The sequence below is a fragment of the Chenopodium album genome, chromosome 23 (genome assembly GCF_948465745.1).
Source record: "Chenopodium album chromosome 23, dcCheAlbu1.1, whole genome shotgun sequence".
Classification (NCBI taxonomy): Eukaryota; Viridiplantae; Streptophyta; class Magnoliopsida; order Caryophyllales; family Amaranthaceae; genus Chenopodium; species Chenopodium album.
Window position 1 is genome coordinate 20,361,646 of NC_137856.1, and position 72,089 is coordinate 20,433,734.

At 36.1% G+C, this 72,089-nt stretch overlaps 1 protein-coding gene across 1 annotated transcript; it reads left to right on the forward strand.

The window, feature by feature from the left end:
• Positions 1-4,966: 4,966 nt before the first annotated feature.
• LOC145608398 (uncharacterized) lies at positions 4,967-26,211 on the forward strand. Its single transcript, XM_081664008.1, has 11 exons — positions 4,967-5,226; positions 5,304-5,387; positions 5,989-6,143; positions 6,227-6,320; positions 9,577-9,647; positions 9,769-9,875; positions 12,295-12,416; positions 18,501-18,589; positions 20,335-20,394; positions 25,028-25,132; positions 25,717-26,211. Exons 1-11 carry the CDS (start codon positions 5,100-5,102, stop codon positions 25,834-25,836), a joined length of 1,134 nt encoding a protein of 377 aa, XP_081520134.1. The 5' UTR covers positions 4,967-5,099; the 3' UTR covers positions 25,837-26,211.
• Positions 26,212-72,089: the final 45,878 nt, after the last annotated feature.

Sequence of the window (72,089 nt, forward strand, 5' to 3'; positions counted from 1 at the left end):
GAAAACAGGTGAGAATAACTCCACTCATCTTCTATTATTATGACAAAAAAGGGGTGCATGAACCTAGTATACGATCATAAACAACATGGTGTATGACTCGAGTCGAAAAACAAAGAAAGTGTGTGGACTAATACTAGACTCGTGAGTGATTAAGTGATGTTATAAGACTCGTGGTATGATCGTATGGCTAGACATGTGGATGTTGTGAATAACAAAGGACCATAAGGCACGAAAGACTAAAAGACAAACTAACTTGATTAATTTTGTCCAATTTTAATGTTTATGCTATTTATTAGGTGAAAACGGTCCATTGGCAATCGTTAGTCATAAATAAGATCAACCACAATCAAAGACAATGCAAAGAACACATGTTAAGGTTAGCACAAAAAAAATGACACGAAACTAGGAAGAGGACTAGAATTCTATAAGAGTTATGACTCATGGGTATAAATAAATAAATAAATAAAAATCTATAATACTATGTTATACGAGTTGACATGGATTAAAGGACTTGGCTAAAATTAGCTTGACACGAAAAGATAAAAAGTAAAATTGTGAAAAAAAAAGAAGGTTGACACTAAAAAGACACCTAAACTGGACAGGCTGTAGTATATCGGTTATAACTTTTGATATGTGACTCAGATTGGGACGAAATTAATGCCAAATGAAAGGTAAAACTCGGGCTACATATCCATAGGTGGCACGACGCGTAACTCTTTCTAGAACTTCGGCTATGACCAAAACAAGTTGACGCTTGTGCAGTATACGGGAATAAAAATCCGGGTTAACTCAAAATTAAAAAAAATCTATGACTCGACTCTAATAAAAAAGAAGGGTCAGATAAGAAAAAAAAAAGAGAAAAAAAATAAAAATATGCACACATAAGCACATTGTCACAAATAATGCAATGAAGTTCGCAACCTAAAGTCAAGATCTATGTTCCGCTATGGTTAAGCTTATTTGGGTGTCAAAGGGTACCATGGTTAAGAGTTTGGACGCGTTAGCAAGGCAGCTTCCCTTGAGGGTGTATGCCAACGGGCAGCTCCGCGAGTTCGTCATGAAATCAAACTCGACTCCATGGTTTGGGTGGATTTAAAAACTCGGATGAAACCTTATTGTCATGAACGTTTTTGGGTTGATAGAGCTTAAATCCCCCGGACTAGCCACGTACGTAGAACACGTGATAATATTGTGGAAAAATAAGTAACCTAAATTGCATATGCATATGTGACGATGCCAATTAAATTGCAGGAATACAATTCAAGAATCTTTCAAATCTCATCCACTCATCTCAATTAAATACCCATCACTCAAATCGATAAATAACCAAGAATCCTCCCTAGTGGAGTCGCCAAATTGTAGGCATCGTTTGAAGTGCGCCTACGTTAAAGCATGTGGTGAATATGGTTGGCACTCTTAGGAAGTGGGAATTGACATTACGATTAGGGACACAATTAGGGACAAGGAAAGTAGGGAGCCACCAACAAGTTTTTAAGGAACTTGTAAACCGTTCACGGATCATTTAAGGCAACCATGATTAAGGGACAACGATAGGCAACAACGATTGACCCGTGGAGGTTACACCCCATTCATAATCCATGAGATTACTAACTCCATATGGTTCGGAACCACGAAAGGAGGATCGGGGATGATGTTACGAAGTGAGTCATGGAGTCACATTCGCACGTATTGACCTCTACTCGATTCTTATTGTGAAAAGTATTTCTGGGATCTCAAAGACATACAACAAAAATATTCAATTTGCTCCAAACTATTATTATGCTAAATTGGTTGAATATTAATGCAAAATATAATTCTAATATGTTGTGATCACTTGATTAAACAATAAGATTAAAAAGGAACCTAAACCGGTCGTCCAAATTATCTTATTAGTCGTGATTTTCAATTACATATTCCTTTTAACATGCAATATCGTGATCATAATAACGATAGAATCAACATAAATACTAGAAGCAATTCAACAATAATAGCGTGAGTCAAATCAAATAATAATAATCCGAATCATGATATTAGCAAATATAAAATAAAATAAGTAATTAAATTAATTACTCACATTCCGCGCGTTCCTTTAAATTGCTACATCATGAATAAATTGTTAGTAACTTCAATAAAAAATTATAAATCAAATTGAAATTAAATTAAATAAAAAGTAGAGTTGATTTGGTCCAAACGCTCAGTTAATTCTACCTTTCACGCCTTGGTTTAAGTATAGAAGTTCGGGTCAAATATGGACTCCTTGGAGTGCTTAAGGGAAGTATTATATGGAAGTATAAGGAGGCTAGAAATTAGGTTAAAGAAAGAGAGAGAGAGAATGATTCTTGGTGTATGAGAGAAGAAGAGAGGAAGAGAGAATGATTTGATGATCAAGCTTGTTGATAATTGAAAAATGGGAGATATGACCTCTATTTATAGGGAAAAAAGAGGGTCGAAGAATCAAGAAAAGATCGAGTTCGAATCGGAATAAAACTCTTGCGATAGACAGCAGTTTTTGCGGTTTTTGTTTTTATCATATCTTTTGATCTAGAAATCGGAATAAGATAAATAATATGTCGTTGGAAAGATGTTGAAGTCTACTTTCTAACCCGATTTCTAGAATAAAATATATGGACGAAATACTAGGATGGTGTCAGTTTTGGATAGAGTTTCGTATTTCTTTTATATCTTTTTCGTTATAGCTCGGAATTAATATAACAATATATCATTGGAAAGATAATTTTAAGGGCTATCCAATTATATAAGACTTAGATAAAAACTATGAAGCACAAAAATAATATCTGACCATCTTTGAACGTCTTTCAATTTGAATAGAATTAGGATATCCAAAAAGAAAAGTTTTATTCAATTTTAAACTCTTTAGGCTTTGTTCTCTTACGTTGAAATTCAGTTCAGTTCAGCTCAGTTCAGTTCAGCTAAACTCCTAATTTTCTTCTCTAATAAAATGTTCATTTCAGTTTAGTTCAGTTCAGTTCAGTTCAGCTCAGTTCAGTTCAGTTCAGTTCAGTTCAGTTCAATTCAGTTCAGTTCAGCTGAGTTCAGTCAATGAGCATAGGCCCTTAATCTAATCTTTTCAAAAAGGATAATTAAGATATTTTAGAAACTCATAGAAGTTTCTAATTAATCCTAATTGGATTAGGAGTGGGATTAAATCCTTTGGACCCTCCACATGATCATTGGGTCGTAGGTGAGGTGGGCTTAGGTTTGGTTTGGACTTAGTTTAGTATTTTAGCCATAACTTATTTGTTATAACTCGGATTTGGGCTTATAATATATCGTTGGAAAACTCTTTTCAAGCCCCATCCAAATATTCAGTAATTGGACCCATATTATGGACCAAAATAAACTGGTCTAAAAGTTCTATAAAAGGGACACGAAATGAATGATTTTAATGGACACGAAATGAATTATTTTGGGTTTAAAGGCACGAAAACAGGAAAATAAGTTATGGTTTGGGAAAATGGGCTATGAATTGGATTGGTTTATAAAATTTATTGGCATTGAATATGGATTTAAGCACTCTAAAGATTAAATACTCAACCCGACCAATATGGCGATGAAAGGTTGTTCATCATCGGGTTTGGTTTTGGGGAGACACTTTTAGGTGTCTACACTTTTTCTTACTCCCCAATGAATCCATACTTCCTCCAATACCTGGACAGAAATTCCATTCCTCAATAATCATTCCAACTACAACTACATTTCAATACAATATTAATGTTACTACAACAACATTTCACTACAATATCAATGTTTAAGTTCAATCACATGTACAACCATACTCACTATCAATCATATACTCACTGCTACCTGTTACTGGGCAATTAATTCCATAGCAGCACACAACAACTTTTAACTCCATAGCAATTCAAGACAATTTATCCATTCACTTATCAACAAGAATCCTGCTGACAAACATATAACTAAACAAGCAGCATACTATTTCAATCCCCACTGCAAACATATTCACTGCAAACTAAGTGTTGCTTTCACCGCCATTGCGAAATTTAATCCCTAGCAAAGACACCATCAATTAAACACAGTAAATTCTCGCACACATACTCAGTTCGAAAATATGACTGCGATAAACCAAATTGTCTCACATCACCAATTCAAGCCACAATCAAAATATTAGAGGATAAGACACATAACTTATGAAACCCTAGCCTGACAATCCTCAATCGCCGCCCGACCTCTTCAATTGATTTTTTACAAACAACACTAAATTCGGCGCCCGACCTCCAACTTCAACTTCGGTACTGTAATTCGACTCCACAACATTTGGCGTTTGCTCAATCAATTAGCGCTAGGTCCATTACCAGGATCTGCAATTGGAATGGGGGGAAAGCTGAAGTTGAAAGAGGATAATTACCAACGAGGTCAACAAAAATCAGGATTAGGATGTCAAATTTGTTCAATAGACGTTAAGCAGGTAAGAATTGACGCCGCTACAATAATCGTTAAGGGACAAATTGACGTTGACGAGTGTACCCTTACTTCAGCTGGGAAAATGACGATCTTGACCCCATATAAACGAGCTATGTTAATGGGGTTGTTTGGCAATCGGCGGTTGGTTGTTGGTTGTTGGCTTGTTTGCTTGGCTTGTTTGACTAGCTAGAAGTATTAGCTGTATGGGTTGGCTTTTTAAGTTATTGTTTAAGCCGGTTGTTTACAAAAATGTTTGGTAAAATTATTAATGGTTGTTAGCTGTTTATTAGTGATAAAGTGGGCCAACAAGCCAAAGGCCATTAACAAAAGCTACTTTTATTAGTTTTTGGCGGAAAAGCTAGCTTAAAAGCTAACAAAAAAACCAACTACCAAACATATTTTTTTAGCTCTTTGACCAAACTAAAAAGCCAAAGGTTATGCAAAAAGCCATTTGCCAAACACCCCAATTTGACGTTAATAGAGATTTTCTCTCACCGAAGTGAGCCGGGCAGGGCCTAAATAAACCGCGTACTGTATGCATTATTTGCTAAAGGAGTCGTGAAAGCTTCAATTGACTGTTTTGCTTCTGCACCCAAACCTAAACCCTCCATTGGAGACTACAGTCGCACAAGAATCAACCAGACGACACCCAAGCTATGCAAATCGCCGGTTTAGCTCGCCGAGCTTCTCGGATTTTCTCACTTCATCCCTTCATTGCTCAAGATACTTCTCTGCATTCCTCCTCTCATTGCAGAAATTTTCGCACCTTCTCTCTTCAAAATGGTACTTTTTATGCTGTTCGTAAAATGGGATTTTTAATTTGTTGATTTCTGATATGGGGTTGATGATATTTTGTTCAGAAATTTGTTATTCCAATGGTTGTGGCTTGCAGTACCAGTTGCCTCATACCGCGTCTTTCTGCTCAGTACCAGCTGCTGTTGACGGTACTCTCATTGATTTTCATTCAGGATTAGCTTTTTTAAATTTGGGTTTTGTTTGTCTTGACATTTTTAATAAAATGTTGGATTAATTATATTGTATAAGTACTTTGTGTAATCATGATTTTTTCGGGTTTGTATTGCTTGTGTTATGTGGTGAATTGGTGATTGTGATTTTATAGATAAGTTATAGGGGCTGATTCAGGATTAGATTTTTGGAATATGGGTTTTGTTTGTCTTGACATTTTCATTAAAATGTTGTATTAATTACGTAGTATGAGTACTGTGTTATCATGGTTTTTTGGGTTTGAATTGCGTGTGTTATGTGGTGAATTGGTGATTTTTTTATAGAAAGGTTGTAGGGGCTCATTTGTTCAACTTTTGCATTCAATTTCGGGTTTTAGTATTTTTATCGCTGTTGAAATGATAAAGCATACAATGAGATGGTTCAAGGAAGTATGAGAGCGAGGGATAGCTCAAGTGGTTAGAGCTTCCCTCCTGATTACATGAGATCCTAGGATTGAATCTCACCCTTGCCCTTGTGGTTAGGCTACATCTAGATGGATGTAGGTTTAAATACCTGATTTTTTTTTGAATTTATTTGCAGAGACTGTGAAGGAACTGTATGATAAAATTCTGAAATCAATCAAAGTTGAAAGATCTGCTCCGCCAAATGCATGGTTGTGGTCACTCACTGAGAAATGTAAAAGCAGGGAAGACATTAAGCTTTTGTTTGATGTTTTGCAGCAGCTTCGTATTTTTGTTAGTGTCTATAACTCTTTACAATTTTTTTTTCTTCAAATAGTTTTATACATTCATAATCTGATCATCCCCTTACTGTACAGAGACTGTCAAATCTCAGGATTCATGATAATTTCAATTGTAGCCTGTGCCAAGAAGTTGCAAAGGCGTGTGTTCAAGCTGGGGCTGTGAATTACGGTAGGCATCAGTATTACACTTTTTTTATGGCTAGCTTGGAAACATTATGCTCTTACTGAGTTTATGCAAGTATATGGTATTATGATTTTGTTCAAATGTACTATTTGAATATGTTACATCTTTATTTTTCAAAGAAGGTGAAAAAAAGACTTTCTGGATTTCAGTCTCCTACTCTATGCCGCTGTATAGATAGCTTTTTGTGGGTTCATCAGTTCATGTGTGTGTGTGTGTGTGTGTGTGTGTGTGTGTTTGTGCAAGTACTTGAAGCGTAACTTAGATCATAAAAAATAAAATAAGCACTGAATGTATAAATTAATACCTCTTAATAAATAAATAAATACAGGCTAATAACTAAAAAAATAAAGATCAAAAGAAAATCTGAATGTGAGTGTTAAGGATGATGGAGTGCTAATAACTAAAAAAATAACTAAAAAATAAATACAGGCTAATAACTAAAAAAATAAAGATCAAAAGAAAATCTGAATGTGAGTGTTATGGATGATGGAGTGCTACTGTGCTTTTTCCATGGATTTTTTTTTTAAAATTTTTTTTATTGAGTTATCTGCTAGTCACAAAGTCATTAATTTGTTATATGACAAATAGAATAAAAAAGAAAGGAACACAAAAGAATTCATTTGTTTTTTCATGTTGGGGGACGCCTAATCAACTAGTTTATTGAAAGAAAAAAATTTGGGTTAAGGTACCACTTTTCTCTTTCCTCTTGACCGAAGGTAAAAGAAAACGGGGTGGGGCCCGGGAAAACCACATATTTGACCTTTTTTCTTTTGAAACTTCACCCTCCCTCCCTAAGAAAAGCAAACTTACCAAATAGTTGTATTATCCAAAAGGCACTCAATTTGCTACTTAATCAAAGAGGCATGCTCCTCATGACCTCATGCGCCTTTTAAGGTCGTCTCTGGAGATGCATTTTCTCCTAGGCATCAACCTGCTTTTAAAAACTAAGATCCAACTCCATCATAAGCTTGTCTTTGTTCCCACATCTAGTATCAATCTTCTAATACAGTCTTACAAACCCTTCCCAATTTCCTCACAACAAACATCATTGGGTTTATCATAATGAATTGTTTGATCAAGATAAAATTTGGTAGCATGGTAAGGTTGATGAAGCTGGTATTCCCACCTTTTAATATTGAACGCAAAAGCTTTTTTTTTATAATGCTCGTCTTCTTTACCTAGACTCTTTTCAATAGCTTTCTTAGTCCTATTCATGGAGTCAATAATACACACCATAGGTGGTTTTCTCCCTCCATCAACAATCCTAAGAACTTTAACAATTGCCCCTTTCAACTTAAGGGCATATATGACATCCCTGTAAAAGGTGTCTTGCAAAAAAAAATGTTGCTTCTTTCTTTCCCATTGGTTTCTTAAGTTACCATCTTCCTCGAATCGTTCTTATGCTTAGGAATTTTTCATGGGCATTATTGGAAGTTAGAAATTTTGTGACGACAAAGCCTATGCAAATTCATTTTATAGCTGATCACCCTAATCATGTTCACAAGAGATATATGGTTTAATATGACCACATAAGCTTGCACTGTTTTAGGGCATTCTTAACTTTTGGAAGCTCTCCAATATCATCTGACATTAAATCCAAACAATGTGCTGCATAAGGGGTCCTATAAAGATGTTGTCTTTTGGCCTTTTTATAGGAAATTACAAAATAAAGAAAAAGACATATTTTATAAATAACCCTAAGTAAGAAATTCATTACAAAAGTTAGGAGATGAACTAAGTTTCTTACTTGTAACTACCTGGATAGATGGATTGTCCGCAACCACTTGAATCATAGTTTTCTCTCCAAATTCCTCAACCATTGCATCTTTCACAATTTCAGAAATATCCATGGAATTTATGAGCACAAAGCCCTTTAAGACTTGATAAAAAGTTCGCAAAGTCCTCGTAGGCAACTGAATCATGCCATCCACTATATAAAATTTAACAACCTTTAGTTGCCCACTCTTTCTTGTGACTATGCACTAGCTTATTAATGTATTTTAATTTCTTTCTAAGAAGATGAACTTTTAGCTCATGCATACGGGGTGGCTTAAGTTCAGGACCATATTGTCCAACTGATTGCAAATTACTTTAAATCTATTATAAGTTTTCACATAACATGCTATTATTGTATTATAAAACCCTGCAAAGCCCACACAAGCTTTATCCATTAATTGTTTATGACAAACTCAAAAAATTTCCTTGACTTTCTGTTAACTAGGATCTGGCTTTCCATATATTCTTGCTGGATCACAAGAGTAGGATGATCTTGTCATCCTGTGGATGGATTGCTCGAATTACTCTTTTCCATATCAATCAGCAAGTTGGAAGTATATACATCAACCTATATAGTAACCATGCTACTGCTAGAAAATTAAGAGGAAAAAAGTTGCTACTGCCAGAAAATAAGAACAAAAAAAAAAAAAAAAAAAAAAAACAAACATAAAGACAGGAAAATAAAAGAAAGAAACAGAGAACGGAAGAAGAAAAAAAGAAGTGGAAAAAAGGGTAAAAATTGTTACTGCCTGAAAAGGGAAAAACTCGACACAAAAAAGAAAAAGGACATAAAAAATAGACAAAGAGAAGGTAAAAATGTAGAGGATAAATATAGAATCGAAAAAAGAGATAAGATGAAAGAACAAAGAAGGTTGTTGGAGAGCGGTGGTCAAAGAACTAGAGAAGGGCTAGGGTGTTTTTAGATTTCCAATATATTTTGGCTACCAAATGTAAAATACAAAAGTTTAGGGCTACAAGTTAGAGTTTCCCTTCATTTATTCTTAAATTGAAAGTGGCAGGTGTTATATTTATTTTTTAATAAAGTAGGTATTTGCATTTGAGTTATTTATTCATGCATTCCTAGGTTTCTATATGTGATTGATTTCAGGTGTTGAAACTATTGTTCTGCCTGTCAAATCCATTCCCACCCAATAACATGGGCCTGAAACTATTTTTGAAATTGGCACTCTTAATCCTTTTATGTTTCATATGTTGGGCCAAATCATTGTAATGCCTGAAAACAATTGGTGGTGTTGTATCATGCGGCAGGATCTAATTTAAACATGTAGCAGCATCCAATGTCCCATTATTCTATATTTCTATGGTAATTATTCTGTAAGATGCTTTGCTGGTCATGTTTCTAACAATTCTACTTCATGTTTGCTTACTTCTTTCAACTTGAATGCTTGGCTTTTTTTTTTTTTTTTGTGTGATTTTTTTAACCCACCTAAGTACTTGATTGCAGGAAAGAAAGCATTATGTAGGCATAATGTTTATGGTTTGACTCCTACTATTGGTTCTGCAAACCAACTATTGGTATGTATTGAGACTATTGACAAGCTATAATTGTAGCAGAGTTCGTGCTCATTGAAGTATATATTGTACTATAGAGTTAAAATTTTGAATGCAACTTGAGCTACTGTATGATACTATGCAGTCCTATGCAAAGGCGCAGAAGGATGTTAAGCTCATGGTGGACATAATGAATCATTTAAGAAAGAACAATTTACCATTACAACCTGGAACAGCAGACATCGTTTTCAGGTATTCTATATATCTTTCTTCAATTTACAGTCACATGAGGAGTTATATACTTGTGAGATTGTGATATGCATGCGTGTATTTTGTTACTCTTAAATGAGTACTATAGCCTTTTCCCGGTTCACTTTAATTATGCTGAAAGATTTTATAATTGTTATGTATTGACCTTTATTTATTTTAATTACAGAGTTGGATTGTATGTTGCCTAAGTGAATTAACATCATGTCTATTCATTGTATAATGTGGAATTTTTTTGTTCAATTGCATCATTACTTGATATTTGGGACTTGGAAAGAAACAATACTTTGTGCTTGTCCATCAATAAGTCTAAAATACCATTGTTAGGGTAATGGTGTTAGTATGACAAGGTGATAAACTTGCATGCTACATTGTCTTAGAGGGGTAGATGGGCTCCTTTGATAGACATCAACATATTTTGAGAAAAAGCTAACAAAAGGTTGAGTGATACCAGTCTATTACTATAAGAAGTCTAATTTCAGTCCTGATTTCGGGAATAGTCACGGTGATGCAGGATCGGACATAATGCGTTCATCGTGGATTGGGTTGTGGTAGTCGTTGTAGGAATTTGTTTTGATAGTCTATTTAGGTGTATTTTAAATAATTTTACCCCAAACAAATAATTTACTTGTATGTTTATGTGTTTTTCATATCTGTTTATATAATTGGCGAATATTAAGAAATTTAATACCATTCACAATATGTAATAATAGAAATGATAAATAATATTAAATACGACTTGTACTCAAATTCAATAAAGTTTGGTTCTATAAAGAAAATCATACTTATATATTTATAAAAATAGGCTGTTATATTTGCTTTCCCATGTATAAATAAATTTTCAATTACTGTACATGAATGAAAGTGTCAGACCCATATATAAAGAAAGTCTTCTCCATACGATATTCTGATTCTGCTATTACAATCTGTTTCTAAAGGGAGAATTTACGTTTTTTGAGTATTAGTAAAGTGTTTTAGGAGGTGATTGTGATTTATTGTGCCTCCATTATTGTTCTTTAAAGTGAAGAAAAAAAGGAGTTTCATGGAGAGCCTAAAGCCTCAGAAATCCTTGCCTAAAAACTTCGTTGAGGAAATTTTAGTTCGGTAGGGGACAAGATGTCAAAAACATTGCCCTAAACTAGTTAATTTCGTTTTGGCAACTTTTGATTCATTACAAACTGGCCACATTCCAATGATACAACCTTAATGAAAATCATGATAAAATATCAAACATAGAAATAATGCAGAAAATAGTTACAATAGCCTTAAAATGCTATTGCATGTTAGAAAAATTCTTGGGGAAAATAGTGATGTGCATTGTAAGGCACCCATATCAAAATGCATATATTTAGCAGCAACCATACTACCTCAAAAGGACCATGGAGCATTGGAGAAATTAGAAAACTAATACCTAGTAATGGAGGTGAATTATGGTGCCAAACCAGTTTAAATTTTGTTTTTGTGTTTTTTTTTTGTTTTTTTTGGTCCTCTGTGACAGGCTCCTATTGTTTTCTCTTGGAATATTCAATTTGATTCTGTCAGACCTCCTCATTAAAGCAATAAAATGCTTCTTAAAAAGTAAATAATAAGAAAGGTTCACAAAAGCTGGTGTAACAATAGAAAAAATTGGGCCCTAATTAATTTTTTAGCAAGTAATTGTTTGCTTAGACATATTTGATTGAGGTAGCATGAGCTCGGCTTGGATGATTAGCTTTTATCTCCTTTAGTTGGTATTTTGGTAATACGACATAGAATTGAAGTTCATACTCCCTCCGTAATTTATTACTTGCTCCATTTCTTTGGACACGGAGTTTTAGGAGGAATAGTAGATAGTATTATCTATGAGGAAGTGGGGTTTGTTGAAGAATAAAATATTGTGAAAAAGCAAAAGTGTGTATAAGTGGGGGGAGGAGAGAGCATATGAAATATATTAAAAAGTGATATGAGGTGACCACTAGTTGGGAGGAAAATAGTAAACTATTGCTAAAAGTTTCCAAAAAAAAAGTAGAGCAAGTACTAAAATACAGAGGGAGTATTCTTTAAATCTGTATGACCATTTTTATAGGCATGACATAAGTTTGTAGGTGGATTGGCTTTTATGTACCCAGAGATGTGTAAATTCTATCTCGGTTCTTCTGTAGTATATCAGAAGTTTAACTAATTGGTGCGAAGTTTGATATGATTTAGTTATAAGGCTTAGTTTGTATCATGTGAAGTCCATACACAATTTCCCTTAGCTATAGTCTTATGAAGAAAGATTTTTGATTAAATTCTTAAAAATGGTATGTATATCCTTTACAAGAGATGCTTGATTGCTTTGCCACAAATTCAAAAAAAAATCTTCCATTACTTATATAGACTTGTGCTTAAAGTTTCTTTGATCTTTTTGCACGTCAATTTGCAGCATTTGTTATGATGCCGATAATTGGGAGCTGATATCCAAGTATTCCAAAAGATTTGTCAAGGCTGGAGTCAAATTACGGAAAACTACATTTGACATTTGGATGGAATTTGCTTCTAAGAGAGGTTTGTTTGTGTTTTAATTTGTATTATCTTTCTTTAGTTTATATTGTCCTTGTTACATTGTTCTTATTGTCAATCGACATTGTTCGTTGTTAAGTACATGTGTGATAGAGTATTCTTCTATATATCTGAGTTGTATAAGGGAATCTTATCTAAGTTAGATAGTCAATTATAAATTAGCTACTTTTGATGATTTAATAGTCATTGACTAGTGATTGGTTGACTATTTTTTAGTTAATAAGTAATTAGAAGCATAAAACAATCTTGTATGCTTTGAGATGTAGTCTAATACTATTCCATGCATAACTTTGTTTATATTTCTATTATCCTGAGATGCTTTCTTTGAATCCTTTGGGTAGGGTTAGCAATCGGGCGGTGCGGGTGTGGGTACCTTCTCCTCGGTACCCGCAACCGTCAAATGCCACCTACCCGTTACTCGCGGTGGGTAAAATTTTAACATCTGGTAGAAACCTAGATCCACACTCGATCCACCACCCATGTGAATATCCACTATCCACTTTTACCCGCTCTTTGCCCATTAATCTAATATCATTTGTTTAATAAATTTCCTGTAGAACATATCAATTTGCCATCTCTAGATTGTTTTAAATACATAATTGAATAGCATATTATACAAGGTAGTAGTTCATTTGTAATAAAACAATAAAAGTAGTAATAAGTCTAGCGGGTAATTGAGTGGGTAACGGGTAGGTTGGTAAGCATGGGCGGGTATGACATCAAATCCACCACCTACGGTGGGTATGGCTTTTGTACATCAAATCCTACTTACCCGTCAAAGTTGGATCCATACTCGCTCCAATTGGGGCGGGTGTGGCATGGGACCCACTTTTTTTTTTTTTTGCACACGTCATCCCTACCTTTGTGCTTGTCGTTGTGTGGATAGTTAGTTGTGCTCAACGTGGTAAGGTAAAGGGTATTTTGATGGCTTTGATAAGGAGGTTAAAGGAAAATATATTGCTAAAATGTGTGAGTTCTTGTGGGCTATGTGGTCATGTACTAGGAAGGAAAGGTAAACAATGGATATCTTTGGGTATAGCCAAAATTGAATCAAATTGGATAGATAAAGTATCTATGCTAGCTAAACTCACGTAGAAGTTCTTAGGTTTTGATTTGTTTACTATTCACCTATTCTTGTAAGTGATAAATTTGTTTTGCCTTCACTCGACTAGATGGGGCATTGTTTTCACACTAAGGGCTTGTTTGGTTCACCTTATTTTTGCTTATCTGATGTGGTGTGGTCTGATCTCAATGAAAGATTTGAAAACTTTGACCTTAAATATACGATAATCTATACGGAAAAAGTATAGGAAAAATTGATTATAATAATCCCACTTTTGACCGGTTCACTATTAATAATCCCACCTTTGGATTATCTTTTAATAATCCCTCCTTTATAGGGCATCTTCTTGGTCCCTAACGTGTTGGTAACCTGTTTTAATAGGTTAAGATGTTATGTGTTACTTTGTGATCGGTTGAATGTCTTAAAAAAAAAAAATTAAATTAAAAATACTTCAAAAATGAAAATAGAAAACCAGTCCACAAACATACCCCACGCCACCACCCCCAATCCTCCCGGCACCCCCTCATCCCCCACCCATACGGCGGAACCCCATCCCCATCTCCACTCAGCGAAAACCGGCCCCCCTTTTCCTTAATAAAATTAGGTTCATACTAAAATTTTGAATTGAAAAACTGTAAAGTTCCATTTTAGTTATAATTTGATTTTTTTTTTTTTTTTTTTTTTTTAATATATATTTCATTGCTTCAAATCAAAAAAAGTGTATATTTATTTCATATAGGCATATTGCCTGAAAATCTGAAAATCAGTGGAAGAATCTTTGAATTTCAACTCAAATTATGATTTCAATTGTGTTTTTGAGCTCCATTTATGGCGGGTTTCAACGATTGCGTTAATCGAATCCATGTTCAACCTTCTCATTCATCTTAAGTTGTTCGATGTCGGGGAAGGGAAGATGGATGGTTTTCGTGGTGGGAAAAAGGATAAAGGGTTGTTTTCGTGGGTGGTGGTGGAAATTGGGTTGGTTTTTAAGGGAAATGGGCTGCCAATGGAGTGGGTGTTGCGGGTGTTGTGGTGGTCTTGGGGGCTGTTAGGATGAGCTGTTTTTTTTTTTTTTTTTTTTTTTTTTTTTTTTTTTTAATTATTTTTTTCAATTTGATTAGGTTCTCTCTTTTTTTTTTTTTTTTTTTTTTTTTTTAATTTTGTTTTGACTAATTACTTAGTGACATGTGTTAGTTAAGTAAAAAGAAAAAAGAGATTACCTAATGTATACAGGTCACAAGGGACCAATACAAGAAGAGGCGCTATTTAGGTGGGATTATTAAATAATAATCAAAAGGTGGGATTATTAATATCAAATCGGCAAAGGTGGGATTATTAGAATCAATTTTTCCAAAAATATATCACGTGGGGTCTCTTAGATTCATAATAATGTGTATTTTATTAATATGTGATTTTCATAATTTTTTTCATTACGAAATTAAAGATATTTAGCGATAAAAAACTGGACATAAAACGATGATGTGATCTAACTTCTTTTTTGTGATCTGAAATTATTTTTTCTGAAATAAGTAAAAATAAGGTGAACTAAAGAAAGCCTAAGTTAAGGAATTGATAAAAGCAGTCTCTTTAATTAATAACATAACCTTAATATGAAACTTTGTTTGTTTATTTTGTTAGTCCTATATGGAATCTCTAATTAAAGTGGAATCTGATACTATCTTGATAAATAAGTAAGAAAAAAGTACTTATGTCGATCCTTATTTGATTAATCTCAATGTGGCTCTATGTGGTTCATCTAATATAGTCCGAACTTATTTTATTTAAATTGTTTTTATTTTGAAACAAAAAAATTGTCTTTATTTTATATGAACTTATTTTATTTGAATTTTTTTATTTTATTTTAAATTATCTGAACTTGTCATATTTGAACTTGCTTTTTATTCAGAAATTAAACAATAAAAAGATGAAACAAATACGAAACATATAGGCCCTTAGTTGAAAATTTTATTTTTAAATCTGTGAATTAGGATTTGTTCTAACAAGTAATTAAGACTAACTAAAAGAACATAGGGAATAATAAATGTTGTCTAAAACCGAAAATGTGCTTGAAGCTATTGTAAACAACAAGACTCTTAAGCAAGTTTCTCCTTTTCTAATTAATTATTTTTTTTTTCCATAAAATCCTACGACCCTTGGAATAATAGCTTACAAATTAGTAAACAATTCTTGATTTTGATAGTCTTAGTGCTTATTTTGGGTTACTAAAGAAGAATGGAGAATTGGTAAACCAATTGAATTTGTAGATAGGAACGGATGTAATGTGAAATTTAGGAATTACAAATTACATGGGAATGAATTTAATGATCTACCTCCCGGACAATTAAAACTTCCCATGTTTTGTTGATTTCGTCATGTTAACTGGACAAGTTTTTGAAATCCTAGGTATTTTTTTTTTTTAAAATTTATTCGGGGAAATCCATGGAATTTGATGTGGGTAAAAATTCCTATGGAAATATAATTCTCTTGTCAATTCGTCATGTCAACCGCACAAGCTTTTAAAATCCTAGGGATTTTTTTTATTTTATTTATTTTATTTTTTTGACGGGGAAACCCTTGGAATTTGATGTAATATAAATTCCTATGGAAATGTAATTCCCTTGTAATATAAACAAGCCCTAATTTTCCTAATAATCTTTAACAACTACTCCCTTTGTCGATAATTGGGGTATTCGAGTTTTGTAGTCATTAAGGAAAAATAATCTAAAATTTAACCCCTTTTTTATGTCCTCTCTTTTCCATAGGTTGTAATCAAAACACCATGTCTATCTAACTTTTATGGATTTTGTGAACATCTTCTTTGCATTGTAATTGAGCTATTAGGTTAATAATTGTCTATAATTAGGATTTAGGACTGTAATGATCATTAAACATTTTAATCTTTTCTATTCCTACTCCATGATTCAAATACAATAACTTTATATGAGCAAGTTTAAATCGTGCAACACCCCCTCAAACCCTTTCATCTTAGTAACTGATATGCTATCTAATGAGCTAACACTAATGATATAAACTAAAGGGACAATCTATAGATTAGGTGGGATAGAGACATAAAAAAGAAAAAGAACAACCTATAGAAAAGGTGGGGTGGAGACATAAAAAAAGAAAAAGAACCAACAATGGTAGTGTATTTATGTTCTATTCCTTAACTATATGTGCCTAATCACTAATCTCTTTTACTCCCTTTGTTTCATGAAGCACTTTCCAATACCCATTTTCCGTTTCAGCCGTTCCATGTACTTCCCCTTTTTTGGTTCGGCTATACCATGAAGTTTTTCCCACTTTTACTTTATTTATTATTTATTTATTCCTTTTTTTGTCCAAACTTGTTTATTGTCTTAACCAAACTTGGTAAATTATAGAGATTTTCCACTTTTACTTTTTTCTTTTTTTGTCATATATATATTTTTTTATTTTACCTCAACTTGGCTCATATTGTGGGGCTAGTTTTTTTATTAATCTCTATCTCTCCTTTCAAAAAGTAATCACAAGTTTCAACTTACATTTTTTTTATTCATATTCCTTAATATATGGATAGAAAATAGACAAAATTAGCCTGAACCATAGCTTGGGTGCACTTAACACTTTGAACTTTGACTAGTAGCTAAAACATCACCAACTTTTGATTTGGTGCAATGCGTTGGGCACTTAAAATGAGATATTATTGGTAAATAAAGGCAATTAATGGCACGTGTTGCACCAAAATCAATAGTTGGTGGTTTTCTAGCTACTTGGTCATACCTCGGGGGGGTGTTGGCTGCACCCACATCATAGTTTAGGGTGTTAGACCAATTTTGCCTTGAAAATATAACTTTATGGAACTGAGGTAGAATTTTTGTTTAAACAATAGTAATCAGCAAGAGTCTTGTCTCTCATTTGCTGTGGAACTTAATATATTCAGTACATCCAAACTTAAAATTTTTAAGCATACATTAGTCCGTTGGAGAATAAGGTTGTTATAACAATGGTTATAAAAAAAAAAAGTAATGTTCTATGGCTTCTTGTACTAATTTTCCTAACATACCACCCATTTTCTCTGATGTACTTGATTATAATAGGTGAGCAATAGTATCTTTGTGATCAACGATTTTTCTATAGAGTCTATAAATATTCCAACGCCTTGAAAAACCAAGGGCTCCTCCATGGAGGGTGAGTCTTTTCTTATTTATTATTTTTCCTTTTTTCTTTTTCTTTCGGTTGATAAAAGTTGACTTTCATAGAATTTCAATATAATGAATATCAGAATGTCACTATTGCCAATATAGATTCATCAACTTTGTGTTCAAGGTCATAACCACAATGTCTATTTGATGGCTAATGGTATACTTCCTTGGTTTCAAAATAGTTTCACCTTTTTCTTTATTCACATCTCCAATGCTCTATTTTGAGCATAAATATCTAAATTGTGCTTTAGTAAAAACTATTAAAAATTACTATTTTGAAAACACATATAAAAACGTTTCTAACAAGGTTCCACATGATTATGTTTTCACTTATATACTAATGTGTATGGTCAAATTCATTAATATTTGATCTTCATAAGAGAGATGGTGCAACATTTTAAAGACTTAAGTATTTGTTAATTATCACTTCCATTACATTCAATTATACTGTGATATGCAAAGAAATGTAGTGTTTTAAAGAATATTTTGGCCCCATTTTATATGCAAAATTCCAATTATTTTTGATTGTAGGTCCTGCATAAATGCATAATGGTCTTGATAGAGATAATATTAGTTTGAAAGAGCTCATCATGGGGGAAAATACGGAGTATTTGTTGTAGTGTGGACAGGAGATTTAATGAGCTGTACTGATCTCTTATTTTGCAACTTATCTTCCAAGCATGTGTAGATTGGAAATTATTGCTATTTCTTCCAATCATTCATAGTTACAATCTATCAAAAAAGTTTTCAAAACTATGTATACAGTCTTACCTTAAGTTGGACCAACCCATTACAGCTGACCCTGATTGCCATATTCTATTGCAGGTGATCATGAGTCTCTGTGGAAAATTGAAGAGTTAAGATCTGATATGTACAAGCAACACACTATTAAGAGTGGGTTTTGTTGTGCTAAGGTATTGCCTTGCATATACCTCCATGTACGTAAGATGGTGGTACTTGACCTATATAATATTGATTTAAATTTGGGATAACATTTCTTGTTTTTGAGTCCATAATCCCAATTGCCCTTCTTTGTGATGCAAAAGGGATCGCTACATTGGAAACATTGACTAGTAAAATCCCACCTTTTATACATTTTAAATAATTCCACCTATTGATTTTTGAAGAATAATTTTCAAGATCCAGGCCTTCCAGCATCGCTTCCCTAATCGGACCCTATTTCATTGTAGCACATTTTTTACTTCCTAAATGATTATTCCATATGAATTTAAAGTTAAACAACCATTTTTTTTCCCATCCCACATTACCGCTCCTTGCATCTCCAGCTTCTGCTCTAACCACTAATTAAGCCTCCTCCTTCAACGCCCGCCACCCCCCCCCCCCCACCACCCCATAACTTCTTGAATTTCCTCCGTAACCACTTATTTCTATTGTTTTGTTTAATGTTGCTGAATCAGTTTGTGTTTATAGGTTTTTTTTTTTTTTTTTTTTTTGGCTAGATTTTGTTATATACATTAGGCAGTGGTTTGCATTTTCACCATTTAGGGGATAAGATAGTGGTGATGCTGTGATGGTAGAGAGGTAAAAGATGATGGTAAAGGAGTGAAGGGGGGGATTTTGTGTTTAAATTTGATCAGACCATAGTGGTGGTTGTGGATGCAAAAGAAATATACATTCGGAAGTGGTTTGCATTTCGGGGCCTTTTGTGTTTGAATTTTATCAGACCTTAGTGGGGGTTTGGACAATTATTCCTATCAAATTTTCTCAAAATATCTCTTTGCACCTATAATGGGAATTCACTAATTAATTTCAGATCAACCATGGCCAGTAATGTCTTAGTCAGCCGATGTTTCTTAGGTATTACGTGTCGTTATCATGTTATAGCTAGCAACTCATGAGTTATCCTAAAGCCCCCCTTTCAAGCTTTTCTGTTAAGTAATGAAGGATTATATCATAAAGGTACCAAGGGGTGACAGTGATGCCCATTTACTAAAGGAGGGCTAAAGGCAAAAAAGTTCACACCATCAAGCTATCAAACAGTTAATTATCTACAAAATCATGATGAGACAGGCAGCAAAAACTCAACTCTAGCTAATCAAATGCCCTCACTAGATAGAATTCAAATCCTTGAAGAAGGGAAGCATTAAAAGTTCTATTGGTTTCTTTCTTTCCAATTGCTCTGCCAAATGAACAGCGAAAGTATGTGTCAAGATTAAGCTCTTTCCACACTTCTTTTTCATTAAACCGACACAACTTTACTAAATAGGTTAAACTCTTCAAGGGCTCACAAAAATAGTTTATCATAATGTTTCCAACCCCAGATTCTAATTATTATTATTTTTTTTTTTTTTTTTTTTTTTTTTTTTTTTTGATGTGAAAAGTTGAATGATGTGATGGGTTACAGAGAGAATTACTCAATTTTAAATCGTATGTTGCACTTAATGTGGGCGCAGCCCCTTGCACTCCTGCGGGGCAACTGAAGGTGACTTTTTAATGTAGTCTTTACTTAAAAATCTTGTAGCTGTTTTGGGTGGTGGAGATCCCTGGGAAATAGTGAAATTCTGCCTATATCTTAATCAAAGGAAGTATGACACTTAATTTAAATCTGGTCTCTTCGGTGCTACGTAGTATAAAATATCTGTTAGTCTTTGCTTTAACGCATGCACTTATGATGTCTCTTTGAATGTATTATGTACAGGGATTTTTACTAGAGCAAAAGCCTGATAATGCTGCATCTGTAATTCAAGCGCTCAATCTGGTAATTATATCAGCTCACGTAACGTTTTGAACTATGTACCATCCATTCTCATTATCATTAGTATTAAAGTGTTATTCTACTTAAATGCATACTAAAATTGAATCGGGAAAGACGAATGTCTTGCCAATGTTTTTTGAAATCCTTTTTCCATTTTCTTCATTTTAGCCATTAATTTTAAAATGTTTTCAATATACTTGACTATAATCTTGTCATTCCCGATTGATCTTTTTTTATCATCATTTCAACTATGAGTCTATGATAGTATGCTATTATAAAATGTACACTTATTTTGTTATGATTTCCAAAATTCGTCAAATATATATACTAATATATCCATCATTGACTATATACTAAGAATCATTGTGAATAACACTTGTCAAACCCTGGCTATATTTTTCCAGGGGATTTTTTTTGCAATTTTTTGGGATTTTTTTTTTGGGATATATTACTACTATACCTTGACACATACTTCCGTTGTTCATTTTCCATTTCTGTCTTCTCTGTATCCATTTAGGCAACAAGATCCTTTCCAAAGTTAAATCTTTGTATATCTCCACTTTATTACTCTTTTTATAAAGTATCAACATTGTTTAAGATTAAATAAGTGCATCACTGGGCACATACTTTTAGGAGATTCCATGAAAAAAAAAATTTAGTTGAATTTTTCGATAGTAATATTATATTAGATGGATTATTTCTTCCCAGACCCGGGTGCAGATATTTTCGTGGGGGCGTTCCCTACTCACCGACGCGCTGCACCTCCTAGACCCGGGTGTAGTGATAAGTATGCAAGGGTTGCTAGGTCGTCGCCTAGAAGCGACGCGCCACATTGCCTGAGTGTGGTGTCAAATGAGCAAGGGCGGGCCATTGGGGCGTTCCCTACTTAGCGACGCGCTGCACTTCCCAGACCCGGGTGCAGTGATAAGTATGCAAGGGTTGCTAGGTCGTCGCCCGGAAGCGACGCGCCACATTGCCCAAGTGTGGTATCAAATGATCAAGGGATTAGAGTTGGGAAAAGGAGAGAGCGTGGGAGAAAGGAATTTAGTTTGCAGATTGGTTCTTGGAATGTGGGGTCTCTTACGGGGGAATAAGTAGAAGTGGTAGAAGTAATGAAGAGACGACGCGTGAACATCATGTGCCTCCAAGAGACAAGATGGACATGAGAAGGGGCTCGAGGCTTTGTTTTGGGTTATAAGGTGTGGTATGTTGGGCAAGAAACGAGCCACAAGACTGGTGGAGCTAGGAACGGAGTTGGTGTGATCCTCGATGAGAGGTTGGCGAAAGAGGTAATCGAGGTCTATCGGAAGAGCAATAGGTTGATAAGGGTGAAGTTGCTCTGTGGCAAGGATATTGTGAATGTGATTAGTGCTTATGCTCCCCAAGTGGGTTTGGATGCAGAAGAGAAACGAAAATTTTGGGAGGATTTGGACGAGGTGGTATATGGTGTCCACCACTCCGAGAAGTTATTTATTAGAGGGGATCTAAATGGGCATGTTGGGGCGAGCCGAGATGGCTATGAGAGTGTACATGGGGGCTTTGGGTATGGGCAGAGGGACGCAGGTGGTGAAGCTATTATGGATTTTGCCAATCATATGATTTAATTTTGGCTAATACTTGGTTTAAGAAGAGGGATTCACACTTGATAACTTTCCGGAGTGGAGCAAATGCAACACAAATAGACTTCTTGCTCACAAGGAGCATAGATAGACAACGTTGCCTAAACTGCAAGATTATCCCAGGAAAGAGTGTGGTCACCCAACACAGGCTATTGGTAATGACTATTCGTCTAAAAGAAAAGGCGATGAGAAAAGTTAGACAAGAATAACCGAGGATAAGATGGTGGACTCTAAGAGATGCAAAGGCTAAGGTTTTTACAGAAAAGGTAATTAAAGAAGCGGATTGGGATGGAGAGGTGGATCCAGACATGACTTGGTTACGAATGAAGAATTGTTTCCTAAAGGTGGTCAAGTAGGTCTTAGGGGAAGTAAGGGGAAGAATTTCGATACAGAGAGATATTTCGTGGTGGAATGAAGAGGTGAAAGCAGTAATTAAGCATAAAAGGGAATGCTATCAAGCCTTAGGAAAATGTAGGAGTGATGAAACCTTTGCAGCGTATAGGGAGGCTAAGAGTAAGGCAAAAGAAACTGTTCGCCAAAAAGAAAAGGCTTATAAGATGGCAAAGAGAAGACAAGAGGCAAGGAAGGATATTGGTATGGTGAAGTGTGTTAAAGATAAGAACCAAAGGGTCTTAGTACAAGAGGAAGACATCACAGGTGGAAGGGGTACTTCGATGAATTGTTTAATGGAAGTATTGGGGTTGTGATAGGAGATACCTCCGTGAGTGATGAAGAAATCAACATGGAGTATGTGCGGAGGATTTAGAGAGTAGAGGTGGAGTTTGCACCGAAGAAGATGAAACCTAAGAAGGCGGTTGGCCCGGATGGTGTACCGATAGAAGTGTGGAGGTGTTTGGGTAAGATTGGCATTGATTGATTAACAAACCTTTTCAACAAGATATGGACGGCTACAAGGATCCCGCAAGATTGGAGGAAGAGCACGTTGGTCCCGGTTTTTAAAAACAAAGGAGACGCTCAAGATTGCTCTAACTATCGAGGAATTAAGCTTATGAGCCACACTATGAAGTTGTGGGAAAGGGTGATTGAACAAAGGTTGAGGGCATGCACAAGCATTTCGGATAACCAATTTTGTTTTATGCCTGGGAGATCTACTATGGAGGCAATCCATTTGATAAGACAAATGATGGAGTTTTATAGGGTAAAGAAGAAGGATCTCCATATGGTTTTTATTGATTTAGAGAAGGCATATGACAAAGTGCCAAGAGAGGTACTTTGGTGGGCAATGTTGAAGAAAGGTATCTTACGAAGGTACGTGGACCTGGTTAAGGATATGTATTAGGATGTGTCAACAAATGTGAGGACATGTGGAGGGTTGACAAAAGATTTCCCTATTACAATCGGATTGCATTAAAGATCTGCATTAAGCCCTTTTCTTTTTGCAACGGTTCTAGATGAAGTAACTAGACCAATTTAAGAGGAGGTTCCTTGGTGTATGTTGTTTGCGGATGATATCGTGGATCGGGATTGAGCATTCCTCTCCTTTAACTTGGTGGATGAGACTAAGGATAGGGTTAATGCCAAGTTGGAGCAATAGAGGCAAAAGTTGGAATCTAAAGGGTTTAAGCTAAGTCGGAGTAAGACTGAATATTTAGTGTGCCGTTTCGGCACTCAGAGGGGGACAAGCAATGAAGTGGTGAGTTTGGATGGAAAGGATTTGACCATGAGTGAATGTTTTAAGTATCTTGGGTCGATCATCCAGAAGAATGGTGACATTGACCAAGACGTGGCCCATAGGATTAAGTCAGGATGGTTTAAATGGAGAGCAGCCACATGAGTGTTATGCGACCGAAGCATTCCCTAACAGTTGAAAGGAAAATTCTAGACCAGTGTTGCATATTAAAAAGATGGAGGTTACGGAAATGCGCATGTTAAGGTGGATGTGTGGAAACACTTTAAGAGATAGAATTAGAAATGAGGTTACTCGCAAGAAAGTAGGTGTGGCAAGCATTGCAGACAAACTAAGGGAAAATCGTCTGCGTTGGTTTGGACATGTAAGACGGAGACCCGAGGGTGCACCAGTGCGAAGAGTGGAAGAGTGGACCATGGAGGGATTAAACGCGGGAGAGGGAGACCAAAAATGACTTGGATGGAAAGAGTTAGGAAGGATATGAAGTGCATGGATTTACATGAGGATGATGTTTTGGATCATAAGGGATGGAGAAGAAAGATTTATGTTGATGACTATACGGAATAATCAAATTTGGTTCATGTAAGCTGACCCTACTTTTGGGATTAAGGCTCTGATTGATTGATTATTTCTTCTGATAAAAGGGATTCTTAAGAGAGACAATAAATTGAAAGTTATTGAATACCTATGATAATTTTTTATCCAGCTGCACTAATTACTCGGAAGATTATTATTACTTTTGCTCATTTAATTTATGTGTTAGGGTGACATAATCGATACTAACTCCATTATGGTGTAGTCTAATGCTCTAATCCTTAATTTCCATGTTATCCAATCTCACATGCTTATTTAAATTTTTTTTATTCCATACAAGTATGGAGTTTATATTACCCTATATGTCCTTATTTCCCATGTATACCCAATCTCACTTGCTTATTTATGCTTATTTTATTCCGTACAAATATTGATTTATTAGTATGCTTGTCCACTCTACCAATTAATGTTATATGCAATGGCTGTGTTTTGAGTGGAAGTATGCATGTATTGTTAGCTAACTGTGTTAGAGATGTGAATGATATTGATATGCCGAGGGCCTTTAAATGCCTGCATATCTCATTTCTATATGATGTGTGTTTCAATTATAGTACCATTAAAAATCAGAATAAGACTTTAACTAGATAACGACACTTAATCTACAAGGAAGATATTGCGCACAGACCCTTTCAATTCCATTTTGCTGAGCTGTAGAATCTGTTCATTTTATTTTCAGTGATTTACCATGCTCAGGTACACCTGAATTGAATTAGTGTGTTATAATGTTAGTGAAGGTTTACTTATTTATATCAAGCTTCTACTTTGTGCTTTTCAGAGTTTTCCTGATTCAAAAAGGCAAGATATTGTCAATGAACTTCAAAAGCTGGTCACTGAATGGCCTGCGGAGGTGTTGAAGCATCAGAAGCTGGAAAATCAAAAGGTAATAGAATATTTTACAATTAATTTTTTGTTACCCATTTCTTTTGTTATATTATTTTTTGATTATTTTACTCATAGTAAACGCCAGTAATAATTGTGTTGATGTTTCATTATTGCCAATGTATTAGTTATTTTATTGGTATTTTAACAAGTGCATTGCTACTATAAATAAGAATTAGTTGAGGATTAAAATTTTAAAGTGCCAGATTATGTTGAACGAGAAAAGTTCGCTTAGGGTTCAATTAACATGAAATAGAGGGATTGAGTTTTAAATAAGTGGATTTCCAGACAACTATTGTGGATAAGATGATCTGGGCTGCATGCTTATTGTACTGGAAGTACTTATTTATTAACTGCTGGACATAGGTATTGTTGTAACTACTTGTTTCTGAAATTCCTGATGAATAAGGTTTCACTTAGTATGCGTTGGATGTGTTTTGGAAAAATAAGGTACTGCTGATTTGTTCATTCTGTGCTCCAGCAGAAAGCCAGAAACAAGTGAATCGATGCATGAAATAATTTCTTGAGGTTGTTCTCTGATTGGATTTACTTTGAACTCATGTCATCTCTGTTCTTTGTTGACAGGCATTGATTTTTTCATTGAAGGCTGATATTCCTGCTTTGCTTAGCTCCCTCTCCAACATGGGTGTGAAGTCGAGTGTCAACTTGGAAGACCTAAATATCACAGAGCCTGTGTCATGTTAATTTTGGTACGACTACTGGATGAGCAATAAAATTACAATCATTGTCGATATTTGCATGAGACGTGGTGCATGGCATTGTTCTGGTGCAATAATTTGCTCACAGGCAAAGTTTTCGTCAAGCCATTTTTTTACTCAACAAGCCAGTCGCAGTGAAGTTTTCTAAAACTTGTTTTAAACAAGTAATATTGATATTAGTGTTAGAATTTATTTTAAAATGTTATTGATATTGGTCATGTATCAATGTATCACCATTTTGCTAGTCCAATCTGTGATAGCGTAAAATATTGTTAGTGTGGATGACATCTATGGACCAAGTGATCAGCATAGTGAAGAGTGAGGCACACTGCACGTTTCGATGAATAAAAGTATGGTTGCTCAATTTACTTAATTTTGTATGCTTGCTCAATTTACTCATTTTCGCAAATATGCAATTTGTCACAATTTCCTCTCGTATATGGACCTGGCTATCCTTTGCATTCTCTGATTTGGTTTGCGATAAGAATACTTAATTTTCTGATAGGGGATTTAATCATGTCGTTAAGTGTTTAAAACCACATCAAAAAGATTCATAAACTCAACTGAACCTAGACAAAGTATGGGGTAAGTCGAGGTTGAACCACGATGAATGGGGTGATGCTTGTTATAGCCTATTGTTAAGCTAAATCAAAAATAAAGAAAGAGTTTGAAGCACACTAAAGATCAAACACTAGACAATGTAATAATTCAATTTTCCAAATGCTAGGGATTTAGGATTCACACACATCATGATAACTATGCTAGAAGAGAAGTTAATTAATTTAAATGTTGTAAGGGAAAATAGTAATTGCGATTAATAGGACTCGATAGGGTATTTCCTAGGTGTCAAACTAGGGTTCTCTACGAATAACTAGCTAGAAACATCACAAATCAAGTTCAATCGATAAATGCAATCTCCAAATCAATGGGTCATGTCATTAGAGAATCACAATGTAATATAACTCGAATATCAAGGTTGATCACTCCTTAACAAATCAAACAAATGCACAATTCTATTAACTAATTTAATCACAACATTAGATCAATCAAAATCAATCAACTAGCAATAATCATCATTCATGTATGGTTCACTATCTCCCTAGCAAGTAATCTACTCACTACACATGGTGGAAATGATGAACAAAACCAAATAAATCATAATTATCATCATCTTAAACTAAATCAAGTAGAAAATCAAATCAATTACACTATCAACAAAAATTCAAGAAAATCAAACAGTCAATCATGATTCTAAAGCAATACAAGTAATATAGAAGAATTAAAGGAAGAAAATCTCACAAATTATCATTGATTGAAGGAAAATCCACACTAGATAGAAGCAATTGTTGAAGTACAAATCAAAATTAAGAGTTTCTTTCTCTACTTTCTCTCTCTAAAATCAAAGAACTAGAATTATCAAAAAAGAAAACTTCTCTCTCTAAAAATAGAAGGAAATTATATATATATATATATAGTAAAACTAACTAAGAAGAAATAAGTTGGACGTCTAAAAGAAACCCGTACAGGCGCGCCCTCACTCTGGCATGCGCGACCACAAAGGGAAAAGTACGGAACAAGAAACCCAGGTGGCGAGGCCGCCAGCGAGGGTTGCACGCCCACACCCATAACGTGCGCGCCAGCCTTCTGCGCGCCTGCGCTCCTAGATTAGGGGATTTTCTCCGAGCGTTCATCAATGCAAGTGGTGCACTCCTCTTGATCGAGATTGGGTATGGCAGTCCCAATACGATTTGACGGTGGGTTCAGCATCACATGTTTATGTGAGCGCAACATGAAAGCGAAAGCACCAAGTCTTGGACACAAGCTATCTCTTGGACTTTAGATACTCTAAGCGGAATTGCATGAATCATATTCATAAGAATCTAAACACCAAGATAGTTGCATAACACATAAAGAATAAGTAATTATACATTTGAAGCGTGATTCCACGTGTTATTGAGCAAGAACAATAGGAGAACAAGAACCCCAAGTGTGATTCCTCTACTTGGTTCACGGCACATATTAAACCTCCACTAATGCTAGTTAGTTGTGATCGAACGTTTCAATCAACCTTTGATGGAGAAGAGAGACACGAACTAACCATGATCCACCATCACGAACACCACGTGTCACCAAGGAGGTGTCCGGCCGTACGGACGTGAGGAGAGAGGAGGGTGTGCGTGAGGAGAGAGAGGGTTTAGGGTTTTTAGGAGTTGGTTGCTTGTTTCACAATTTAATGTATGTTGATTGTGTATATTGCAACCGTAGGCATGTATCTTATTTATAGATCATATCTTTAAATAAAAGTCCATGTCAAGCCCAAATACCTTAACTTCACCAAACTAATCTAGCCCAACACTCTACATGGTATGTCATAATCTCATTAGGCCCATTAACCCAATACCCTTGTGTTTGACCTCATAGGATCCATTCTATTGGGCTTTGGACTATTAAACTAACCCAAAGATCATTTGTCATATCTAGCACCAGATAATGACGACTATATAAAATGAAGTAATTATCTCCATTACAGTGATCCTTGATATATCTAGTAATTGCACTTATCGAAGACATAATTCCTTCAATCTCCCACTTCTGTGAGACAAGTGCGTAATATTCAAATTCCTTTAGTCAATGAGTGTCAATTTGATGATATGATTGCATCTCATGTCGTAATCATGTCAATCTACAAATCTTTTCTTGAAATCTGAGTTAGAATTACAAAACAAATAATTAATATGTAATCCATTTGAGCATGGCCATGCATTTTGTGAATTCTCCCTCCTTAAGGGGCCAAGATATATTCCTAATTAAATACGCAGACTCTATCCAATCTTATGACAACCAAAGATCCCACTCAACTTTTGAAGTAACCGGGAAACATCCTTTATAGCCCTCTTTTACGGCATGACGTTTGAGTGTACCTCAATTAAATTAATCATTGAATGAAATCAGTGTTCCACTCATGTCAAAGGAATCCTACTAATATATCCGGAAGCTCTATACATGAACTTCAAAATAGGTCTATAGTTCGATCATGCATCATTCATGCATACCCATGTGATTGACCGAGCATCACCATACTCCTATTGCCTATGAAACCGCGTTATCCAATCAACCTTACATGCTAGTCCACATATTTAGATCATTTATGTCCACTTTAATGATTTCGGACTACGAACTTAAATAATGTATGAATTTAGTTCATCTGTAGGGTTTAATTCACCGGGTCATCAACCTGATGAGCCCGTCAATCCATAATTAGTTTGGACACTTTATTTAATATAAAAAACCATAATTAAATAAGAGAAATAATAAAATTCCAAATAAACATAATTTTGCAAATGAATGTATTACATTTGTAATAAGCTTTTCTCAAAAACAAATACAACTTAAATTACATCACGTGCATCAATCCAATTGCTCTAGCATGAGCCTCATGCTTGGGCTGTGGAAGAGGTTTAGTAAGCAGATCATCGATGTTTTCATCCGTATGAACTTTGCACATCTTAACATCTCGTCTGTTAACGATCTCTCGAATAAGGTGATACTTCCTCTCAACATGTTTGGATTTGTATTGTGACTTTGACTTCTTTGATTGAGCAATGGCGCCATTATTGTCACAATACAACTCAATTCCCTCTTGAGCACTTGGTGCATTGTCTAGATTTGTTAGGAACTTCTTGATCCAAACTGCTTCCTTTGCAGCTTCAACAACAACTAAATACTCTGATTTTGTCATAGATTCTACGATAGTGCTTTTCTTTGAACTCTTCTAGCTCACTACTCCTCCAATCAAACAGAAAATGTACCCTGATTGGGATTTGAAATCATCTTTGTCCATTTAGAAACTCGTGTTTTTCTAGCCCTTGACAACCAACTCATTTTCACCACCATATACTAGAATCATTCCTTTAGTCCTTCTTAAGTACTTAAGGATGTTCTTAGCAGCTGTCTCGTGCACTTCACCTGGATTTGCCTGAAGCCTGCTATAAATGCTAAGAGCATATGCAACATCTAACCTTGTACATATCATGGCATACATGATTGACCCTATTGCAGAAGCATAAGGTTTATCAAAAATACGCCTCCACTTTTCTGGCTTTTGAGGGCACTGAGCTTTACTGAGCGTAGTACCATAAGACATGGGAAGAAATCTTCTCTTGGAGTCTTTCATAGCAATCCTGTCAAGAACCTTATCAATATAAGTCTCTTGACTTAGTCCGATCATCCTTCGAGACTTGTCTCGATTGATCTTGATTCCCAATATGTACTCGGCGTCACCCAATTCGGGGAAATAACTCTTCAACCTTCCTTGACTGCTCAAGCATTGGTATGTCATTCCCCATGAGTAGTATGTCATCTACATACAAGACTAAGAAAACTAAGGTGCTCCCACTAGACTTCTTGTATATACAAGGTTCCTCTTTCCTCTTGAGAAAACCAAACTGTTTGATTGCCTCATCAAAACGAAGGTTCCAACTCCTTGATGCTTGCTTTAATCCATAAATGGATTTTTGAAGTTTGCATACCCTTCAAGGATTTACTAGATCTTCAGATGCCTCAGGTTGTGTCATATACACCTCCTCCGTCAAGAACCCATTCAAGAAGGCGGTTTTGACATCCATCTGCCAAATTTCGTAATCGAAAAATGCAGCAATCGCTAGAAAAATCCAAATGGTCTTAAGCATAGTTACTGGGGAAAAGGTTTCATCATAGTCAATACCATGAATTTGTCTGTACCCTTTTGCAACCAGTCCTGCTTCATAAATGTAGGAAGTTCCATCTTTGTCTGTCTTAATCTTGTAGCCCACTTGTAGCTAATTTTTTTTACCCCATTTGGGCAAGTCTACGAGGGTCCACACAACATTTTTAGGCATCGGTTCCATTTCAGATTTCATGGCTTCAAGCCATTTTTTCTGAGTTGGGGCTCGCCAAAGCTTGCTTGTAGGCTATAAGTTCTTCATTCTCCAATAAGAAGATTTCAGAATCCCCAGTTAACAGAACATCAACAAATATCAACAAATTGTTTATTTTTGATTCTAGCAGACCTACGTGGGGTAGGAGCATTAATAGAAATATTCTCTTCAACTTTTTGAAGATTTTCGCAAGAACTAGATTCAAGTGGGACGACCAGAGTCTAGCTAGTCGAATTAGCTTCCTATGACACATGATTTGTCAAATTAGCTGACTCATGCGCCCTCGCCTCTAATGTGGTGTTATCCACTTCCATTTGTTGCTCGTCTCGAATTTTTTCGAGAATCACTTTACTCCCACTTGGCTTTTTAGAAAGAAATTCCTTTTCTAGAAAGACACCATCGCGAGCAACAAACACTTTGTTATCTTCGCGATTGTAGAAGTAATACCATTTTGTCTCTCTGGGATAGCACACAAAGAAAGATTTGTTTAATTTAGGGCCTAGTTTATCGCCTTGTAAACGTTTTACATAGGCTTTACATCCCTAAATCTTGAGAAAAGACAACTTTAGAGCTCTTCCATTTCACATCTCATATGGAGTCTTTTCAATTGCTTTGGACGGGCTTCTATTTAGTACTTTTGCAGCTGCTTCCAATGCATATCCCCAAAATGATATGTGAAGATCAATGAAGCTCATCAGGGATCGAACCATGTCTAGCATGGTTTGATTCCTCCTTTTTGACACACCATATAATTATGGTGTTCCTGGAGGAGTTAATTGTGAAAGCATTCCACAATCCCTCAAATGATCATCAAATTCTTGGGTTAAATATTCACCACCACGATAAGATCGTAGTGCTTTAATTGTTTTCCCAAGTTAATTTTTTACTTCATTCTGGAATTCTTTGAACTTTTCAAAGGCTTCCGACTTATGCTTCGTTAAGTAAATAATATAACCAAATCTACTTAAATCATCAGTGAAAGTAATGAAGTAACTAAATCCACCATCTTTTCAACTCATTGGTCCACACACATCTGTATATGTGAGTCCCAAAAGGTCACTAACTCTTTCACCTATTCCTGTAAAAGGTGACTTGGTCATTTTACCGAGCAAGCATGACTCACAGTTTTCAAATGATTTATAATCAAATGGTGAAAGGAGTCCATCCTTGTGTAATTTTCGAATGCGCAATTGGTTAATATGACGTAGCCTACAATGCCATAGGTATGTTGGGTTTGAACCATCTGTTCTTTGCTTTTTGTGATCTATGTTGTAGACATGGGTCGTGTAATCTAATACATGTAAACCATTAACCAATTTTGCACTAGCATATAACATATTTTCCCTTGAAATAAAACAACACTTGTCTATAGTTTCAAAAGAAAAACCTTGGTATCTAAAATAGGAACTGAAATAATGTTTTTATTAATCGCTGGAACATAATTACAGTTATTAAGCACCAAAACGAGTCAAGATGGGAGCTGGAGTTCATAGCTTCCAATAGCAAGTGTAGCAAAAGTTGCTAAATTTCCTACACGAAGCATCATCTCCCTTTTTGCTAGTCATTTACTCACTCTTAAGTCCTACATATGATTAACAATGTGAGCAGCACAACCAGTATCGACTACCCATGCGGAGAGGAAGTAAGGTTAATTTTTACAATAAAAACATTGGGTAACTCCTTACCTTCCGTTCTCACTGGTGTGTTGTGGGGACAATCTGGTAAGTCCCAAGACCACCTACTGCAATAGAAGCATTGGTTTCCCTCCTTCTTTAAGTACTCCTCTGTGTTGTTGATCAATAAATCAACAAGCGTCACTATCGAGCCTTCATCATTATGAATTATTTTGATGAGATCAAATCCATCATGGAGTGAAAATAGAATAGTGCCATGTGTAGAGTCATAATCAAACGTCCTCCCTAAGATGTCCATCCGATTGAGTAACTCAATCAGTTCCTTGATATTGGTCTTAACCGACGATCAGGGATGAGTTTCTTAGCCATTATCTTACAATGAATATTGTAAGTCTCAAACCTTACACTGCCAGTCTAGGATTAATATACTTGAGGAATCGAATCAACGACTTCTCTGACATTATTTTCAATGATGCCTCTGCTTCCCAACCCCCCAATGCCACCTCTACAGATAGCACGAAGACATTCTCGCAGTGAGATTAACTCATAATCCTTGAACCTTTTTTTCCAACAAGTTGGAATACATGCCTATATGAGATCCCTGATTTTCTCTGCATCCGAAACATCTTTTGCATGCTTGTCAAGAGTGAGACCCACTGTAAATCTACTTTCAATGGGAACGTATATATAATCGAGCTTCGAACTTGTGGCTCTTAAGAACATTTCGTAGCTCATTTTCCCATTCCTTGAAATTTCTGAGATTAAGTCTTGTTTTAAGTTAGTTGGCAATTTAATGTTGTCGTTAAAGCTATTCATCTGCAAACAAAAATCAAAACGAGGAAAGTTCACTAACAATGTTTAATAAAATTAAAGTACCATAGGCGAATTAAATAGGTAACTTTAAACCATTTTATTCAATATTAATTGATCCCAATTGAATTAAATGATTCCAAGATCCTTTATTTGTGTAATAGTTGATCGGACTGAGGCCCTATCATCAAGCATTACATTCTCAAGGTAAGTAAACTCTTTACTGATTACAACTCTTGTAACTCTTGGTTGAATTATTAACCACCACATGTTTAGTTATTGCTGTTTGCTTCAAGGTTCTAAACTCTGTAGGTAACCTTGTTGAGTATCACCAATTAAATGTGTAGAATGTCATCTACCCCAAATTAGCCAAGATAACAAGTGACACTCTGCTGAGACCGACTCATCACTTACGATCGAAGGATTGTTGGGTATTTAATTGGAAAGCAACCTCAATATTACCGGGACATAAATATATTATGTTGTGGTTATTTAGTGAACTCTAACGCATCATCACCAACATCAATAAAATTTAATATGCATAACCTACTAATGTATAAAGGGAATAGAAAAATGAACCTCCTTGAGCATCTCAAGAAATTTACCGAATTGCTCATCCATTTTGTGCCTCAAGAACTTTTGTGAATAGGGTAGATTGGGTATTCTCACTTCCTCACGCTCTTTCTCATCATCCTTCTTTTTCTCTTGCTCTTCCTCACAACTAACACTTTTAGACACACCCTTCTCATCTTCCTCTCTCAAAACACTCCTCTCCTCATCCTCCTCAATGGACCTAGAAACTCCCTCATTAAGAACTCTCCCACTTTTAGTGGTGACGGAATACACGGGTTTCTTAGAATCCACTCCTTGAGAAGGCAAAGAGGATGGACTAGCACAATGAAAGGAATGGTGTCCTTCGAACAAGTGTATTATTCTGATAGCGGGTTCAGAATTATTAGAAAGCTAATATATTCAGCAAGGTCAAGTGATCGGAATGCCTGGGTGGAGGCCGCTTCCGAGCAGTAATATTAATATAATTAATATTCCAGCTTAATCTTGACTGAACCCTTCGGGTCACACCCAAGCAAAATATACGAAACGACTCGACGAATTAATTAGGAAGAAATTAATTCGTCGCCGGAGTGTTAAATATTTAGACGTCAGTAATTCGAGCTTGGAGCGTCGAAACCGATCGTCGGAAGTCGAGTCAAAAATAATAAAAAGACGAGACGTGCAAAATAATAATAAATCGATTATATTCCCAAAATAACCCTAGCATCGGAGTGCCCCGAGCATCCGAATGCTAGGGGCAAAAATGTCCTAGCATAGGTGGCTAGCAAGCGCACCAAGCCGAGCCTAGCATGGCTGGCTAGGTGCGTGCTAGCAGCCACGCACAACAGCAGCTAGCAGCCGCGTGCACGTGGTGCGTGCAGCAGCTAGCAGCCGCAAGCTAGGCGTGCTAGCAGTGCACACACTAGCAGCCACGCACAGCAGCAAGCCCGCACCAAATGCGTGTCATGCGAGCACAACAACAGCCCGCATCTTGGTGCGGGGCTGGGCGCGGGTTGGGCTCGGGCTGGGCTCGTGGCTGGGCCGTAGGGCCGATCACTATGGGGAAGCTTGAGGAATATGGGAGCAAGTGGGTAAGGACATGTGGCACAAGGAGAGTATTGAGTGGGGAGCAAGTATGGTCCCCTACTCTCCATGTGGTCCTCACCAACCCATTTCACATGGTAATGCCACTTGTAGATTTATTATTAGTTTGCAATTTTAATTTAATTTAGCTTTAAATTAATTTGTGGAATTTCATGATCCCACATTGATGGGATAGAAATTCCCACTTATACTTTCCTCTGTAAATACCAACCTTGGGATTTGGAGTAAAGTGCTTGAGTGGGAGTTAGAAAGAGCATTCCATATTTTGGGAAAAACTCTTAAACTCCATTAACACTTGGGTTTTGGTCGGACCTTTCTAACTCCAAGGTAGCGGACTTAAAAAGTCGTGTTCGTCCTTTGTGGGTGGATACCGTTGGAGGCACGGCATTTGCAGTGCTCAAGGCTTTCAAGTAAGAGCCCGTTTTGTGTGGGCGAAGCTCGCTTCAAGGGTATGATTCGTTCTTCCTTTTCTTGTGTTTATTTATTTATGCTTTATGGTTTTATTAATTACGAGTGGTTCCTTGGGTCGGGGTTGTTTCCTCAGTGAGTCGGACTAACCAAACCCCAACAGCGATATCGGAGCCCCGCTCGTTTATTTTTATAATCATGTTTTTCAAGGTTTGTTTTGGCTTATTTTTCTGGTTTAAGTTGCTAATTAGATTAGTAGCTCGGTTTTATTTATTTTAATCTAGTTTTTAAATTCGAATTTGGCCAGAACCCAGATTTTCGCCCAAAACTAGTGAATTTTGGGTGGAAAAGGTGTTCTGGAAAGCTTTTTACCCCGTTGGTGTGTGATTTTAGCCAAATTCTGACAAGAATTGCCTTTTTCGAGGGATTTTTCGTTTTTGACGAAAAATTTTAAGCCTTTTCTAACCTTGAAATTAATGGCATAACTTGTTGATTATGTGGTTGATTATTTGCATTATTTTCTGCATTTTTAAGTCCCCTTAAAGCACACTTATTGGTAGTATTTGATGCTTAAAGGTTGATTTATTTTCACATAATTGCAAACTAATTGCTTTTTAGTGTGAAAATTTTTGTTTTGAGGCTTCCTAAGTGTTAAAGATTCAATCTTTATTTGTGATAAGTGATTGAAACTTTAAAAACCACTAAATTCCATGTTATTTTGTGTTAAACTTTGTTGTTTTAATCATTTTGAGTTGATTGGAAACATAAAGTTTCAATTTTAGAAAATTGGTTATCTTCATGTTGGAAGATATAATTTTCAAGGATTCACAAAATTAAGATGTTAGAATTTTCATTTGAACATTAAAGTTCATATTTTCCAACTTCCCCTTAATTTGTCAAATTCTCAAGTTTAATTTAAATTGATTAAATTAAAAGTGAGAAATTGCCTCAAATTTGTTATTGCACCAAGCTAAACCAATTTAATTAAGAATGGTTCTTGGAATAATTTTGGTTATTTGCACTTTGAAATTTTATTAAGTTAGACTTGTTTAAAATTTTTATTTTTTGCTCATTAAGTTAGTTCTAAAATTAATTTAGAATTAATTAATTATGTCTCGCGAAATGGGATCAAATCCCGAGGCCATGGCACGCAAAACGAGGCAAAGAACCACCCTTGGCTAGCCGGGCTGCATAGCAGCCCGCATGTGGCTGCCAAGGTGGCTGCCCCACCTTGCGTGCGGCTACACGCGCGGCAGCAGCACACGGCCGCAGCAGCCACGTGCGTGCGGCAGTGGCAGCAGCCCATGGCTGCTTGCCGCAGGCCGTGTGTGCGGACTTTTTGGTGTGTGCATATGCTTGGTGCGGTGAGGTGACTAGCCGTAGTATGCTTGGTTTGCATGAGCCGCGATTATTCGAGTTTCCTTGGCAAAACGCTTAAAGCGAAAGCCACTTGAATTGCGGTTGGCTTAATATTGCTTATTTTGCCGTTTTATTTATTTTAATTAATTTTGTTTATTTTAACTAAAAGTTTGGGAGGCTAGGCCTCGATTTTGAGTGGCACACGGCCGCAGCAGCCACGTGCGTGCGGCAGTGGCAGCAGCCCATGGCTGCTTGCCGCAGGCCGTGTGTGCGGACTTTTTGGTGTGTGCATATGCTTGGTGCGGTGAGGTGACTAGCCGTAGTATGTTTGGTTTGCATGAGCCGCGATTATTCGAGTTTCCTTGGCAAAACGCTTAAAGCGAAAGCCACTTGAATTGCGGTTGGCTTAATATTGCTTATTTTGCCGTTTTATTTATTTTAATTAATTTTGTTTATTTTAACTAAAAGTTTGGGAGGCTAGGCCTCGATTTTGAGTGGCATTGGCAAAATTTTATTTTGACAAGTTTGGGTGCTACCGACTTAATTAATTGGATTAATTAAGGGATATGCGGAATTTAGTGGGAGCTTCAATTATTAATGACGTCAATTACATAATCGGTTAAACAACTTTGACTAGTTTTAATTAGGCGTGTTAATCGGATTAACCACCTAGATTAGTTACTAGTGCGCGCGTTGTTTAAATGCATTTTACTTGTTTGATATTGTAAATTGCATGGGCCATTCACAAATAGTGAATGGATGAATGGAATGTATATTCTCTCACACAGGTTTTATGAAATGGCAACTAGTGGGACCCGATTAGGATAGAAAATATGGACTACGTGCCGTTATGTATTTTTGTAAATCTAAATACGTTCTTGTAGGGAATATTTCAAGCATTATGACCCCAAATTTGAACCCCACTGTGATCACACACTAAAGTACGGTGGCGTTCCAAAGGGAAAGAAAAGAGAGCAAAAGAGTCGCCAACAAGTTTTCGGAACTTGTAAACCCAAAAGAAAATCCAAAAGGACCATCAACGCCATAAGGTCTTGAACCAAACAGGGTCCGGGGATGAGGGAACGAATCCAATCTACAAAAGAAAGGACCCGCCCTATAAAATAGGCCTCTACTTTGTTCTGCTCGTATTCATGTGCGCTTTTCGAATAACATACAAACATTATATTGAACCTAGCCTGTTTATCTATGTTGGTTGGAATATTAATGCACAAATAATACTATTATTGGCGATCACTTGAGTTAAAATCACATTAGCCTAAACCAAATTATTAATTATCTTATTAAGCGTGATTTCAAGTACAAATTCCCTTTAGCAATCATAAAAGGTGTGATCAAGCAATAACAATAAAATATATCAAGCAACATAAGGATAAAGAATAATAATAATAACGATGATAATAGCATGATAAGGCATAATAAAGCTTAATAATAATAGCAAGATCCTAGACATGATACTAACAATATTAATAACAAATCCTAGCATGTCACTAAACAATAAAGATCAAAGCTTTAAACCTAACATGGTACTAACATGATAACATGACATTAGAAATAAGTAAAGGCACCCTAAACATGATACTAGAAAGCATAAAATAACATCCTAACATGATACTAGGAATTAAACATCCTAACATGATACAAGGAATATGAAACAATAATAAGCATGCTTACTACATTTTTAATAAAATAGGGAGTAAGCTAATCTACTTTGAAGCCTCGTACCTCTTTCTAATAACAAAATACACAAGTTAGTAAACTTCAATGAAAATCAATAAAGAAAGAATTAAAGAACTAAATTGAAATCAAATCAAATAAAGTTTTGACTAGTTTTGGACCAAACCCTCAGAAATTATCAAACCTTGCACGTCTAGGGCGAAGGCAAATTCGAACTTGGATAAGAGATTCTAAGTCTTGTGAATGCGGAATTGTATTTAATAAAAGGTTGGTTTAGAAAGAGAGAGAGAAAAAAATAAGAATTAAGTAATTCTTGAGAGAGAATAGAGAGAATCGATGATGAGAGTTGATGAAAGTTGATGAATAAAAAAAGGGAGATAAGACCTCTATTTATAAGAAAAAAGAGAAGGTAGAAGAATAAGAAAAGAAATCCGAATTCAAATCGAAATAAAACTCGTAGACAGCAGTTTTTGCAAATTTTGTTTTTATCATATCTTTTGATCCAGAAATCCAAATAAGTCATATAATATGTCGTTGGAAAGCTCTTGAAGTCTACTTTCTAATGCAGTTAGAATCAGATTAATATCGTTTGTAGATAAAAAGATATGGACGAAATAGTAGGACGGAGTCAGTTTTGGATAGAGTTTCGTATATCTTTCATATCTTTTTCGTTATAGATCGGATTTAATATTATAATATATCATTGGAAAGATAATTTCAAGATCTATATAACCATATAAAATTTGGATAAAAAACTATGAGGCACGAAAATAATATCTGACTATCTTTGAACATCTTTAAATCCGAATAGAATTAGGAAAGTTTTAAAGAAGAAAAGTTTATATTCAAATCAAATTCCATGATCTTATCTTTTCAAAAAAGGATAATTAAGATATTTTAGAAACTTATAGAAGATTCTAATCAATCCTAATTAGTTTAGGAATACGATTAAACCTTTGAACCCTCCTCATGATCATTGGGTCGTAGGTAAAATCCGGTTTGGGCCCAGTTTAGTATTTTGGCCATAACTTCCTCATTATTCATCGGAATTGGGCTTATAATATATCGTTGGAAAGGTCTTTTCAAGCCCCATCCAACTACACCATTATTGGACCCTTATCATGGACCAAAATAAACTGAATTGGACGTTTTCATAAAATAGAGTGGGTTTTCGAAAACAGAAAGAAGAGAATTTTAATAAAACTAAACCGCATCACTTGACTTTTCACACTTTCACCGCATTCGATTATGGTTCGACGCGAAAGGTATTCATCACTGGGTTTGGTTTTGGAGAGACACAAATGGGTGTCTACAGTTCTACGTACCGTTAAGTATTTTTGTACCTTAATATTTAGATTATTCCTAGTCGTAGACACTAGTATTTGCATAGTTTGGTTAAGTCTTGAAGACGGCGTATCTTTGAAGACAAAGCCTTGAATTGCAAATGAAGACATTTTGAAGACTTGAAGAATTCAAGGGGTCATGCTAGTTGCCAATATGCATCTATAATTTCGCTTTATATTTTATGCTTATATACATGTGAATTATTCGTTAGATGCATGTTTAGGTTTTCTTTATGTTGTGATGATTAGTTAAGTTCATTTAAATCAACCAACATAGAAATCCTAGGTCCCTAATAATATTAAGTCAAATTTGCCTTTCCAAAACAACATTTACCAACCGAACGAGGGTGATGGTAGGCTACGCCAAAGCGAGGTGCCATCACTTCTCCAAGGCACATAAGGCACACCGGGTGTGCATGTTGGTTTTGGTTTAATTCATTGGTATGAGTGAGGAGTCCTCACATACCGTGGCAAAAGAGATACATCGTCAAAGATGCATTAGATGCGACGATTGTCTAACCAAGAGTGGCTTAGAGCCATTAGCAAGGCAATGCTTACCCTAGAAGATTGAGTGTTAAGACAAGCCAAAGCATGCTTAACCACTCTTTGTTTCTTCGGATCTTGGAATCGCCTTATTTTTGCCAAATAGGGACAATTTTTATGCGTAAATAAGACGTTTAATACGATTGAAGTTTGCATGAATGCTTTTAAATTTCAAACTGATTATGTTCTTAATAAATGGTCATACTTTACACTTATATTTGTAATACTCTAAATCAAATAATATTGTTTCCAAGATTGGTAAAGGAAATCCTTGAGAATAGTTCTCAAAGAAAGGAAAAGCATTTCTAAAATACAATTCTCATAAATGACTTTTATAATTAAGTCCGAAAGGACGGTTGGACATCATGTATTCAAAATACTAGGTAGTTTTGATAAAACATGAGGTATTGAGTTGCAAACTCAAGATTGTCAATGTTTGACAACCAACGTATCTTTTCGCATCATACATAATTGAGTAGGACTCATTGATGTAGTAATTCGAGTAAGAATTAATGGAAAAGATGGAACTTTGTTTTACGGCGCACTAGGTGCTTGATTATGCCTAACAAAGTATAAGAATCAAGGTACTTACAGAATTGATTCTTAAAGTAAGATTATGAGATATTGTATGATAAGAAATAGAGGAAAGAAGGAACGAAGAAAAGGAATTAGATTTCATTTCAACTCATGAGTTCATGTTATTGTAATTAACTTAGCAATTCGTTATCTTCACAAGTATCAGCAACTGCTTGAGTGTTCCACTATGATAGTGACCTCAAACTATTGAAGTTAAGCTAAGTTATCGACCTACAAACTTAGAATGAAGCAAGAAGAGCTACATCAGTTGTAAGGTCGTATGTTTTGTTTAAAGACCTTTTAAGCCAAAGGCTGGAACAAATAATGGTTATTATGTTCCATAATCAGCAATTGATCCGTTTACACACGGAAAGACTCACATTCAAAGCAATGAGCAATAGTTGCGAGATTTATTTGAATGGCATGGTTATCCAAGCGTTGAGTCAAGAATGCTTGATTATAAACAAACATTTCCCTAACATGATAAACTCACTAAGTTCAAGTCATGGGCTTGATTTGCGTTCCAAACATCTTTAGCAATGTCATATCGACAAGAACGTACTTAAGATTCTATTATATAGGCTCTTGATAGTTGCTCGATTTGGAATCATTCTAAGACATGCAAGTCTTACTTGTTGAAACCGACAAAGCAGAGAGCTATTGTTCTTGGTATAGACAATTGACTCCAAAGGCTAAAGAGGATTCAATTACTTTAATGTTTCACAAATAATTTGAAAGGATATGGCTATATTAATCAAATGTGAACAAACTTGACTTGAGTAGTTCAAGAGTCTAGTGAAGTACAAAATCGAGTTGGAAAGATATCAAAACATCTAGATTATATCGAGCGATGTTTGCTTGAGCCAAGCGTGACCATCTCAAAGTTATGAATGGAAATTTTCATAAATAACTCCACAAAGAACATAGTGTGTCTTCACGGAGACCTCGGTGTCATTTGAAAATGACTCGAACGATGATGGTTCACAACCCTTCCAATAAAGTTCTTAAAGATTTGCACAAATGACTAATGTTACGCTAAACAATATGTCGAAGCTAAGAAAGGACGCCATATTCAGTTATGGATAGAAATAACTTCTAAAAGTCTTTTCAATTATACATCTAAGGCTCTTAGTCTCAGTGAAAGTTCACTAGCTCAGTGGGAGCTAAGTGGCTCAATGGGAGCTAGGTGGCTCAGTGGGAGCTGAATGGCACAATAAAGACTAAAGATAGCTCAAGTGGGAGCTAACTGTTTGTTTCACAACGAACTTTTACCAAAGACAATATACATTTCTCTTTGTAAGCATTCAACTGAGACTATAGGCATTACCTCCACATCCTAATTGAGAACATAATGTTTGTTGCTCTAAGTGGTACCTTTTTGGAAAGTAAAACGTTTCCAAAACGACAAGTGGGAGGAAAATAAACTCGATGACCATCGAGCTTAGCAACAAACTAGAACTGAGAATCTCGGAAGAACTTAAAGGACTTCATGAGAATGCTTGATCAAGAATACTCAAAAGGACTTTACAAGTGCCTTAAAAGAGAATTCATTACTCACACAACATTAAAAATGTTGGAGTAAGATCAACATAATAAAAGGGCTTTGAAAGCGCCTTAACACTCAGTGTTTGATGCAATTACCTCGTATAGGTATAGAATTCACCAAAGGCTTGGATTGAATCCTATGAATTTTCTATTAAGTTAGAAATAAACCTAAGACTTACAAGAAAAGGAATAATGTCTTGTAAGATAGCTACGACAAATCCAAATTCTGAAATATGGTTAGAGGCCATGAAAATCCGAAATAGACTCCATGTTTGAAAATCATGTTCGAAACTTGATTAATTTGCATGAAGGATGAAAGATCCATCGATTGCAAATAAGTTTTCAAGGAGAAAATTAAATTAACTGTGGAAATGTATATGCATACATAGCTAGATTGGTTGAAAAGGATATAATTAATTTCAAGGAGTTGATTTTAATAAAAACCTATTCACCAATCGGAATGCTTAAGTCTTTTTGTGATTGATCTAGCAAAATTGCACATATGAAATATGGCAAAATAGATACCAAAACCGCCTTCCCAAAATAGGATTTTGGAAGTGACTATGGAATAGTCTAAGGGTTTTGAAAATCTAAATGAGTGCTAGATTTGAAAGCAAGCACATGGAATCCGTCATGGGATTAAAGGAAACATTGCATGAAGGAATTGGAACGTGTTTTCTCATAAAGTTAATAAGAGGATAGACTTATGGAGACACATAGAAATTCTGATGAACAAGAAGTTTAGTGGTAGCAAAAGTAATGGTCCAACAAGAAGTTTACGAACTCTATTGTGAAACAACTATCAAATGCTAAATGCTTAGATTTGAAAGTATTTTCGACAATGGACTGAGCTAAAGACGATACTTAGTACATGTTGGGAATTAAGTTCTGTGGTATAAACTTAATTAAATGTGTAAGTGAGTAAAAGAAATTACCACTAGTAGAAAAAAGCAAAAAGGCACCGCTCAATTGCCACCGGTTTTAAAAAACCGGTGACAAAAATAGGGGAAAAAATGGGCGGGATTTTGAGGGATTAGTATTGCCACCGGTTTGGTTCGAACCGGTGGGAAAAATATTAATCCCACTGGTTCAAACCGGCGGCTTTGTTAAAAAAAATAACCCGGCCTAGCCTTTTCTAAAACCCACCCACTTTTGTTCCTTCCTATTTATTAACCCCTTTTACCAAACCCTAGCCCCCTCATCTTCTCTCTCCTCCCTTTTTCTTTCTGAAATTATCTCTCCTCACTCCTCACATGCAGCTCCTCCATACCCATAACTCATCTTCAATTCGTTCTCAGCTCAGTCCACTTCGTTCTCAGCTCTCGTCCCCTCATCCCCTCTGCTCTTCCTCTCTTATCTCGCTCGCCTCCTCCCTCCTCTTCACCTCTTTTCAAAACCGCCGCCACCGCCGCCACTAACTTTCGCCGCCTTAGGTTTTCTGGTCAAATTCGACCATGAAAACTCTAGATCTAGAGTTTTCATGGTCGAATTTGACCTTTATAACCCAAATTCTAGATAATTTCGGGGGTTTTTGGTGAAATTCGAGGTAATTTCTCTTTTTTCTTACTTTTATTTTGTTTTTTTTTGGTGGAATTCGTGGGTTGTGGTGGTGGTTGTGGTTACGGTGGTTGAAGGTGGGTGGGTTTTGTTATTTATGGCAGAGTTCGAAATTGATTTTCTGGGTTTTAAAATTTAATTTATTTCGAAATTCTTTTGTAGTTGATTGATTTTTCGAAATTTTTCTGAGTTTTGATTTCGAAATTTTTTCTGGGTTTAATTGATTTTCTAAATTTTTGGGGTTAATTGATTTTCAAAATATTTGGATCGTTTTTTGTCTAGGTACATGCATGAGTTCATGAACTATTCTGGGTTTGTGAAATATTTGGGTTGCGAATTTTTTTTTTATATAGTTTAGAGTTCGTGAATTTTGTTGGGTACTGTTTTTTTTTCGCATTTTTTTGGTAAGTTTTATTAATTCTGGGTTTAATTTATGCAGGTCTTAATTGATGCATCAAGATTCAACACATGCAACAAGATTCAAGACTTTGATTTTGAAAAATTGTTTTAGATGTATTTTTTTTATTTATTATTTTTAATTGTACAATAATTTAAAGTTGAATTTCATTGTTTGATTATAATTCAATGTAATTTTTTATTTTTTTTAGTATTGTACAATAACAATTTACAATAACAATTCTTTTGCGCTCATTTGATGTTATTTGCCTTATATTGATTGTTTTTATATTATAGTATTAGTTTTATAATTGCAGCAGAAAAGAAAAAGGAAAAAAAATAAAATACAACCTGTTATTGCCACCGGTTAACCGGTGGCAAAAATGTTTAATACCAAAAAACAAAAAATCCGCCAATTGTAATTGCCACCGGTTAACTGGTGGCAATACTTGGTTTTGCCACCGGTTTTGAACCGGTGGCTTTTGCATCAGATTATTGCCACCCCCCAAATGACCACCGGTTCAAAACCGGTGGCATAGGGGGGTTTTGAACTGGTGGCTAATTGCTTTTTTCTACTAGTGTACCATGTTAAACATGAAGTACTTTGAAAGGCTTTCGACCCATATGTATGAAGCTAAGTAAATGTTTGAACTAAGTATAAGCTAGGCTAAGTACTAAGTCAAACAAGAAAGACTCTAGTAAGAGACTTTCAACCATATCATATAGCGAACAATTTGGCAAGACTCAGTGTAACTGTATGAGCTAAATGTCACATGGATGGAATAAAATTGAGAATCATTCTAGAATTAAATCCATCATGTAAAGCTATGATATGGAATCGTCAGACGACTTACATGCTTAGAGCATGTGAAGTACGTATATAATACCAATCAACGTTAATCTAAGTATTAGATCATTAGATTATAGTCAAGAAAATCCATAGCACTTAAATAAGTAGTTGGATGAGTTCTTGACGCATGGAAACAAATATAATTTGAGTTTTGATGTTGCAAGCACAAACCTTAACAAGGATTAGATCCTTAGCAAGGAAGCCATTTATAAGCACGAGGCAAGAAGTGTCGTGGCTTGAGAATGGTAACATGGATGTGCATCCATGTATAATGTGCGGGAATTTAAGATAAATTTCCATGATCGCAAGTGATTAGAGTATTCCAAATCATTGTGAGTCGTTTGGAGTGAAATCCATGCAAGGCATCATCGGAGAGTCTACTAAAACATATGTTGAGAATATTGTTGCCTTAAAGGCAATAATAAGATAGATGTTAAATGGAAAAGTTCGTTGTTGAACGTTGATGATTGTAGGGTGTCAATTAAAAGGTCTCAAATCATGAAAATGAGTGGGAGCCATTGCTTGGACAATAAATCCTGAATCACATGTAATCCATTAACACTCTCAAAATTTTATCATCTTATTATGGAAATAGTGGCCTGGTAATGAAGATGCTAAAATTTGCAAAGTAATTATAACTAAACCTATGCAATAAGTGAACGACAACATTCACAATTGCATGAAAGAAATCAAGCATATCTAATATGGGTATGATTTCGATGAATGTTTTATGAAGAGTATTACTCTTAAAACATTTGGGAAAACCATTTATCATAAGATGAAATAATGTGAAGTTTCATAGTGGAGTCAAATATTTCTAAATATTCCACAAAACTATTTAATTGTGGCTTAGAATTAAATAATGAGTCCATTCGATTTTAAAGGATATTCAAAATAGGGTATCATGTGAATGGCTTGGATAAAGAAACACCTATTAAGTGAACATTGAATATTTTAATCGAAAAATTATCCCTAATCAAGGTCATAATTTTTGTGGACGATTAATGACCATTAGAGATTAGTGTGTAGTATGATTTATAGCACTGTTTCTTGTGCTATGAGGATATAAATCATTTGCACAGGTATTGGTTTAGAACCATACTGGATCGACCTATGAGAGTACTTTAAGAGATTTAAAAATTGTCATAAGTATTTTTCTCATTATTACTATCGGAACTCTTTTCCTTGACCATGAGTAGTGGGAGATCTCTTGTTTAAGTACTAGTCCGCTTTGGTATTCGTCAAACGTCTGCCGTAACTAGGGATTATAACGACAGATATCGGGCGGGTAGGTCCTCTTAATAACAGATGCTACATTACAAGACTGGAAATGTCCCCCTACTAACAATAGGGAACATGTCTTGTTGTTTACAAGGCCTCTCGAAGAGCGAGACTGTGAAAATGCATGGCCGTGCGCAAATGGATTTTAGAAATCATCTGCTTATTGACAGTCAAACTCGAATTTCGAGAAACACTTTTGGACGTAACAGAGATGACGAGTAATCTTACTCTGTAGTTCATGAAGAGACATGAAGAGACATAGGAAAGGGGCTATACACTAAAAATGCACAGTTGTCCTGAAGGACAAGTGTGAGATTGAAAGGAATGGTGTCCTTCGAACAAGTGTATTATTCTGATAGCGGGTTCAGAATTATTAGAAAGCTAATATATTCAGCAAGGTCAAGTGATCGGAATGCCTGGCTGGAGGCCGCTTCCGATCAGTAATATTAATATAATTAATATTACAGCTTAATCTTGACTGAACCCTTCGGGTCACACCCAAGCAAAATATACGAACCGACTCGACGAATTAATTCGAAAGAAATTAATTTGTCGCCCGAGTGTTAAATATTTAGCTTCCGGAGTGCCTAATTCCTTCAATGTCAACCTTTGAGCTTCTCTCATGTTCACTTGCACACACAATTCTCAAACAAAAATTATTAGTGGCACGGCTACAAATGTAGCCTAAAGGAAAATCTTTTTGTCTTTTTCAATAAGATGGAATAGACTCAACAACAATACACAATCAAGACACCATTCCCCGACAACGGCGCCATTTTGATGAGTGGTGAAATGGTAGGTCGTTGGACTACCCTCCCCAAACCATCAAACGAAATTTATACACTCAACTAACCCCTATACAAGTATAGTAGCAAGTCAAGGGTCGAACCCAAGGGAATTGTGATTGAAAGTCTATTGTCTTATGCCAAGCTATTCCGAAATCGAAATTGGGGTTATAAGGCTAAGACTAAGGCTAATCACAACTAATAAACTTATAAAATCAAAGATGATAAACACTAGGGCTAGGATCCACATGCATTCGTAATGAAAATCAACTAATTTGGGAGGTCAATCAATTAAGTCAAGCAATGTAAGGGAAAATCGATATTGCAACCAAAAGAGCATATTAAGCTATTCTCCTAGAGGTCTAACTAGCGCCAACTACGATAAACTCTAGCTAGGAAACGTCACAAGATACCTCAATCGTGTAAATGCAAGCCACAAATCAATGGTCCGTATCAATGTGAACTTACAATCACTAGTAGAAAAAAGCAAAAAGGCACCGCTCAATGGCCATCGGTTTTCGAAAACCGGTGACAAAAATAGGGGAAAAAATGAGCGGGATTTTGAGGGATTAGTATTGCCATCGGTTTGAACCGAACCGGTGGGAAAATATTAATCCCACCGGTTCAAACCGGTGGCTTTTTTTTTAAAAAAAAAAAAAAACCCGGCCTTTTCTAAAACCCGGCCTATATATTAACCCCTTTTACCAAACCCTAGCCCCCTCATCTCCTCTCTCCTCCCTTTTTCTTTCTGAACTTATCTCTCCTCACAGCTCCTCCTTACCCTCGTCCACTCCCTTCTCTCTCCTCTTCCTTATGTCTCCTTCTCTCTTCTCTCTGTTCGATCTCCTCTCTCCTTCACCCTCGTCTCCTTCTCGTCCCCTCCTCCTCTTCTCTCGTCTCTCTCTTTGATCTCCCTTGTCTCGCCCACCACTACCGCCGCCGCACAACCACCAAGTTCGACATCAACAGCAATTTTTTGGCCGGTCGTCCTCCCTCGTCGTTGTTCATTTGTCGTCAGTCGGTCGTCCTTCCTCGCAAGCTTATATTTTCGCCTAGAATTTCTCTCTCCTCGTGATGAAACCATAGGTTTTTAGGTCAAATTCGACCATGAAAACTCTAGATCTAGAGTTTTTATGGTCGAATTTGGCCTCGTAAACCTAATTCAAAGTATGGAGAGTCGTCGAGTGAAGATTTGTGTGTTTTTTTCAACTTTTTTTTCATTTTTTCTGTTTTTGGGTGGTGGGTGATTGGATGGTTTATTGTGGGTGGTTTTTGGTGGGTGATTGGGTGGTTTTCATGGGTGTTTGGGTGGTTTTTCGTTGCTGGTTTGTGGTTTTGGCTGGTTCGGTGGTGGGTTGTTAGTTGTGGGTCGTGGGTTGTTAGTGGTGGGTTGTGGGTCGTGGGTTTGGGTTGTAGGTGGGGCGTTGGGTAGAGTTTACGGTGGGTGGATCTGGGTTCTGGTGGCGTGAGGTGAGGGCTGGGGTTGGAGCTGGTGGTGTGGGGTGACGGTTGGTGGTGGTAGGAGGTGGTGGGTGATATTTTGTAGATTTTTATATATTTATGTAATTTTGTAGATTTATATAGATTTATGTAATTTATGTATGTAATTTTGTAGATTTATGTATGTAATTTTCCCAAATTTATGTATGTAATTTATGTAATTTTTGCAGATTTGATTTATGTATGTAATTTTGCAGATTTGATTAAATTTTAATGTATCCTGATTTCAAAGTTTAAATTTTTTTTTTTTTTTTGGGACAGTATTGCCACCGGTTAACCGGTGGCAATATTATTTAATATCCAAATAAAAAAAACCGGGAAATAATATTGCCACCGGTTAACCGCTGGCCTTTTTGTTCTAGGATTTGCCACCCCCCAACTGACCACCGGTTCAAAACCGGTGGCATATGGGGGTTTTGAACCGGTGGCCAACTAGTTTTTTCGCCTAGTGAATGCAATCTAGTATGAATAACTAGGGTGATCAAGCCTAAATCAAGCACACACATGCACAAAATCAATCAACCAATTTAATCACATTATCAAGTCAATCAATTTCCCCAAATTAATTTCAATTCATTACTAATACATGCTTCACCATTACCCTAGCAATCAAACTACTCACAATTCATTAAGAACATCAAAATCAAAGCTAATCTAATCAACAAATTCATATTCATCAATTGAAATCAACAAATTCAAACTAAATCAATCAAACTATCAACAAACTTAATCAATCAACAAAACAAATGAAATCAAACATAAGATTGTATTAAAGAGTAGAATTCTTACAAACTTGATAGAAATCAAATCAAAATCTAGCAATCTTCAATCATCAATCATCAAACCCAAAGTTTCTCTCTCTAGAAATCTAAGAACAAGTGTTTTTCTCTCTCCTCCCAAAATTCAATATAAACAAATTCTAATCTAAATCTAATCCAAGCTAATCAAAAATCTCCCTAAAAAAGAAGAAAAACTACTATATATACAAAGGAGAAGTCGGTTATGACGTCCAAAAATAGACCCACGCCGGTGCGGTCGCACATAGGGGAGAAGAGGAGGTGCACGAGCACAAACCCACAGAGGTGCGCCCGCACACGCCTCCTGTGCGCCCGCACCAAGGAGGGTCTCCTCCTTCCCCTTCTTCAACCTTGATCTTCTAGTGCACACAACTTTGGTGATGGTGATGAACATCAAAGTAGGCAGCAAGTTTATGGACATTTTGGTGGGTACAAGGCATAAATGATGCCCCCACCGCATGCGTGCACTGGTCATGAAACTTGCCTTTCGAGTTCCTCTAGACTTGAAGCTCAAAATGCTAGCACAAGACATCAATTGCAATGATAAATGTTGAAGGGAATCTCGGAAATCTTTGGATGATCGATCATAACCTACAAAAAAAAAAAAACAAACAAGTAATAGAGAAAAACAACGAATAAACAAGAAAAAGCACAAAATAGAGAAACTAATTACAAAAAGTACAAAGTAAAGAAATAAAGAGCAAAACTAAGGAAAACTAAGGAAAAGAGCTATAAAATGAAATAAAATTCATCCAAAAAGAGATCAAATGAGTGCCGTAAATGTCACTCATCAAAATTTAAGGTAAATTTCTATGATCACAAGTGATTAAGGTATCCCAAATCATTGTGAGCTGTCAGGAGTGAAACCCAAGCAAGGCATCATCAGGGAGTCTACTAAAATATATGTTTAGAATATTGTTGCCTCAAAGGCAATAATAAGAAAGATGTTAAATGGAAAGTTTGTAGGTTGTCAAGTCGAAGGTCTCAAATCATGAAAAATGAGTGGGAGCCATTGCATGGACAATAAATCCTAAATCATATGTAATCCATTAAACACTCTCAAAATTTAATCATATTATTATGGAAATGGTGGATAATGAAAATGCTAAGATTTGCAAAGTAATTATAACTAAACCTATGCAATAAGTGATCGATAACATTCACAATTGCATGAAAGAAATCAAGCATATCAAATATGAGTGTGATTTCTATGAATGTTTTATGAAGACTATTGCTCATAAAACATTTGGGAAAACCATTTATCATAAGATGAAACATTGTGAAGTTTCATAGTGGGATAAAAGTTTTCTAAATATTCCACAAAACTATTTAATTGTGGTTAAGAATTAAATAATGAGTCCAATCGATTTTAAAGAATATTCAAAATAGGGTATCCAGACAATGACTTGGATAAAGAAACACCTATTAAGTGAACGTTGAATAATTTAATCCAAAATTATCCCTAATCAAGGTCATTTATATGGCGGACGATTAATGACCAATAGAGATTAGTGTGTAGTATGATTTATAGCACTATTTCTTGTGCTATGAGGACATAAATCATTTGCACAGGTATTGGTTTAGAACCATATTGGATCAACCTATTAGAATACTTTAAGATATTCCTAATCGTCATAACTATATTTCTCATTATTGTATGCTATTGGAACTCTTTTCCTCAACCATGAGTATTGTTAGGTCTCTTGTTTGAGTACTAGTCCGTTTTTAATGTCGATCAAACGTCTGCAATAACTGGGGATTATAACGACAGCTATCAAGCGGCTAGGTCCTCTTAGTAAGAGATGCTACATTACAAGACTGGGAATGTCTCCCTACTAATAATAAGGAACATGTCCCGTTGTTTACAAGGCCTCTCGAAGAGAGAGACTGTGAAAATGCATGGTTGTGCTCAGATGGATTTTAAAAAATCATCTGCTTATTGACAGTCAAACTCGGATTTCGATAAACACTTCTTGACGTAATAGGGATGACGAATATTCTTACCCTATAGTTCAGGAAAAGACATGAAGAGACATAGGAAAGGGGTTATACACTGAAAGCTCACTTGTCCGGAAGGATAAGTGGGAGATTGAAAGGAATTGTATTATTCTGATAGTGGGTTCATAATTATTAGAAAGCTTTATATTCAAGAAGGTCAAGTGATCGAAATTCCTAGGTGGAGGCAGCTTCCGATCAATAATATTAATGCATAATTAATATTACAGCTTAATCTTGACTGAACCCTTCGGGTCACACCCAAGCAATGAACGAACCGACTCGACGAATTCATTCGGAAGAAATTAATGAGTCACCCGAGTAATAAATATTTAGACATCAGAAATTTGAGCTTGGAGCGTTGAAACTGAGCATCGGAGAATCTCAAATGTCGAGCTAAAATTTAGGATTTGGCGAGATGGGAAAATGCTTCAAGTAACAAGTAAAATCCTAGGCACGCGAAAGGCTAGGAAAACGTGCCAAATAAGAGTGTGCCACGAGGCAGCACACATGGAAAAACGACATGTGGCAGCACACGTGGCAGCTACGTTGGAAGCCACTAAGTGGCAGCGTGCTACGTGGCAGCGCGCCACATTAGCAGCTTGCCACGTTGGCAGTGTGCCATGGTGGTGTAGACACCAAATTTTGATCCCCTATTTTCCATTTTTTTTACTTTCAATTCACTAATAAATTTTGTGTAATTTCATAATTATAATAATAAGATCTGATTTTGCTAACGACAACCGCAATAATTAGACATAAGAGACAAATTCAAGTAGTGTTTATTTATAATTTTGGAGTATACAAAACTCTTACAATTTGTACTCCTAATTTATGAACAAAATACGAGATTAATTCGAAGCATAACTCGAACCTTGTACACTCCGTGCCGGGAACTTCAAGTCGTCATTTATTAATGATTATGAAAATCATTAACGCCATTAGTAGCACCACTAACGCCATGATCAAAGCTAAATATAAATTTAGCACTCGAAAATGCTCGTCGAACGGAGATGGAGCTTGACGATTTTGGTTGCCGGGAGCCATGGAAACCGAAAAGGAAAAGGCAAGAGGTGTGTTTTTCGGGTAAAGGGTGATTTCGGATAAGGGAAATCTCTCTTTTACAAGTAATATAAATCTTATCCGTATTTTTGTCGTATCCCAATTGTATAATCGTTTAGTCTAATAATAGTAGTAAGTGTATCTTTTAAAAATAACATAAAATAAAAAAAACAATGTTGTTACCAGTGACATATGTAATAATCATGTCGTTTGACATATCCTGGTCAATAGTATCAAATTTTGACCCTTTAATCTGTACATTTTTTTTTAAAAAACCGTGACCATTTCTAAAGTATCACTTTCTAACCCCAAATAAATTTTTAGTACTTCTGATTCATTTTATCCTATTGTTATTATAATTATTCTACTATTTTTATATTATAAGTGGGTTCATCATATGTTATGTAAATAATTGTTACATTGTTGTTGGATTTTGTTTGACGACATGCCTAACCCATTAACATATTCATGGCTTTTGTTTCTTTATAAGTTTATATTTTTTTTTTTTAAAAAAAAGGAAAAATACAAATCATAAAAAACAAAGTAGCATATTTTGATAAGTGCAAAATCATGCAAAGCATGCATGAAAATATGCATGCATACTACCAAAGTCACGGCTCTTTTTTTCCTTTTTTTTATTTTATTTTTTTTTATTTATTTTTTTTTTGTAAAACTTATTTAATTTTAACTTGTTTTAATCCTACCATTTTACTTTGCTAATAACTTACTACTACTTCTTTTTTTCATCTTCTTCTTTCCTTTCAACTTCTCACCAAAACACCATTACCACAATGCCTTCATGACTCACCCTTTTTCGTTTTTTCTCTATTTTATACACTCAAAAACAACAAATGTAAGGTATGCATGTTATTTTCTTCCCGATTAATAATGCAATGACGACAATGTTTAACAGTGAAAGAGTGGTTATGAGTAAAGATACCTCTGCCATAACCACTCATTTGATATGTCAAATCCATGCAAAAGAAGAAAATGGTAAGTCATAATTGTAATTTAGCAACGAGAATCAGAAAATGGTGTGATATGACAATACGTTGTATAACTGAGCTGTGTTTCTTCCCAAACGGTAAGGTGATATGACCATCCACAATCCATGGCAAGCAACTTTTTTTTCTCCTTGTTATTTTCTGATAAGTGGGTTTTGTAATAATCTTGTTTAGCTATGGTAAGTTTGAAATACGAAGAGTAAATACACTCTTCGAAGGAAAGTAGTACTAATTAACAATTGTGTTAAAATTATATTAGTACTTTTAATTTTTTTTTAGTCATTAATAATATTGTCATGTGTTCAGCCAAATTAATTAAGTTTTGCATGAAGTAGTAAGCTAATTCTATTTGTCCTCTACTTCATTAAGTTGAATTTTGGTTACAATTTTTACCTAACTCTTGTATTTGTACGTATTTATTTCGTATAATAGTACGTTCTTTGTATCTTAGCTTCCATTTGCTCCCATATATATACCACCCCATTCTTCACGAAAAGGGAGAAAAAAAATAGATTGAAGAGAATAGTAAAAAAAAAAAACATAAAAGAAGTATAAATTATTTCAGCATTATTATTAGACTAAAAAAAAAGCAATCAAAAATTTTTATTTTCCGTAAAAAAAAAAAAAATTAAAAAAAAAATATTGTAGAAAGACTTGGCTTAATTTTAATTCGATCGTTTTTGACACTATCTACTCTTACTAACTCCTCAAGATAGCTACTCAAAGTCAAAGGTAATATTTTCTTTCTTTTCATTTGTGATTTCATATTATTTTTACGTACATTTACTAACTTTTCTACTTTTGTGTGTTCCATAACCTCCTAGGGCACTATACGTGCCGGTTTCCTAATTTGGAAACCAAGTAGAATTTGACCGACCGCGAGCGAGTTTGAGAGTGAGTATACATGGTTTGTGTGATTTTTATTTTCTTGTGTGTATCATCATTATGTAGAGTATGAAATGGAAGCAATGATAATTGTACAAAATGCATAAGGAAGCTCCAAAGAATGAATGATGGAATTCTAGCAAGATAGCATTTTTGACCACTTTATTTTATTATTTAAAAAATCGTTTTTTTTATCATACAATTACGAAATAAATTTTTACAGTAAGCTTATGTATTTAGGAGTGTATGAGACTTGGAATTTCATACAAATAAATTTTAACCAATCCACAAAAAATCAGACATGAAGACATAGTAAGACCACAATTTTTTTACTACAGGTCTGTCTATTTGCCAATTTTCGACCAATATCCTTTTTAATAATAAAAGTTTAACTGACTATCTAGAAAGAAGATTCCTTAAGATTTGTAAATTGGGGTCACAAGTTCCCATAGGATAAATACTCTATTTTTTATGATTTTTACAAAACAAGGTAACAAAATGATAAACTGATTTGAGGCTGTCTTCCCCAACCAAGCATACTCTTTTTATTTGGCATATCAAATGACTTCTAAAAAGGGAGAATTTTCTACAGAGCATTTATATACTTGTCCTTATCATGCCATTAAAAGGATCATGCGAATTTCGAAGTATTTTGACCATTATCACCCAATTCCCCATGAATGTCTCAAACTGGAGTGTTTTTAAAGAAAATTCATTATTTTTCAATTCAAACGTTGGATGAATCCCAATTTTTGATATGTTATAGCAGACTTGAGTTATGGTGTCCGAAACATTAAGGAATTTTTTTTAAACCCTTAAGTTCTTTTTTTTTTAAGAAAGAGTGAACTTTATTATATAATTTGTGTCACCCTATTATATACACCTCTGGTACTCATTTTTTTTATAAGATTTAAATTTAAGTTATGTGAGTAAGCTATAAATTACTCATGCCTCAAGTTTATATTAATCCAAAAAAGAGACACATAAGTATCACTTTAAGACTAACACTTTTTTTTCTAAAAAAAAAAAGTCTTCTTCCTCCTTTGGCTATATGAAAGGAGCGATATAAATAATTCATTTATTTCGGAATAGAATGTCTTACTTTTTTTATATATAAATCTTGTTTAAGCTTTAATTCCATCACCGTTCGGAGGAGCAAAAATTTCCTTATGCATTTCTTAATAAAGAGACAACTAATTTTTAATTAAGTGAAATATGGCTTTGCATGCTTGTATCATTTTATTAATAAAATAAACCTTTCGAGTTGTGGTTTATGGCTTGTATTTAAATAAGAGGGTAAAATTGAATATTCATTCATGATAGGTTATGAGATGATCTTTTGCCACAGAGAACTATACTTTTAAAGTTTTATTATCTCTGATAGATCGTTTACGTAATCTGACATGATCAAGGTTTTCAATTCACTACCTATCATTTAGATTTAAGCCATATGGAATGTCCATTTTGCATAAGTCAATTTCCTACAACCCAAATACATTTCCTTTGTATTCTTCTAGATTCATACCAAGTAAAATACCCCTTTTTATCAGACTCCAATAAAGCCCATGCGATCTCCTTTCAGAAGTTGGTCAACCCTAAGTAAAGCCGTTGATTGAAACGCATTTTCCAAATAAAAAAGCATTCTCCTCAAAGAAACTCCTATGGTGTCGCTAATTCTAGTGACTTCCTCAACCTTGATAAATTGACCTCCATCTTGAAAGCAAGATTGCTCAGCCTCATTCAAATAACCCCATACGGATCGACCACCCTTCCCAAAAAAAAAAATATAAACTTTCTTGAAACCTCGTATGGAATCTTTGACCTTATACAAATGGACGTTCGTAAGAACTACGTAGGGTTTTGATCCCGGAGCGGATTCAAATCCCACAATGAACGGTACGTAGGGCAACTTTAATGCTCAAACCCACCATATATCGTAAGGTTTAATTCACTTTTATTTTACATTTGAGTGTGATTGACAATGTGGAAATTTTCGTATTTTTGTGCATTAGTTTAAGGCAAAGTATGTGAATAACCATAACCAATTAGCAACGTACTAGTAAGAGCCTGTTCATTAGAACAAAGGAAGAGACGAGTTCCAAACGTTCGATCTTCCTAACTTATACCCCGTACCTAGATCTCTAATTTTCCTAAGACCATACTTATATAGTGCCTCACCTAATGGAGTCAATGTCGTTTTCTATTTGAAAGGATCATAAACAAAAAGATCGTCTCTATTCGGGCAAAAATAGAGTGGCGACTCTAATTTCTTTTTTTTAGTCATATTATCGACTAACGTGGGATTTTGACTTCTAATTCTAATTAGTCAAAAATGGGGTACCACAGGCTGGCGACTCCACTGGGGATTTTTTTTTTTATTCTAAGAGGTATAAACCTGAAAATACGAAAGCATATATGTATAAATTTATATGTTATTGATTATGGTTATTCGCATGAAGTATTTCTTTTTTTGATATCATGATTTATGTGAAAATATGTGTCTTTGGGTATGCTTACGTGATCTGTGTCTGCACACGAGCACCGACTTGGTCGTAACCTAGGCTCTGAGCTGCTAATTTGCGGTGTTCAGAGAGTTTAGACAACTTATAATGAATTAAGGACGTAAACCTGTATCCGTGCGTTAATTACAATCGGCTATGCAGGAACGTTCAACCTCGAAAGAGGCCATATGGTTAATTATTACCTTAAATGATTAATCCTCTTAAATTGTGTGTTAGGACACATGGACAAATGCATGCTTGATTTTATTACATGTTCCTTTGTTTTTTATTATTATAATTCATGCATGTCTTATTATTTTCATCTTCCTTACATAAAGTTTTTTTTATGTGCATAAGTTTTCACCTCCAACTTTGATTGTACCATCTCTTTAAAAGCATTACACGCTCTCTTTAAAAGCATTATGTGCTTTCTTTAAAAGCATCCTATGCTCAACTTTTTTTTTCCTTTTAGTCATTTTTTTTTAAATTTGACCATTTTATTTTTCTTCTCATTTTCCTATTAAAACCATAATAAGATTAACTTATTCTGACTGGTAAGTCCCTAAAATCCCTAGTGCTTGACCTAGGCTATGAAACCTTAGAAGATAAGTCTTTCAAGTCCCTAAACCGCAGAGGTAAAAGAAGAATGATTTCAATAATTCCCGACCCGACAATTTTGCAAACCCTTATGATCCTTCTTAGCACCACCTGCCTTCGATTAATCGCGAATTTCTGTAATCATGGAAAAGTCTTTCATTGTTATCTTTTCTTTCCACCAATAAAAAAGAGGGGCGATTATTTTATGTATGAGATGCTTTTTTCATTTCCCGCTAATATTCATTATATGTTTATCACCACTCAAACTATTGATACTGATAATGTTCTTATATGAAATGACAGGTATGTATTTGCATTTCAATATGGGATTCAATGCACCAGGGAACAATCATGGAAATAATGGAGGGCGATGGACATCTGTCAACCCCATTTGCTTTGAAAAATGTGAATCTATGAAGGATATGTACTATCGTCTCAAGTCACAAGGGTTCATTGAAGCAAAACATCATAATTGTATTTTGCCATCTCCGAAAATAAACATGGGGAAATATTGCTCTTACTGCCACGACTATGGACATGATATAGAAGGTTGCTTCGATGTGAGACATGTGGTGCAACAACTAATTGATGACGGAAAGATCCCAATTCCTAAAGGATGGATCCCACCTATATTGTCCTTCACTAATGCCGATTTACCAAGGGTCATCAATTTTAGCCAACCCTTGTGTATCACTTTGGGGTGTAATTATCGTCGGATTTCAGGCATTTTAGTTGATAACATATCAAATTTCAACACTTGCTCCAAAGAGTCTTTAAGCAAGTTAGGGCGAAGAAGTGCGCCTATGGGATTTTCTAATGCGATCGTAGTTACACATGATCACATCCCGAGGAAGGCAATAGGGACTATTAATCTGCAACTACGACATGGAGATTGGACATGTGATGTAGAGTTTCAAGTGGTTGAAGCTCCTAGCAACTTCTCTCTTATCTTGGGAAAACCTTGGCTCCACGACACTCAAGCTATTGCTTCTTCTCTTCATCAAAAAGTAAAATTCTCAACACCGAAAGGAGTGATGATTATCCATGGTGATATGCCAGCGGCAAAAGTGCCCCCAATATACTGCAACGTGGTTAGATCAATGGAAAACCCCACACTTCAACACAATCAGCCAAAATCTCGGAATAGGGGCAATGCGATGTCATTATTGGAGTTAATCTCTAGTTCACAAACTCATCTAGATGCCCTTATTCGTCACCTAAAGGCAACTACAATCGACCTATTTGAGGAATCAATCGACATCAAAGCATTCATGTCTAAGGACATACTATGCAATCAAGAATACACTCTTCCGGTAATTGAGCTAGATTTTTCTTTCCTAAAGGCAAAAACATCAAGAGATGAGAAGGATTGTCCTAAAGTATCTACTATTGGCAATTCAGGAATGAGTCATAACCATTTTGATCTTTGCCAACCATATTCTGATCAATTGGTTGATTCATTTGATACCATACTACCCAAACATGAATCTTATTCTGGTGTTCTGTGTCATGGGAATAGGCTCAGTGAGTCTTCAATGATTCTCCAACGTCAAACCAATCATCAAGAGTGGACATTCACCGAAGCTGATTTACCCCCGAACCCATGGCATATGCAAGAACTGCACATCACACTAAGACATGGACGAAGCTACATAAATCACATATTGGTCGACAATGGGTCTGCATTAGACATATGCTCTCGAGGCTTCCTTTATAGTTTGGGTTACACCGATTCATATATCAATCCTTTGTCTTACACAATTCTTGGTTTTGATGATACGCCACAAGAAGTAACTGGGTACATCAACTTGCCCTTAAGTTACGAGACCATGGTTTTTTCTGTCAGATTTATGGTCATTAATTGTCCGACTTCATACAACTTACTCTTAGGACGGCCTTGGCTACACGAGTATAAAGGGGTTGCATCGACTCTCCACCAATAAGTAAAGTTGGTAACGCCACTTGGGGTGATTACAATTCCCGGAGACCTTACAAACGAAGTGTATAATTGAGGGTGGATCAATCCTCAAAGGTATAAGATGGGTAATATCTTCATTTTGATGGAAAGAAAGCAACCCAATCTACATGGAAAGTTGCAAAGGGAGTCTACAACGACGTCTAGCAAATCAAGGGTTTACCACATCAAAGTTACAAGCTTTGGAAACTCCATCGAAGAACTTTATATGTATTATGTATTTATTTTTCAGTTAAAAAAAAATGTATGACTACTAAAAAAAAAAAGAACCAAAAAAAAAATAATAACAATAGTAATAAGGAATAATAACATGCATCATAGAGCTACGTTTGGGCCTGATTCCCGAAGAATACCCTTGTTCCGGGATACGTAGGCAGCCTTCGGGCGCGACCTTTGCACTTATCGAATTTTAATTTTTGTTGTTTCAGGATGCACAGTGCTAAAGCTTTGATGATTTACATTACCAATAGTGTTTTCATATGTAACAGGGACACATGCCCTATTTCTATTTCCGTCTCTCTTTATATATACTTTTTGCAAAGCGGGAAATGAAAAAGTAAAAAGAACTTTTGACAATGATTAAGTAATTCGCGATTGAACCCCATAGTTGAACCAATCCTCCATTTTAAAAAAGCTTTAGGATGGCCCAAACCCGTACCTTTTCTTAATTTATATAATTTATTTGCGTAAAACAAATTCTTTATTCATGCATTAAGGACCAAGTACAAAAGCTATTAAGGACCAAAGCTAATAAGGACCAATTAGAATTTAGTGGACGGAGGAATTTTAAACTCTTCATGATGACCCCAGGGGAATCTTTGACAGTGCTCAGCAAGAAATAAAGCCCCTTTTAGATCCCCTTTTAAGAAATGTTGTATACTAATTTCCCAATCATGTGAGCACATCATTTGGAGTATATCGCATAACATTAACTCAACCTCCGTGGTAGAGATGTCTAAACTAGCCAAGGCTAGATTATAAATACCAACATCTACCAGCACTTCCAAATGCTTCACTCGTAGCAATCGAGCCTTTTTCAAACCTTGTTTTAATAACGATAAGACAAAGAGCGATAGGCCAGGCCCTTTAACCTTAGAACCAAACCCGATCACCCAGTTTTCCTCAGCATTCCGTAATGTGAACCCACCCCTACTTTTGAATGCACCATCGGACATGGCTGCGAATGAGAGTGTGTAAGGTTTTATGTGCACCCAAGGATCGGTAATCTGTGCCTTTGAAAATATGTCCATTAAAGAAAATAGACCCCTCTGGCCTATTGTCCATAATTTTTCGGGAATCGCGAATGAAGGAATTCTATATTCAGGTATTTTTTGGAGGAAACTTTCTTTATAACGCAAATAACTCGACGGCCCACCCAGTGCTGCCTTTAAGCGATCATGTGAAACAAAATCCGATAAATTTAACCAGGCATGGTTAGCAGAACTTTGGCTCGGACCCTTCCCTTCTCGTAATGGAACCTCTAAGGAAGTCTTACGATGTGAAACATAGGCAGATAAACTTATTAAATCTGCAGTTACTTGATTCAAAGAAAAGAAACATGTTTCACTCCACAAAAATAAGATTGGTGGGAGAAAGCCAGACCCACGGAAGACTGAAAATGTTCGGATACCGAAACTCTTTGCTACCTCTTCGCCTATTCTAGGGTCTGAAAGAAGAAGCGCAAAACAAGTAGGTTGGTATGTTTTGAGTAGCATGATGAGATGACCGGGAAGTCGAGTCATAGGTTGATCTCGAACGTCCCACAACAACAACCTAAGTGCCCTATGACTTGTAAGGTTGACAGGTAATGGGGATGTCGAGCTAGAACTTTCTCCGGAGTTATAAGGTAAAGGGAGTGTTTTGTGACTTATGATAGCCAAAATAGAATAAGTCAAGCTTAAAGGGAACTGTAGACTTAGAGACATGGACAAAACTGTAGTGTCCGCCACGAATAGAACTAAGGACTCTAAAGGATCACTCATATGAAACGTTTGAGAGAAATTACCTACCAACACAGGCCTCACTAACGGAGTAGGAGAAGTAGTTGTGGGGAGAATTTGGTTAGAAAATCCCGTAGGAGAATCAACGACTAAGCGGTCCTCCAACGACATGGAAGCAAGAGCCGCTTCATGTTCCCTATCCCTTAAGTTTTGAAGAGAAGGAGTAGGGTCTTCTGAGAAAAATTGGATCAACCTCCTCACACGGGATGAACGAGAACCTTGAGGAGGCAAATTAAGATCCATGGGAAATACTCCTATAAAAAAAACTTGTATGAGTTCTTGCTTTTGCTGTTTTAATTTTAGGAAGGATAAGGTTATATTATCCCTAGGATAACTGATGAACTTATATATAGGCTAGAGTTTATAATGGACCCACCGATAGCGTGTCACGAAATTCAAGACACAAGGAGATAACAAACAAAATCTCAAAACTTCTAACACAAGCTAGAGGCAAACCTATGAATCTCGACAAAACTTCTTTTAAAGAAAAAGGAATCTTTTCAAACAAGTTTATATAATCATATTAATTGGTATTTAGGTGTTCATCTCTCAGTTAAATATTCATTAGTCGTATTTCTTTTATGTTTACTTGTTGCGATCATGAATACTAACGTCTTTCCTTTTTTTTTCCTTCTCTTATCACACTATCATGTCATTTTCATTTACAGGAGTTCTATATGAACCCGTGCTGGATCTAGACTTGTTCGCCAAGCCCCTTTTAATTGTAGAAGATCCCTTTCTGCAGAGTTCTCCCCTTGCCCGATATCAGTCATATTCTCCTCCCCCAGCTGTAGTAGCATGGCTGGAACCTCAAACAATGAGCAACAAAATTCGAGCTTCAGCTTAGATCCTTTCGTGGAACTTAAAGGGATGATGCAAGCCATAATCGAACGACAAGATACTGTAGAGCAAACTGTGGTGAATTTCATAAAACAAAACACACAGATGCATCCTAATGTGCCAGAATCGGAAGTAGCCTCACCATTCCCACTGGAAGTTGGAAACAATGACAGGGAAATTCCCACCAAGATTGAAGAGGAAATGACCAGGATGAAAGAAGTGTTGAAAGGTATCACTCAGGCCGAACCATGGATGGACATCCATGGGCTAACTCTCTTTCCTAAAGCGCGCCTCCCATATGGTTTTAAGATGCCTGTTCTTTCACACTTTGATGGAACAGGAAGTCCTACCAACCTCTTAAAACTCTACGTTGGCGCTTTGAGCCCTTGGGGTGTAGATGAACCACTGATGGCTCAGTTATTTCAACAATATCTTGATGGAGTTGCTTCACACTGGTTTTTGAATCTGGAAAATTCAACGAAATCCACTTGGGCCGACATAGTGAGAGAGTTTTCTAACCAATATAAATACAATGAGGAAGTTGATATCACGAGAAGGGATTTGGAGACAACTGCACAGAATATTAATGAAACATTTTCTTCCTTCATTACTAGATGGAGAAATAAAGCAGCTAAAATGATAAATAGGCCAAATGAAGAAGAGCAATTGCAGATGATTGTGAAGAATCTCCTTCATGTATATCAAAAGCAGATGGCATATCAATACTTCCCCTCTTTTAAAGCTCTTATCTCAACTGGGTCATTAGTTGAAGATGCCATAAAGAAGGGAGAGATCAAGAAGGAAGACTTTAACAATGGCAACTCATATAATTCAAGGTTCGGGGCTAATAAGAAGATCACCAATAATGATGCATCTGCTTCAAAGCCTACCAACATGATATACAGCATTGGGGCAACCTCGGCATTTCAACTCCGACCCCAAAGAGAATTCACTCCTTTAAATATGACATATGCCCAGGCATTCTCCAAACTGAAAAAGGCCAATCTCATCCAACCTTTGAACCCAAGACCTCCACCAAGGAACCCGCCACCAACGTACAACCCAAATAAACATTGTGAATTTCATCAAGGAGCCGGGCACGACATTGAAAGTTGTACGACATTCAAGCATCGACTACAGGACTTGATAGATGGTGGAAGACTCTCTGTTGGAACCTTAGCCAACAAACCAAATAACACGCAACCTAGCATCACAAATAACCCCCTTCCAAATCACAAACCCCCTACCTCCATAAATGCCATCTCCACCTACACAAATGATTTTGACCCAACCCAATTGATCACCAGAAATGAATCTTATGAATGTGAAGCACCAGCGACTGAAATAGGCAGGTGTCTAGATAATGAGTTTGCTTCCCATAAAATCATCAAGATAAGGGGTCACGACTATCCCCTCCGCAAGGATCCTTTTGCTATGATGTGTGGGGCTATAGATTACGACAATGCATACTTTATATTGGACCGTGAGGAAGATGAAGATGCTGCATCTGTAATGGCTATTGTTGAAAGAAACACGGGAGCTTATTTCTCCGCTCCAAGCAACTATAGGCACCCTATATGCCTTGATGACCTTAGTGATGATGAAGTAGTGGAAGTATCCCATTTAACTCGAGCAGGTCGACACTTCAAGACCTCTTACCTTGAAGAAGATAATCCATTAGATGCCTTACGAAGAAAAGAAAAAGGGAAAGAACTAATGGTAGATGAAGTCAACATAGAAGATGATGCTATCAAGCGAATGAAGGAGGTCAATGCTAATGTTTCTATATGGAAGTTGCTTATGCACTCGCAACCACATCGAAGTGCGGTCCTTAAGCATTTGAATGAAGCTTCGGTTGACCCATCCATTACTCCAGATCAGATTGTAGGCCTTATTCATGGTGTAGACCGTACTCTCATGTTCACGGACGAAGATCTCCCTGAAGTTTCAAACCATAATAATTCATTACACATCACTGTTCGATGCAATGGATGGACGATACCTAGAGTTCTTGTGGATAACGGATCTGCAATCAATGTATGTCCCTATCGAGTGCTCACTAAGCTTGGTCATTCGAAAGATGATTTAGCACCATCAAGCCAAGTGGTTCGAGCCTATGACAACGCCACCAGAGAAGTTTTGGGTTCCATCGAATTACTTATAGAATATGGCCCAATGGCTAGGAAAGTAGACTTCACAGTGATTGACATCAAAGCATGCTTTAACTTCTTGCTAGGAAGACCTTGGTTACATGAAAACAAGGCTGTAGCCTCAACGTTACATCAAAAAGTGAAATTAATGACCGATCACGGAACAGTAACCATCCCCGGAGATCCAGATATCATGAACATCTCACCTATCAGGAAATCTGTGCTACACCTAGATGAAGAAGAAGGGAGTCGCTTGGATGGTTTTAATGTCTTTTGCATTCAAAGTGGTGGGTGGATAGAGGTATCTGATGAGGATGGTAATGAAGAACCAGAAGACCCAATTGAGATCCCAGAAGAAGGCGATGAACCTCTGTATCAAGAAAAGGAAGAAGAACCTAGAACCCCAGAGGATAGAATTAACAATGAACAACAAGAACGAGAAGGAGAGTCGTGGACTAGTAACGATAGTCGTGCAAATAGCAATGACGCACGCGATGACTTTGATTTAGATTTTGATGTCCCAATGTTTAGAATGCCAATTTTCCCAGAAAAATTAATTTTGTTTCCGGGCTATAAACATGAACCAAGATATCAAGATCTACCAAAGTTGGAAAAATTTGATGGCACAGGTGACCCAATGATCCATCTCAATAAGTTCGTTAATGTCCTTGCTCCCTTGGATGTCCCTGAAGAGCACCTCCCTACATTATTCGATCGTAGCTTGGAAGGCGAAGCGTTAGCTTGGTATTATAGCTTCGAACGCATTGGTGAAGTGACTTGGAAAGAGATATCACAAGCTTTTGTTAATTGGGCTTATAATTTTAGTCAAACGGACCCTCAGAAGTTGGTCTTAGTCACAACCCTACAGACAAATCAAGAAACATTCTCCCACTTCTGCTCTCGATGTTCTGTTGTACGATCCAAGCTCCGAAATCCTATCACAGATAAAGAGTTTATGCTCATCATGCTTAAGAACCTTAATGATTTCTATTACCGTCAAATGGTTACAATGAGATACAATGTTCTTGGGCATATGGAACAACATGGGTTCGATATCGACACATATAAATTACTAGACCATAAGCCAAGGGTCAATCCATGTGCCGAAAAATCTAACAGAAGATCATTTACATAAATTAATGAGCCTCTAAGTGCGGTGTATCGTCGTTTGCACAGGCAAGGCCTTATAAGAACAAAGGGATACGTATGTGCAATCCCGCCACCTGAAGTAAATATGGAAAGATACTGTAGTTATTGCAGTCAGTTTGGCCATACGACTGATTCATGTTATGATCTTCGATGCTCTATCCAAGACCTCATTGATCGTAGGATAATCGACCCAATCCACACAAGGCCTAGGACTGGACACAATCTTGTGCGACGTTTTTCATCGCAACAATGGTCGTCTCAATCTGCAATCTTTCGAGGATTACTCGATGAAGGCGCTATTAGACCACTTCCTCGACGACCTGGAGCTAGCCCTATAGGAGTAGACCTCCACAAATATTGTCATTATGACCAACTTCACGGTCACGACACCGATGGATGTCACGCTCTTCGCTTGCGCATCAAACATATCACCAAGATATCACATTTGAGTCGTAAAAGGTCAATATCCATTAATGTCTTATCAACTTGTAATGGTGAAGAAGACCCTACGAATCTCATGACATACGATCCTCTAAGTGAAGAAATGGGACGGATGAATGTGTATGAACGGTTATCTCCAGCACCACAATCTAATGGGTCATCCAGTGATGAAGAACCCTTTTGGATGAAAGATGAGGAATTTGCCGTGACTGCGGATGGAGAAGATACATCCGCAACAAAAGTAGCTTCTATTCAATCAATCATGGAGCCACATATCTTTCTAAGACAAATCGACAATGAAACCAAGAAAGCATGTACTCAAGTATGTAAAGCATGGGCTAGATGGTTGTATAAAATGAAGGAGGATAGTTATGATGAAGGACCTAGCGAAGGTTCAGGACACTAACAAAGAAATAATCATGATCCACACTTCCGTTCATTCATAGCCAACCTCGTTTAAACGCAACTTCTAGAAAAACCCAGAAAAAAAAATAGAAAACCCACAAAAAACAAAAAAATAGAAAACCCACAAAAAAACCAAAAAAATAGAAAACCCACAAAAAAAACAAAAAATAGAAAACCCACAAAAAAACCAAAAAAATAGAAAACCCAAAAAAAAAATACAAAAAAAACCAAGAAAAACCCAAAAAAAAACCAAAAAATAAGAAAAACCCACAATAAAAAAAAACTAAAAAAAAATCCACAAAAATGCCTCCTTTTACTACCCTAAGAACTACGTGCAGCTTGATCCCCCATGGCACACCATAACACTGAAACTCCTATAATCACCATACCCTTCACCACACCATTGGGGGTACGTAGGCAACTCAGGCATGAGTTCAGCTGCATAAATACAAAACCAACCTTCCACTTTATATGTGTATTGCAAACAGAATAGAGATTATGCAGAATTTGGACTCATACAAGGTACAAGGAGATACGCAAGTGCGTAAGAAAATTGTTGAGTTTCTTGACGTCCGCTGAAGAAAATTATTAAAGGGATACAGGCCCATGTTCTACATCTTTGTCCTTTATTTTATTTTATTTTATTTTATTTTTAAAGTTGGTATAACATGAGAGATGAACACCTATAAACCCTTTTGTTAACTCAGATCACTTCTCCTTATTGATTAATCATAATACATCTCCGTGTTTGCATACCAAAATGGTTTCAGTAGCATGGATGAATGTCAAACAATGAGCGAGTTCTAACATCTTGAGAAGCATCTAATCTAACACCTTAATCAACGGCCCTTACTGACCTTTTCTTTCCTTTATCAAAACGTTATTTACTTTTTTTTTCCAAACAAAAAATTCATACATATGCATTTCTTAAGTTTCCTTTTTTATAAACAAAAAGAGTTTTCTTATTTGGCATATGAATTTGCATGATTCATACATATCTTTTCTTTCCAACTTTGGTTGAATTTAATACCCCTTGTATAGGTAACCACCCAGAATAACACAGACGTCTGATTTGGAAGCCTTCTCTTTACAAATATGACCAATCCCTCTCAACAAACCTGCCTTTCAGGCTGACTAGAAAATCCCATCCTTAAAAACCAAGGTTTGATGCCCCAGCCACTTACTAAGGGTCTACAATTAATGATGAAAATGGGTTATGTACCTGGTCAAGGTTTAGGTCGAAACAATGAAGGAAGGAGGGACCCTATCCCCATCATTGACAAGAAGAATCGCCATGGTTTAGGATATGATCCTAGCCACGACTTTCACACTCACAAAAGATCATCTTTAACACTCAATGGACAGTTCGTTTTACAAAATGATACCGAGCCATACCATGAATTCCCTGAGCCGTGGTATGACTTTACCTCACGAAAGATACTCCCTGGACTGGAAATCTTCTTCGCTGAGGCTAGAGACGAGGATGTGGTAGAAAAGTGGTTTTATGAGAAGCCTAAACAAAAGGAATACATTGATTGGATAGAGTACTTGAAGCATGGCTTTCTGAGAAATTTATTTTCTACAAAATTTGGAGATATTGAAGACATAGATCCATTATCACTCATAGTACCAGTTGAGGGTGATGTTCAACTCCAAATGAAAACCGAAAAGACTCAAAACCAACCCTACCTAAAAGACCCTTCCCTTAAATTTTTTTCAAAAACGAATAAGATTCATTTCTCCCACTCAGATGGCTATGAAACGGATAGTTCCTCATCCAGCTAACTTTCCCACCACACACAATCTGACTTTTCAGATCATGAAGACTTTGAAGCTCATGTAGAATCTAAACATGTTTGTATGCAAGAAATTAATGTTGATTATCATGAGTTATCTGACAATGAATCTTTCAATGAGCCTAAATCATGCATGACACCTATAGAAGAGTCCATAGTCATAGATATAGGCATAGAAGGTGACATAAGAGAGGTTAAATTAGGATCTTCCCTCTCCCCTGAAGAACAAGTTGCATTCATTTCATTACTTAAAGACTTTTTAGACGTGTTTGCATGGTCATACGCTGATATGCCAGGTGTGGACCGTAACATAGCTGAACATCGTATTCCTCTCTATCCAGACAGCAAGCCAAAACAACAAAAGTTGCGAAGAATGAAGCCAGAAGTCAGTCTTAAGGTCAAAGAGGAGATCCAGAAGCAGCTTGATGCAAAATTCATTCGACCAATTAAACACCCTGAATGGTTGGCTAATGTGGTAATAGTTCCTAAAAAGGAAGGAAAGGTTCGAGTATGCATAGAACTCAGAGATTTAAATGCAGCATCGCTAAAGGATTATTTCCCACTACCCCACATAGATGTCTTGGTGGATAGTACTGCGGGACATGCAATGTTCTCATTCATGGATGGTTTTTCAGGATATAATCAAATACTGATGGCGATGGATGATACACCAAAAACATCATTTATTACCCCATGGGGGACGTTTTTGATGGGAAGGAGAACGGTAGGTCGTTGGGTTACCACCCCACCCAATCAAACAAAATTTGTAACTTAAAAAACCCCTATTTAGTGTAGTGGTAAGTCAAGGTCGAACCCAAAGGAATGGAGGTCGAATGCACAATGTCTAAGTCAAGCTATTTCGAAATCAAGTAAAAGGGGTTTATGAAGGAAACTAGAGCTAGAGCTAAATGATGCAAGAACTTATATGAAATCAATCTAAAGACACTAGGGCAATGGATCCACATGTAATCGTAATGGAAAATGGTAATTTGGGAGGTCAAACCGACTAAGTCAAGTGATATGAAGGAAAATTATCATGTATCCAAAAGAGCATACCAAGATGGTTCACCTAGAGGTCTAACTAGCGTCAACTACGCTAAACACTACCTAGGGAACGTCACAAAGCACCTCAATCGTGAAATTGCAAGTTACTAATCAATGGTCCGTATCATAGCAAGCTCACAATGCAATCTAGTGCAATAATCAAAGATGGCCAAACCTCAATTAATCACACACATGCACATGAATTATCAACCAAATTTAATCATATCATCAACTCCATCAATTATCCCCAAATTACTCTATCCATCATTCAAACATGCTTCACCATTTCCCTAGCTAGAAAACTACTCACTAGCCATAGGAATCAAGATCAAAACTACAACAATCATCAATTTCATCATCAACATAATTGAAATCAAAGATTAAACCAACAATCAATCAAAATCAATCAAAAATCAATTAAACTACAATCAATCATCAATAACATGGAAAACAAATGAAATCAACTAGAATCAAACTTGTATTGAAATCAAGAAGAAGATCCTTACAAAACTTTGATCTAAAGATCAAATACAATGAGGAATTCTCGAGCAATCACCAAAAATCATGAGTTTCTCTCTCTAAAGTTCTTGAGTTTCTCTCTCTAAAATTCTCCCAAAAACTAACTATCCCAAAATCAATTAAAAACTTCGTGCTAAAAATAGGTAGAAATAATTATATATACAAAGAGGAGGTCGGTATTGACGCCCAAAAATAGACCCTCGTAGGTGCGGGCGCTCGGAGGAGGGAGAATGGTGCGCACGGGGCACACCCAGATTGGTGCGCCCGCACGCACCAGGTGTGCGGCCGCACACCACCTTGGTGCGCCCGCACATATCTGGGTCTTTCCCCCTTCTTCTCTTCGTCCTAGCTCAAGCGGTGCACACGTCCTAGATGATGATGATGGAGGACAAAGTAGGCAGAAATTTTCTTGAATTTCTTGAAAAGTATAAGCCATGAAGAAGGCATATACAAAGCCTTGAAGCTTGCCTCTTGGATCCACCCTTGACTTGAAGCTTCTTGCACCATCTTTAGGCATGAAAACAATGAAAGCTCATAGAGAGGAAACTCGGGAATTCTTGGACAATCAATTACCACCTACAAATAAATGACAAAAAGCAAGTAAAAGAGAAAAATAACAAGTAAACTAGAAAAAGCATGAAATAGAGAAACTAACTACAAAAAGCATAAAATGAAGAAAACAAGAAATAAACTAAGGAAAACTAAAGAAAAGAGAGATAAAATGAAATAGAAATCATCCAAAAAGGAACCAAATGAGTGCCATAAATGTCACTCATCAAATTCCCCCAAGCTAAACTTTTGCTCGTCCTCGAGCAAAACAAAGCAAGAAAGAATGAGGATGAAAATTTTATTAAAAAGGAAAAAGAAAGACTCAAGATAAGAATATACACTAAAACTCACTGTCGTAGGAATCACGGTTGTTTTTAGCTACAACAAGCCCTTTAAACCCCAAAGTCGCCTATGAGGACGAGTGAGGTCTCGTAAGGGTATCCTAAGAGTTTGACCCATAACTCTCCACCAAACATCAATGAGGCAAACCATAAAATGAAAGGAAAATAAAATGAAAGTAAACCTTTGCGAAATAAACTAACATAAAGACTATAATGCAAATGAATGACAATCTTTCTCAAGTAGTTAAGGTATGCACATTTCAAGATATCCAAGGTTGATTGAAACATAGGGTATGCTAGGCATAGGAACTAGTTATCACAATTCACTTTCATCCCAAACAATCTTACCGCGTTCTTCCCACTTGTCTCAAATCTCCCCTTAGTGAGTGTCCCAATGATTCCTCAAAGGAACCGGAAAAAGAATTATTTTAAGGCTACTCGACAATCTTGACTCTGCATCCCCTTTCCTTAGGCAATGACCCATGATGCCCTCCCCCGAATAGTGACTCAACTATCTAGGTCGAAAGGTCTTTCCCCAAGGTTGTAATGTAAGGCATAAAGGGTAAAGGTAGGCTAAAATTTAAAAATTTGGTGATTTTACTAAAAAGTGAAGCAAAAGGGTGATCAATCCTTAACACCACAATCAAGAAATTACCAAACAAAAACAACACCCCCAAGCTTAATTGAAGCTATACTCACAAAAATATATACAAAAAGCGTACACGCTTCTCCCCCAAGCTAAAATGAAGCATTGTCCTCAATGCTTAGAAGGAGAAAAGAATACATCAAAATATTTTTGAATTATTCACTTTTTCAATTTTTTGTGTTTTTATATTGAATTTGCAAAGTCCTTGCCTTTTGCTTAATTCGGACGGCTTTTCCTAAATGCAAATTATTAGTCCATGCCTTTTGAGAAGTAGGACGACTTTTCCACAAATATTTGCCATTATTCACAAAGAAAATGAAATCACAAACTTGCTGACATAAAAACCAAAATTCCAACTTATCCGCCACAAACTCCATCTCAAATGATCATATTGCTTCACAAAAACCAAGAAAATATAGAAAAAGAAACAAAAGGTCAAATAACTAAAGATGTGGCTTGAAAAGAAGGGATAAGGCTCAAATGGTTGCAAGAAGGCAAATGTAAACCCAAAAATAAAGAAAATAACAAAATATAACAAAAATGAAAAATACCACCTCGAAAAATGTGCCTTTGTCCTTCCTAGATAGTTCGGTCTCGTGTTTGAGAATCATACATCAAGCTTTATTAGATTAGGTTTGCATAGTTAAGGATCCACGCCGCTCATACAAGGAATGTTGAAGGCTAGAAAA

Bases quoted from the DNA above. Each gene is read 5' to 3' on its own strand.
- LOC145608398 (XM_081664008.1), top strand. From the start codon at position 5,100: ATGCAAATCGCCGGTTTAGCTCGCCGAGCTTCTCGGATTTTCTCACTT. The intron at 12,417-18,500 runs GTTTGTTTGTGT...ATTCTATTGCAG, and splicing joins GGAATTTGCTTCTAAGAGAG to GTGATCATGAGTCTCTGTGG. The intron at 18,590-20,334 runs GTATTGCCTTGC...TATTATGTACAG, and splicing joins GTGGGTTTTGTTGTGCTAAG to GGATTTTTACTAGAGCAAAA.